Below are 72,089 nucleotides of genomic sequence, written 5' to 3'. Positions count from 1 at the left end.
AGTGAAATCAAAAATTTGCGCCCTTAGAAATCCTGAAGGCGGTGCTTGATTTTCGGGGCCCCGTACGTGGTTGGGCTCCCAAAAAGTCTCACACATGTGGTATCCCCGTACTCAGGAGAAGCAGGAGAATGTATTTTGGGGTGCAATTCCACATATAACTATGGCATGTGTGAGCAATATATCATTTAGTGACAACTTTTTGTAATTTCTTTTTCTTTTTTTTTTTTTTTGTCATTATTCAATCACTTGTTACAAAAAAAAAAAATATTCAATGGACTCAACATGCCTTTAGCAGGTTCCTTGGGGTGTCTACTTTCCAAAATGGGGTCATTTGGGGGGGTTTTGTACTTCCCTGCTATTTTAGCACCTCAAGAATTGAGATAGGCAGTCATAAAATAAAAGCTGTGTAAATTCCAGAAAATGTACCCTAGTTTGTAGATGCTATAACTTTTGCGCAAACCAATAAATATACGCTTATTGGCATTTTTTTTACTAAAGACATGTGGCTGAATACATTTTGGCCAAAATGTATGACTAAAATTGAGTTTGTTCGATTTTTCCTATAACAAATGTAGAAAATATCATTTTTTCTCAAAATTTTCGCTCTTTTTCCGTTTATATCGCAAACATTAAAAATCGCAGAGGCAATCAAATACCATCAAAAGAAAGCTCTATTTGTGGGAAAAAAAGGACGCAAATTTTGTTTGGGTACAACATTGTATGGCCGCGCAATTACCAGTTAAAGCAGCGCAGTGGAAAATTGTAAAAACACCTCTGGTCTTAAGGCTGACAAATGGTCCGGTGGGAAAGTGGTTAATTAACTTAAAATTCAAGTAAAGCTTTTTAAAAACAGATTTGTTATACAAGTTTCTGGTGATTTATAGCTCGACTGAAGTTCTTCTTAAACACACTGGGGTAGATTCAGGTAGGGCTGCGCACTCTTACGGAGGCGCAGCGTACCGTTTTAACGCTATGCCTCCGTAAATTACTTGCGCTACGCTTCATTCACGAAGCAGTAGCTCCGGAATTTGCGCGTGAGCTCCGTAAAACTGGCCGGCGTAAGCGCGCGTAATTTAAATGATCCCGTAGGGGGCGTGGATCATTTAAATTAGGCGCATTCCCGCGCCGAACATAGTGCGCATGCTCCGTCGGGAAACTTTCCCGACGTGCATTGCGGCAAATGACGTCGCAAGGACGTCATTTGCTTCAGAGTGAACGTGAATGGCGTCCAGCGCCATTCACGAATCACTTACGCAAACGACATAACATTCAAATATCGCGACGCGGGAACGACGGGTATCCTTTAGCATTGGCTGCCCCTACTATTAGAAGGGGCAGCCTTACGCTAAACACGCCGTACGGAAACGACGTAACTTGCGTACGCAGGGCTCGCGCAACATTGTGAATCGGTGTTAGTATGCAATTTGCATACTATACACTGAGCACAATGGGAGCGCCCCCTAGCGGGCATCGCAAGAATGCAGCCTAAAATATGCGTGGCATAAGAGCCTTATGCCACGCAGATTTTAGGCTGCAGTCGGCGTTACGATGTTCCTGAATCAGGAGCATTCGTAACGCCGGAGCAAGTAAGCAATTGCGCTGTGTAACCTATAGTTACACAGGCGCAATTGCTTATTGAATCTGGGCCACTGCTGTCTCTCAAAGGCATGGGAAGCAAAGTAATCCTGCAGGTGAATAGCAGGCACTACAGATATATGGAATCATTTCCATTCAGCAACATTTTGCAGAAGACGTACATACTGATTTCTTTATTCAGAGCATGTTTTTTGTTTTGGGATATTTAGTTCTTTGTAGTTGTCTTTTTTCCTTTTTTGCATATCTGATCAGTATTTGTATACCATTGCTTTTTATGTGGCTAATGAGGGCCTTTTTAGTGACACAAGAGAAGGTCGGGGCTAGATAAAAGAAGCTTCTGTTATCCTCTGGGAACCATTTAAGGCCATTGCTCCCTTAAAATGAATGTAGCGCCTAGATGGCGGAGATACAGAGGTAATGTGCCACCCAAAACAAACCAGCAGCTCCTTCGGGGGTAGTGCTACACAAACAAATGTTGCCCTCCTATTTGACTGCAATGCATTTTGTCCAAAAGGAGAAATGTTTATGAAACCCCAAATTTTTAGCTGACATTTGAGGGAAATAAAACTCCAAAATTCACTCTTGCCCAGAAGGCTGTCAGGGAAACAACAATAAAGTCCTTGGCAACAGGCACTAGCGGCACTTTCCAGTGCGCAGGCGCGGTAGAACTGTGGTTTGGCCGAGTGATGTGGGTGCAAGACGAAATGGGAAGGCGCGGGTGTGTGCGCGATGGCAATCGCATATGTTTATAGACACAATTCACTGATGGTAAAAGGCTGCCTATGATCTCCCCTCATTTCTGGATTGTCTTCAGCTCTTCCTGTGGTCCTGAACCTTATCTGTTTCCTGTTGTGACCCGGATTGCCCTGTGACCTGCTCTGATCTTCTCCTACCTTGACCCAGGCTCGTATTAAGGATCTTGCTTCTGATTAAAGGAACACTAAAGGTTTGTTTTTTATTAGATCAATTGATTGCTGTAAGCTAGAGCATTTTAATATCACTTACCTCGTTTTTCCTTTTGACCTCCAAAATACAGTAATCCAGGTTTGAAAATGCAATTTCCTGTCTCTCCTCTTCTTGCTTTCCACCAGCATCTGAGCCGTTTTGCATGGTGGAAAGCAGAATGTGCTCACCCCCTCCCTATGACTACAGCCCTGTGTGAAGATGCTCTCTTAACCCCTTACAGGCATGGAGGCTAAGCCTAATGACAATTTTCCTGGCGGATTGGACAGGTTTTCAGCGGACAAATGTTTCTTAGCATGCTAAGAAACATGTCCGCTGGAAGCCTTTCCGTAGGACATGTTCGGTCGTCTGTACGACTCACCGGACATGTCAGCTCTGCCGAAAGCCCTCGCATGCGGCGAAGTGATTCGACGCATGCGTGGAAGCATTGACCTTCCAGGGTCGCGCACGTCGCCGCGTCATCATCGCGGCGACGGGGTGGCCACATCATCACATTCGCTGTCCGCGGGAAATTTGGTCTGATGGTGTGTACAGCCATCAGACCAAAATCCGCCAGCGGACATGTCCGATGAAAACGGTCCGCGGACCGTTTTCATCGGACATGTCCCGTCGTGTGTACAAGGCATCATTCCTCACAGGCATGGAGGCTAAGCCTAATGGGAACTGTAGTTCCCATTAGGCCGTGATGTAGCAAGAATGAATGCGCACCGCAAACCAGGAAGTCAGTGAGAATAATGATTCAGGAGTGACGGAGGTGAATAAAACAGCTCAATTTCAACAGGTATCAAACTAGTTATAATGCAAAACATTACTTTTTACTTTATCAGCTACTGTCAGACTTTAATTTAAGAGGAAAATATTTTTGTCTTTACAACCTGCCTGACTACTTGTGAATGACCCCAGCCTGTCTTAAGGACTTTGCTATCTTTTAAGTACCATACTTTACCCCGGCTTGCCATACGAATTCCACTTGCAGCAGCTGTAGCCTGATCAACAGTGCTAGATCCTCTGTCAGGCTTTTACCAAGTCTCCTGGATTCTCAGTACAGCTCTAAAAGGACTTCTGCACCAGTCTCAAGTGGCCTCCAGGGATTGTTCCAGTCTTCTACACCCTGCTCGCAACCCATGCTTCTTTGAGCATTCTACCTCCTGTTCCATCCCCACTCAGCTGCAAGGGGAGCCTCTCTCAGCATCTTGGCGTTGGATAAGGTACATGACAAAGGCACACTCTGGTGCCTGGTTTGCTTTAACCATGACCTAAGTAGTGACATATCTCCAGCATAGCAATTGGTCTTTCCCCAGTGAGATCCCACCTCCAGCACACACATCCATCTTTCCCAGTAAGATCCCACCTCCAGCATATTATTGCTTTTTCCCCAGGGAAATCCCAACTCCAGCATGCACATTAGTCTTTCCCCAGTGAGATCCCACCTGCAGCACACATATTTGTCTTTCCCCAGTGAGATCCCACTGTCAGGACCTGGGCTTGAACCTGGGACCTCTTGTATGTCTGGCATTGTCTCTTCCCACTGAGCTATCTGGGATGCTGGACAGTTCCCTGCCTGATCTGCTGGATAAACCTATATGATCCTTTAGACTACTCTGCTTGGTGTCTTGATTGCCTTGAACCCCTTGCTCCTCCCATGAACTTCCTATAAAAGCCTTGTCTTAGCACTTCCTCTTTGCCAGGTTATTGTGCCTTCCCAGTCAATGCCTTGCTAGTTGTCTGCTCTGCTGCCATTTGTACCTGCAACCACCCGTGTTTGACCCTCAGCCTGTTCCTGGACTACTCAACTACCTGATCCCAATCTGCAACCACCCGTATTTGACCCTCGGCCTGTCCCTGGACTACTCATCTGCCTGATCCCAATCTGCAACCCCCCGTGTTTGACCCTCGGCCTGTTCTTTGATTACTCTTCTGTTTGATCCCAACCTGCAGCCACTCGTGATTGATCCCTTGGCTTGTTTACTGACCACGCTGCTGTTTCATCCTTGTCTGTTTATCTGCTACTGGCTTGCTCACCTCCTGGTCCTGATCCTGAGGACCGCGACCTGGTGCTAACACGTAGCAAAATCCATCTTCACCATCAGGAGCTCTGGTGAACACCGGTTAGCGTTTAGACTCCGCACCTCAGGTAAGCCCGTGTCATCTGCCAGAAGTGACTGTCTGTATACCTCTCTTCAACTGCTATAGCTACTGGCCTCTGAGCCTGACGCCTAAACGTGACACCCACCTTAAACACACATGTTGGTCCTCTCCAGTGAAATCCCAACTCCAGCACACACATTGGTCTTTGCACAGTGAGAATCCAACTCAACCCCACCTGTTGGTCTTTGCCCAGTGAGATCCCACCTCCAGCGCACACATTGGTCTTTTCACAGGGAGATCCCAACTCCAGCATACATATTGGTCTTTCCCCAGTGAGATCCCACCTCCAACACAAATTATGGTCTTCCCCTGTGAAACCCCAACTCCAGCACACACGTTGGTTTTTCCCTAGTGAGATCCTACCTCCAGCACACACATTGGCGTTTCCGCAGAAAGATCCCAACTTCAATACACATATTGGTCTTTCCCTAGCAAGATCCCATCCCCAGCACACACATTGGTCTTTCTCCAATGAAATCCCACCTCCAGCACCCAAACATTGGTCTTTCCTCTGTATTCTTCCTCCAATCCCTTATGATCTTCTGTTCCCCTCCCAGGTCTCCTTGCTGTGCCGTCACACACTCCTACAATGGTAGAGAGTGATAGGTGTCCCGGGAGCCACACATCAAGTCAAAGCCTGCTGTGTGATAGTGAATGGCAGTCTCAGCCTGGACCCCCACCATGCCTCCAACATGTATCACTCCACCCACTGGAGCTTACTCATGGGATGGAGTCTCCAAGTGGAAGGGGGCGGGTAAATGTATGATTGGCCACCACTCAGTAAAAGAAAAAATACCAGGAGTGTGAAGTGATTGCGAAGGGTCATGGAGATTGCATGTTTAAGGAAGCACATACACAGAGCAACCATAGTAGATTTGGTTGCAAGGAGGTTTTAAATGGCCAGCCTCTTGCAAAATGTATGTAAGGAAACAAATGTGCAGGAGTTTGATAATGAGGCTAAAATGCTAATATTTTAATATAAAGTCCAATGTTATAACTAAAGTAGACCTTCAATGTTGGAAAAATGCTTAGTTACAAAATTAACCACTTAAGGACCGGACCAATATGCTGCCTAAAGACCCAAGGTGTTTTTTACAGTTCGGGACTGCGTCGATTTAACAGACAATTGCGCGGTCGTGTGACGTGGCTCCCAAACAAAATTGGCGTCCTTTTTCCCCCCACAAATAGAGCTTTCTTTTGGTGGTATTTGATCACATCTGCGGTTTTTCGTTTTTGCGCTATAAACAAAAATAGAGCGACAATTTTGAAAAAAAAATCAATATTTTTTACTTTTTGCTATAATAAATATCCCCCAAAAACATATATATATATAAAAACATTTTTTTCCTCAGTTTAGGCCAATACGTATTCTTCTACCTATTTTTGGTAAAAAAAAAATCGCAATAATCGTTTATCGGTTGGTTTGCGCAAAATTTATAGCGTTTACAAAATAGGGGATAGTTTTATTGCATTTTTTTTAATTTTTTTTTTTTACTACTAATGGCGGCGATCAGCGTTTTTTTTCGTGACTGCGACATTATGGCGGACACTTCGGACAATTTTGACACATTTTTGGGACAATTGTCATTTTCACAGCAAAAAATGCATTTAAATTGCATTGTTTATTGTGAACATGACAGTTGCAGTTTGGGAGTTAAACACAGGGGGCGCTGTAACATTTAGGTTTCACCTAGTGTGTGTTTACAACTGTAGGGGGGTGTGGCTGTAGGACTGACATCGATCGAGTCTCCCTAATAAAAGGGATCACTCGATCGATGCGCCGCCATAGTGAAGCACGGGGAAGTCGTGTTTACATACGGCTCTCCCCGTTCTTCAGCTCCGGGGAGCGATCGCGACGGAGCGGCTATAAACAAATAGCCGCGCCGTCGTCCCGGATCGCTCCCCGCGGGAACCCGACCGCCGCATGTCGCGGGGGGGGTCCCGAACGGACCCCCAACCCGCGGAAAGGCGTACGCCAATGTGCCTGTACGTGCCATTCTGCCGACGTATATCTACATGTGGCGGTCGGGGTTAAAATAGAAGAGAAAAAAATCTGAAACACATGTGGCTAAAGAATGGCTGTGGCCTAAGGAGCATGTGCCAACTTACTGCATACATTGCACATATTTGCCACAGTGCCTCTATTCACAAATTATACCTTAATTACTGTGCCATTGACGAGAATCTCCAAAACATAAACCTCAGGGCATATGATTATTTTTTATAATTCAACTCTTCCACTACATACTGCATTTCTGCACACAGATTATAGAAAACGGTTTACATGTATAAGTCTAACTTAACCACTTAAAGGGGTTGTAAAGGTTTATTTTTTATTTTCTAAATAGGTTCCTTTAAGCTAGTGCATTGTTGGTTCACTTAACTTTTCCTTTGATTTCCCTTCTAAATGTTTTTTTTTTCTTTGTCTGAATTTCACACTTCCTGTTTCTCCTCAGTAAGCTTGCCCCCATCATCCGAGCGGTGGTTAGTCAGCCAGAACAGCTTACTGAACAGCTTACTGAGGAGGAACAGGAAGTGAGAAATTCAGACAAATAAAACAAATAAGAAAACATTTAGAAGGGAAATTGAAGGAAAAGGTAAGTGAACCAACAATGCATTAGCTTTAAGGACCGAGCCTCTTTTTCAGACTCTGTGTTTACAAGTTAAAAACACGTTTTTTTTGCTAGAAAATTACTTAGAACCCCCAAACATTATACATTTTTTTTCTAACACCCTAGAGTTATGGCGGTCATTGCAATACTTTATGTCACACCGTATTTGCACACTTTTTTGAATGAAAAAATAAGACAACAGTAAAGTTAGCCCAATCTTTTTTATATTGTGAAAGATAATGTTACGGCAAGTAAATTGATACCCAACATGTCACGCTTCAAAAATTGCGCCCGCTCGTGAAATGGCGACTGTAACGAAACGTCCCACACTCCACTTGAGTGCTTTCGTCATATACCGCTTCCTATCAGTCTGGATATAGATATCAGATATTTCAGATGCTCACAAGCACACAACGAGACAATACTTGTTTGTCTGCTGAACATGGAGTTTTTATTAGAGCTAGAATACAGTCTTATATACAGTTAAAGAGGAGGTAACCAGAACATAAATTAACATGAGCTAATTAACTAATCATTTACCCAGACTAGGTGACTCAGAGATATGACCTTTTAGGGTAGACTTCATGTCTCCTAGCTCACCGACTATACAATACACATTATCATAAGTACAAACATAGGACATCTTCACAGCAGGAGCTTCCAGTAGGAGTAGGCTCGTCTCCTACATTGTACAGAGGCCAATGTGATCAGCTCTTTCAATTAACATGTTGAGTTCAGAATCAAACAAACCAAGAATAGTCTTTTCATATATCCTGGGTGCAGTGCCGATCCTGACCTCCCTGGGGCCCTAAGCAAAATGACATGTCACATTAAAGCGGTTCTCCCACGCAAAAACTTTTTTTTTTAAAGGGCTATTTAAATTGCTAATGCCAGTTATTCTTTAAACTCGCTGCCATTCGGTGCGAAATATGTAGTTATATTCCCCGTTTTTATTATTTGCCATCTTAACTGTGGGCATAAGCCCACAAGCAGGCACTTCCTGGTTCGGGTGGATGCTGATGTCCCAGCATAATAATCTGTAGCTTGCATAAGAAATCCCGCGATATTTGATATCACGGCTGCGCAGTGAAGACAGGGAGCTATGCAGAGAAGCTCCCAGAGTACACTGCTTCAAACGGGAAGTGACGGAATGCCCGTATTATTCCCGCAAGGTTACAGACCGGAAGCCTCATCAAAATTACAGGTACTGTACAGATTTAGAAAATGAAAACATCGTTTTTTAGCGTTTTTGATCGAGAAAATGTAATGGAGGCAATGTTGTAATTAGGGTGAAGAACCGCTTTAAAGTTGAGAAGCGGGGGTGTTGCCGACAGTGACATGTCACATTAAAGTTGGTAAGCAGGGGGAGGGGGTGTTCTGCTATCGGAAATGACATCTGACATTGAGAAGCGGGGGGGGGGGGGGCTGACTTCTTACCTCTTCTCCCATGCAGCCAGCGAGTTGAGAAGCGGGGGTGATGGGCCGAAAATGACTTCTCACCAAGAGGGGCCTCTAGTAATTTGGGGGGCCCTAAGCGGCTTGCATAGTCGGCCTATAGGGCGGATCGGCCCTGCCTGGGGGGATATTGTGGATAAATATTACTGTCCCATTTTAAGTAGTCCAAGATATATTTTCTCAGTCACCCTATGCCCCTAATGGACACAGGGTGAGTTAGACATGCAAGGTGCATGGGGAGCTGAAACAATAGTATCCCATACTTTCCAAGGAATTCCAGGTTCCACGGGCCCTCCCGTCACAGCGACAAACTTTTTCCCTTGAAAATCTCCGTAGTCGACATTTAAATTCTACAGGTTGCATGTTTTAAGTTACAGAGAAGGTTTAGGGCTAGAATTATTGCTCTTGCTCCAATGATCGCGGCAATACCTCACATGTGTGGTTTGAACACTGTTTTCATATGCGGGCGCTGCTCACGTATGCGTACGCTTCTGCACGTGAGCTCGTCGGAACTGGGTGCTTTAAAAAAAAAAATCCTATTTATTTTACAAAAAAATTGGGTCACTTTTATTCCTATTACAAGGAATGTAAACATCCCTTGTAATAGAAAAAAGCATGACAGGTCCTCTTAAATATGAGATCTGGGGTCAAAAAGTCCTCAGATCTCATATTTGGGCTAAAATGCAATTAAAAAAAAAACGGCTCTGGTAATCGGAGGAGGGCCCCTGTCCTGCCGCCAATAATGGTGATCTCACGGTGAATCCTCCACAGAGACCACCATTATCATAAACCAGACCGCCCATTGAAGACATGGATACCTGGGTTATGGCAGCTAGCTGCTGCCATAACAGAGATATCCATGTTTAAAGTGCCGATGTACTGTATATATACAGTGGGCTGTCCGGAAGTGGTTAAAGAATTTTTAATTTAAAACGGTTGGGGCTACTGGCAACCAACTACAGTGAGACCATGAACACATGGTAATGAACATGTACAAAATGCAGTGGCAGCTGCTCCATTGAGGGTGCAGGGGCGCCACCCCCCTAATCCATTCGCCCGGCCCCTAATCTACATGAAGGGAGCTGGATGCATGGATTTCAATGTTTATTTTTTTGAAGCACATGATTAGAGCCTGAAGCTCTAATTGGCTTAAAAAATTGGTGTCCTCGGGGTGCAGAGCACTGTCCCCTGAGCCCACCCAGTTGTGTGACATTAGCGAACTAATATTTGCTAATGTCTTCCTGCTTCTCCTCCTGGCCAATCAGGAAGTGGGTCCTAAAACTCGCTTGGCCAGGGAGTCTTTGGACCAATCGGATCTCAGGACCCACTTCCTGTTTGGCCAGGAGGAGAAGCAATGGCCCTGGCACTTCCCTCTGCAAGCTGGAGAGAGGAGCAGCAGGTGGAGGGGCAGAGGGATATTATATGCAATGTATGTAGTTAGTATGTAATGTATTTTCTTTGTTGTTTTTTGACATGCGTCGCCCTTCCATGTGCTCCTTGCTGCAAAGGCCAGTTATAGGTTGGGGTGATTACCCTTTCTTTGTACTGTTGGTTAATTGGTGCAAGGGCACACTGGATACCTTTGCTGCCATAGTGCTATAGCTGGCTGTCCAGTGGGCTCCCTCCAGGCATACCTACTCTTATGTCCAGGGGCGGACTGACAACTCATAAGGCCCCCGGGCAATAGAAGATTATGGGGCCCCCGGGCTTACAGATGGCCACCATGCCAGGAGGCAGTGCAGAGGCAGGGCAACAAAAATTTCAGGATTTTCACATCAAAAGCATGTCGGTTTCATACATATCAGGGACAGATGTAAAAAAAAACCACAGATTTTTACATACTGTCCCTGGTTTTACTGAGTCTGGCAACCCTGATGGGGCCCCCTAGTGGCATGGGGCCCTCGGGCAGTGCTCGAGTGCCTCAATGGTCAGTCCGCCCCTGCTCATGTCCATTATTATATATTTGCTCCAACTCCGGAGACTCTCAAAATCTATAGAGTTAGGTTTGCAGTACACTGGGGTGCTGTAAAGTGGCCCTGCAGCTTACGCATGTATTTGCAAACGTGTGCAAACTAAACCCCTTGGTTTTAACGTGAACTGTTATGCCGCGTACACACCATCACTTTATGTGATGAAAAAAAACGACGTTTTTAAAAACGTCACTTTAAATGACCGTGTGTGTGGGGGAAAACGTCGTTTTATGTCTTGTGAAAAACGACAAAAAAAAAATTGAAGCATGCTTCAATTTTATGTGTCGTTTTTCAAAACGTCGTTTTTTACTTCACAGAAATTGACCGTGTGTAGCAAAAAACGACGTTTAAAACAACGTTTTTACACCCGTGCATGCCCAGAAGCTAGTTATGAAGCGAGCTTCAATGGAAAAAAGTGGTGAACGTAACCTCGCTTTGCTAGAGCATTGTGAAAAAACGATGGTGTGTAGGCAACTTCGTCTTTGAAAATTGAAGTTTCAAAAATGTTGTTTTTTACTTTACAGAAAATGACGTTTTTTTTCATCACATAAAGTGATGGTGTGTATGCGGCATATTGTATTATGTAATATATGTGTAATACAAGTTATTGTCCTAAAACGGGTTTGGGGACCCAGGTCTTGCCCCAGGGAACATGTATCAATCCCATTTTTTCGGGAGAAGTGACTTTAATGATGCTTAAAGTGATTTTTTTTTAAATATTCCTTTAAATATCATACCTGCTGGGTGTCTAGTATGCCTGTGAGGTGGCACGTGTTTAGAACTGCCCCTGCACAAATGAAATTTCTATAGGAAAAAAGTCATTTAAAACTGCTTGCGGCTTTAATGTAATGTCTGGTCCCTGCAATATGGATGAAAATCATTGAGAAAAATAGCATGGCTTTCCCCCCACTCCCCCAGGTCATTACCAGCCCCTTTGGCCCTATATACTTTGAACAACAGTATACAGGCGGTGCAAACAAGACAGGGACTGTAGGTTTGTTGTTAAGTAGAATCTGTTTGTAATTTTGAACTGGTACTTTTTTAAAGTGTAGCTCCAGCCCAAAAAAATATATTTTTAAGCTTTTTGGAAAATATAGAGAGGGGTTATCACCCCTGTAACATTTGTTTTGCTGTCTGTGTGCATCTGTTCAGAAGATTTCACCTCGCTTTCTGTCCCAATGACAAATGATTATTTGAAAAATGTTTTTTTTTTTGTGAAACAAGGATTGGTGATGAAGCATCAGTGGACAGCAAACACCTCTTATAGAAGAGAATTTCCCTTCCTAGGGATTTCCTCACTTCCTGTTGTCTCCTTCCGTTTGCAAGTAGGAGTCGTTTGTAAGTTGGATGCCTGCCGTATATACTCTGCAGAAATTTGGGCCCTAGGTGTTGGTGTTGCCACAACACTATAAGCCCTCACAGTTAGTCTTGGTGGGCGCTTGAACGCCCTGCTGTGAACTATTATATCAAGAATTGTAATTGCATGCCATTGTTGAACAGTGGTAGAAAAATTGGGCCTTTGGTGCTGGCGCTAGTGCCACAATACTGTAAGTCCTCACAGTTACTCTTGGTGTGCGCAGGAATGGGCCCTGCTGTTAAATATTAGATCAAGAATTGTAATTACATGCCCCTGTTGAACAGGGGCAGAAAAATTGGTAGACATGTGCACAACAAAAATGTTCATATTTTTTTGTTCCGTTTCGTTTGCACAACAAAAATGTTCGTATTTTTTTGTTCTGTTTCGTCTCGTTCCGTAGATTCGTAAAGATTCGTAATTTTGTAAGACTCAAGTTTTCCTATTCGGACCCGTTCGTATTTCGTAAGAGGCAAGTTTTCCTATTCGGACCCGTTCGTATTTCGTAAGAGGCAAGTTTTCCTATTCGGACCCGTTCGTATTTCGTAAGAGGCAAGTTTTCCTATTCGGACCCGTTCGTATTTTCGTAACAGTTTTATTTTAGTTTATACTGAATGATTCGTAATTCTGTCTAATTTATTTTCGTTGATTCGAAATTCGTAATTTTGTTAGATAATAATTTTCGTTTAATGGATTCGTAATTTTGTACTTTCGTAAATACATAGAAACACGCGGCTAATCCATATTAAGATAGACTTTCTCTTAAGCCCCGTACACAAGGTCGGACTTTTTGCCAACAAACGTCAAAATGAGCGTTTTCCAAAAAATCGGACAAACTTTTTCGGTTTCAAAAGTCTGGCCAACTCCCGCATTGTCCATCACCTCCATTCGAGGATCACCACTAGGACCACATCGCACCAGGAGCACCGCCACTCAACCGAGCAGGTAAGGCTCTTAGGCCCCCCACATCTCGAACAGTTGATCCAGGGCTAACACCCGATTGCCTCCAGAGGGATCAGGAAGAATTTTATTTCCCGGCTGCAGCATATTGGCAAAGCTGGGCAGGGTTTTTTCCATCTTCCTCTGGATCAACTACAAGGGCAGACTTCAAAACTACACTATTAAATAAAATGACAACAATAAGCCTAGGTTCACACTGCTGCGAATTCAAAATCGCGGTAAAATGCGCGATTTTACCGCGATTTCGCGGCCGCGATTTTGCCGCGATTTCGACCGCAATTTAATGTAAATCGCGGCCCGAAATCGCAAAAGGTAGTACAGGAACTACTTTTTGAAATCGCAGATGCGGTGTCGCACTGATTAGGACAGTGTCATTGCCGACAATTGCCGCCGATTTGAGATGCGATTTGACATGTCAAATTGCATCTCAAATCGTTCCAAATCGTACCCAGTGTGAACCAGGGCTGAAACAAACTCAATCAGCAGTGGATACTCTCAACTAGTGATGGACGAACGGGCCCCATTGACTTTAATGACAGGCGAATATTAAAAACCTGCAGGTCATATTTGCAGCCACAAAATAATTACTAGCTGTGCACAAATAGTCCCACAACATGGACACTGACCTACCAGAAGTATTAAGTGAAAAACCGGATACATAAGTAAGTGCCGGCCATTACAAGCCCCAAAAATTAGCCGACAGTCGTTCACCTGACAGCAAGCAACTTTGTATTCTGTGGCTGGAGGTACATTAAGCTATTCACCGGATACAGAAGTAAGTGTCGGCCATTACAGGCCCCAAAAATTAGCCCACATGCGTTCACCTGACCGAAAACAACCTTGTATTCTGTGGCTGGTGGTACATTAGGCATTCACCGGATACAGAAGTAAGTGTCGGCCATTACAGGCCCCAAAAATTAACCCACGGCCACAGGCGTTCACCGGACAGCAAACAACTTTGTATTTTGTGGCTGGTGGTACATTAGGCATTGTAACAGCACTGGTGAACGGAGTGAACCACAACTGCGGTTAGCAAGGAATTCAATGCGATTCTCTATGCGACAACTCGGTATAAGGCCCCAGGCGTGACTCCTCGCAACAGGAGTTTGGGGGATCTATACATCATCTCTGTGTCACATAAAGAAAGGCGTTGAGTTTCTAAGCATGGACGCATTACAACATGTGACCAAGGCTTAGCGTTTAAAATTAGTTCAAGATCAATATCCCAATACACCACCACATGCAGGTGATTATCAGTAAGGGACCCCATGCGTCACTCCTAGCAACAGAAGTTTGGGGGTTCTCTACATCATATCAACCTTAGCATGTAGAGATGTAATTAGGCCACTAGGGGAGATGCTATGAAATAGCATCAACTCCTAGCATAGAAAAGTTAGAGCGAACATGTTCAACAATTAGGACAAGGCCTATAAGTATTTTATACTTCTGTCAAGCACGTAGTAAATTGTATTTGTAGTAACAAGTATTAATTGCATACAAGAGATAGTGTAGCTCAGGTACTTTGAGGATACACGTATAATACACAAGTTGTACTGGCAACTAATAGAAAGGTATGAGAGGCAATATAGCTTGGGTACTTTGAGAGTACATATAGTATTAGTAGTAACAAGTATTAATTGCATATGAGAGGCAATATAGCTCAGGTACTTTGAGAGTACATATAGGCCCGGATTCACAGACAGCGGCGCACATTTATGCTGCCGTAACGTATCTCCTTTACGCTACTCCGACGCAGCGCAGAGAGGCAAGCATGGAATTCACAAAGCACTTCCTCCCAAAACTGCGCTGGGTTTCCTAGGCGTAAGCCGGCGTAGGTGGAAGTGGGCGTGAGCCATACAAATGAGGCGTGACCCCATGCAAATGATGGGCCAAGCGCCAGACAGATACATATAACGAACGGCGCATGCGCCGTCCCGTGGACGTATCTCAGTGCGCATGCTCACAATCACGTCGGAACAACTGCCTAAGATACGCTGGATCACTGCCTACGGCGTGAATGTAACCTATGCCTAGTCATATTCACGTCCAACGTAAACTACGTAAGATACGCGAGCTAGAGATCCCTGGTGCAGACCTTTCCATGTCTGCTGCTGAGTTACACCTGCTTTATGGGGTTTAACTTTACGCTGAACGTACAACTTACACGCACCAGTCGTAGCCTGCGTCGGGCGCATGTACGATCGTGAATCGGCATATCTCCCTCATTTGCATATTTGAATAGAAAATCCATGGGAGCGCCCACTCTACGCTGGCGTAGGCAAGTTACGTCGGTGGAATGAAGCCTGTTTTTAGGCGTATCTTAGTTTTGTGGGCCCGGCGCACAGATACGACGGCGCATATTTGCACTTACGCGGCGTATCTCGAGATACGTCGGCGCAAGTGCTTTGTGAATCCGGGCCATAGTATTTCTAGTAACAAGTATTAATTGCATATGAGAGGCAATATAGCTCAGGTACTTTGAGAGTACAAAGTATTAGTAGTAACAAGTATTAATTGACTATGAGTCAATATAGCTCAGGTACTTTGAGGCCCCGTACACACGTCCGAGGAACTCGACGGGCAAAACTCATCGTTTTGCTCGTCGAGTTCTGTGTGAAGCCGCCGAGGTTCTCGGCGAGCCAACTTTCCTCATTGAACAACGAGGAAATAGAGAACATGTTCTCTATTTAGCTCGCCGAGGAACTCATCGGCTTCCTCGGCCGAAAGTGTACACACGGCCGGGTTTCTCAGCAGAATTTAGCTGACTGATTGGTGACACCTGTAACGGTTTTGCTTTTTATGCTGTATCTGTGTCTTATTCTTAAATAAAACAGCCCTAGGAGGAGGCTTTTCCTGTTTAAACACAGGTCCCTGCAAAAGTTACCTCACGGTTCTTTTCCTCTCAGAGGCAGCGCTGGGCAGTCTCCTCCTGAGGGAGTCCCCTGGTTACCCCTGGTCAGCGCAGCAAGTGGGTGAGAGGCCCTGAATAGGGCTCTAGGAGCTTTTGTCTATTTGTATGGACAGGTGTGCATATTATAATACACACTATGTAAATATTGGAGTCAGTATCTGGGTCCTTCCCCACATGCTGGTGGTGGCAGCAGGTGTTAGCACCTGGGATTCCCACAGAGTTTTTATTGTTAGTCCTGGACACAGTTTGTGCCAGGGTGGGGGTGGGCTGGGGGTAAAAGAGTGCCCCCTTTCCCCGTTATCCCCTGGGGAATGCTTTGTTATGAAGCCATGGACCAGGTACTTAGTTAAAAAAAAAAAAAAAAGCAGAAAAAGGCATTTATGGGTGCGCTTTTTACTGCTGCAAGGGACTCTCCTAAGCTGCATAGTGCAGCTGGGTTTCCGCCGAGGGCTCGGTCTTTTTCGGATCACACAAATCAGACCGCTGTGTAGGTTTTTTCCTTCTGTGCCCTTCTTTGATAATTTCTGAGATGCGGAATGAGAAAAGCTGCTGAGGGCTTTTGTAGTCCCTCACCGCCGGGCGGGAACCCCCGCTTGTAGGGATCTGACTGATAGAAGATCTGAAGTACTGACCCGTTTCATGTTTACCATGCTGGGGTCTGGCTTGTGGCCTATTGTGGCCACTACACTGGGGTCTCAGTCGGCGCTGGTGCCATTTTTTTGGGAGGTTTTTCAATTACATTGAAAACTCCCATTGGCGCCCATTTTGTCGTAGCCAAGCTATGGCGCAGCTTACATTGTGCCGGCCATTTTCCTGTGGCCGCGTTCTGAACGCTCGGCGGCCATCTTGGAGTAGTCCTGACCCCTAGTGCTGTATACAACTCATGGAGTGAGCATTTTGCACCAGACAGTGGAGGAGCACCGACTCTCTCCTGAGGTTATTAGGCTAGCGGACCAGCTGGTCCAGGGCCTCATATAGGTCTATGATGCTTCATTGAATGCTGCGCCCTTGTTATCCAGGGCGTTTGTTTCAGAATGGTTTTATGCACACGGTGGTGTAGTGCTTAACTCCATTACTTGGCAGCAAGAGAGTCATTGGTTCGAATCCGGACACGGACGCCAATCTGCCTGGAGCTTGCATTGTCGCGCCCTGTGTCTGCGTGGTTTCCTCCGGGTACTCCGTTTTCCCCCAAAGGCATGTGTGCATACATCTACATAATATTCATACACATTATGTGTGTGTATTATTTAGGGGCAACCCTCCCAGGCCGTCAAAGGCCCAGCTGGGGGACTAATCCGTTCCTGGGTGCGTAAGCCGATCACGCCGGCACCCAAATCCTGCCAATGTCCTTCCCTCCCTGTCTCTAGGTGGGAGGGGCGGCTTGCAGGTTCACAATTCAGTGAAACCTCCCTGCTCTCCGACCAGTGGGACTGCGAGGTGGTCTCTTCGGAGTACTAGATAGGGTTTCCTCCTATCCACAGAACAAAGTTATTTCCTCGTGTCTTCCTCTCCCGGCCTGACGGTCTGCCTTGGGCAGTGTGGGATTTGCTAAGCTGCTGGGTAATTTTACCTTTCCTGCAGGACGAGAGTTTTGGGGTTTTCTATGGGCCTCAGGCCCTAAATACCATTGTGAACGTCGGGTAGTTCCGCATGGAATCCATTTGTTCGGTGGTAGCTGCACTCCATCCGGGGGGATGTCCTGACGTCCTCGGACATCAGAGACGCATACATGCATGTCCCGTTTTGCGCATGTCACAGTGTTTTTTTCTGTGCTTCGTGATGAGAGAAGGGTCTCTTTCAGCCTATGGCCCTCCCTTTTGATCTGGCGTCAGCACCATGGGTTTTCAGCTAGGAGCTCGCACTTATCCTAACTTTGTTGGGACAGCAAGGCTTTGCCTCATTGGCTACTTGGACGACTTTCTTCTGAGAGCAGCTTCTGTCTCCAACCTAGTGGATGGGTTATTCCCATTCAGACCCTCCGAAGATTCGGGTGGGTGTTAAACGTTTAGGCCAGAAGGTGTAGCTCAGTGGCAGCAAGCCTGCCCTCCATGTGTGCGACCCAGGGTTCAAATCCTGGGCATGCTAGGTTCCGACTCAGCATTGGAGTATCTAGTGTTGATCTAGACTCCTCGGTGACAAAGGTCCTTCTTCCCCTGGAGAAATTGCAGGCTCTTCAGTCTGCGGTGAAGGTATTGGCATCACGCAATCAGTCTTCTCTCCGGGCGCCTGCTGGTTCGGGGCCTGTGGGTAGCCTCCTTCAAGGCGGTACTGTATGCCCAGTTCCACACCCTGGTTTTCCAGGGGAAATACTGTCCAGGTGGTAAAAATCTCTTGTCTCTGAAATCATTAGATTCCTGTGCGCCACCTAGTCAGAGTCTCTCTGAGTTGGTGACAGAGATCCCCGACTCTTCGGTCCGGGAAGTTGTTTCTTCCTTCCAGTGGTCGGTGTTTACGACGGATGCCAGCTCACGGGTTGTGAACCTGGGGGGTTCAGAAAACTGGGGGGGTCCAGTTTTGTGAATCGCTGGACTTGCGTGGACCCACGGCCACACTTCCCTGAATGTGTCTGGTCTCGGTAGCTACCCAGGGTCGGGCCTGTCTAGTGCCTGGTGGGAGACCGCCTGGGAATACCAGGTGCTGTCTACTGTTCATTGTCCTACTATTTTAGGCGATCAGGCTATGCTTCTCCTTATGGTCGACCAATCTGTTTTCAGCCAGACAACGTCACGGCCGTGGCTTCGGTCCACCATCAGGTATGCCGGCAGGCGTACTACTGGAGTCGCCAGATGCTGGACCAGGGCGACTGGTCTTTGTTCTTGGGGTGTTTCGGCTCCCTTGCAGGAGGTGAGCCTCACAGGGCATGGATCTCCTGGCCGCTTGTCTCCGCCGCAAGGGTGTCAAAGTTAGTGGCCAGGTCTAGTGATCTGGTACAGACGCGTTAGTCGTGCTTGTGGCCCTGTGGGGTCTGTATCGGTGATTTTTTGCCGTTCCTCCATGGTAGTTGCTCCCTCGGCCGCTCCACAGAGTGGAGGCTGAGGAGATCCCGATGATTCTAATCGCTCCAGATTGACCTCGGCGTCCTTGGTACGCTGATATCGGGAGCCTGGTAGCGGAGGTACCCTGGCGGTTGCCAGGGCAGGAGGTTCCTCTGTCTCAAGGTCCCATACTTCCTCCTGTTGTACAGTCACTGACTTGCTCAACATCGTTATTGGAAGCCAGACTTCAGGTGACCGGGGTCTGTCTGACTCGGTCATCTCAACAGGGCACCGTAGTCTTCTTCCGGAGGATCTACCGTCGCACCTCTCTTGGTGCGAAGGGATGGAGTGACGTCCACGGACATACTCGGTGTCCAGGGTCCTGCTGTTTTTAAAGCTTTGAGTGGATCTAAAAATTGCTTAAAGCACCGTTTGGGGGCAGATTTCAGCCTTGGCTGTGTTCTTTTAGTGGCCTTTTTGCGGCCCGTTCCCTGGTGGGTCCCCTTGTTTTGTGTGCAGGGGGTTTGTCATATACTTTCCCCTCTTGGCCCATCTCTTTCCCCATGAGTTTTGACTCTGGTGCTCTCGGTTCTTCAGGAACCTTCCTTTTGGAAACATCAGAGATTTTCTCTTGACACTATCTCAGAAGGTGGCCCCTTTAGTGGCCTTTACCTCTGTTAGAGGGGTTTCTGAGTTGGCGGTCTTGTCTTGCAAGCCGCCATACTTGATCCTCCATAAGGATTAGGTGATGGTGCGCCCGCGACCTTCCCTTCTTCCGAAAGAGGTTTCGACCTTTCATATTTTAGGCGTGGTACGCACTTTGCGGGTATACCAGCCTACTACGGCTCAGTTTCGGAGCTTCTGACTCTCTTTTGTGTCGGTGTCTGGTCCACAAAAGGGCCTGGCGGTCTCGTCGACCACCATTTCTCGGTGGATCAGGCAGGCCGTCATACAGGCCTATGCTCCTAGGGGCGGGCCCCCATTTCCGGTCACTGCACTTTCAACCAGGGCAATTGGTGCTTCCTGTTTTTTTTTTTCTGACATCATGCGTCGGTCTCACAGTTGTGCGAGGCGGCGATTTGCTCGTCCGTTCACGCTTTTTCCAGAATTTACATGGTTGCTGTGAGTGCATCTTATGATGTTTTTTTCAGCCGCTAGTTTTTGCTGGCGGCTGTTTAAAGTTGCACCTCCCCTGTTGAGGAGCTCTGCTTGTTTTGGGGTGAAGTTAAAATTGGTTTTACTGATATATTTCCCACCCCTCGTTTTTTGACACTGCTTGGGGACGTCCCACTTGTCAAGATTTAAGGAGCTGTGTCCGTCCATGGACAATAAGAGAAAATAGAATCTTTTGTACTCACCGTAAAATCCTTTTCTCTGAAGTCCATGGATGGACACAGCTCCCACCCCTCCTTTTTAGGTTTGTACTGTTTGTTACGAACTGAGGCTGCAAGTACCTAAAGACAGGTATTTGCACCCACTTCCGGCCCGGCATTCACGGGCAAAAGACGGGCATTCCGTCACATCCCGTCGCTTCCCCGTTGTGTGCTGGGAACACTCGGCTCCCAGCACACAGCGGGAGCCAATCGGCGGGCGCGGCGCGACTCGCGCATGCGCCGTAGGGAACCGGGCAGTGAAGCCGCAGCGCTTCACTTCCTGGTTCCCTCAGCGTGGATGGCGGGGGGAGCAGCAGAGAGACGAGCGATCGCTCGTCCTCTGCTGCGATCGGCGCTGGACTCCAGGACAGGTAAGTGTCCTAATATTAAAAGTCAGCAGCTGCAGTATTTGTAGCTGCTGGCTTTTAATATTATTTTCCCGTGGCACATCCGCTTTAACAAGGTTCCAAGTAGAGCTTCAACATGCAACAAGAAGAAATGAGAGTGAGACAAAACATTTTTTGAGCATTCAATTAATTGAAAATAACGAATAAACTGAAACAGGCTGTTTTTCAGCTGATCAAAATTTTAGGACCACATGCCTTTAAAAGGCTAAATCTGTGCAAAGATGTGGATTCATTGTCATCATCTGTCAGGTAGTCACACGTTGTGATGGCAAAGGCAAAAAAAATCTCCCTTTTTGGACGTGGTCGGGTTGCTGAACTGCATAAGCAGGGTTTCTCATCAAGACACTGGACGATCCTTGACCCAAATTAAGGCCCTTACTGGTGCTGACTGCAGCCCCATAACCATCAGACAGCATCTGAGACTGAAGGGCTTCAAAAGCAAAAAACTTCAAAAACCTTGTCTCCTTGAAAGCCACAGAACTGCTCATTTGGACTTTGCAAGAGAGCACCAAACATGGGACATTCAAAGGTGGAAGAAAGTTTAATTCTCTGATGAGAAAAAATGTAACCTTGATGGTCCTGATGGTTTCCAACGTTACTGGCATGACAAGCAGATCCCACCTGAGCTGTTTTCTACGCGCCACAGTGGAGGGGGCGCCATAATGGGCTGGGATGCTTTTTCCTTCAGTGGAACAATGGAGCTTCAGGAAGTGCAGGGGCGTCAAACGGCCGCTGGCTATGTCCAGATATGGCAGAGAGCATTCCTCATGACTGAGGGCCCTCGTCTGTGTGGTAACGACTGGGTTTTTCAACAGGACAACGCTACAGTACACAATGCCCGCAGGACAAGGGACTGATCAGGACTGTAGTATTAGCCCACGGCCACAGGCGTTCACCTGACAGAAACAACTTTGTATTCTGTGGCTGGTGGTACATTAGGCATTCACCGGATACAGAAGTAAGTGTCGACCATTACAGGCCCAAAAAATTAGCCCCTGGCCACAGGCGTTCACCTGACAGCAAACAACTTTGTATTCTGTGGCTGGTGGTACATTAGGCATTCACCGGATACAGAAGTAAGTGTCGGCCATTACAGGCCTCAAAAATTAGCCCACGGCCACAGATGTTCACCTGACAGCAAACAACTTTGTATTCTGTGGCTGGTGGTACATTAGGCATTCACCGGATACAGAAGTAAGTGTCGGCCATTACAGGTCTCAAAAATTAGCCCACAGGCGTTCACCTGAATTTGAATGAAACATAGTCTACTGGTTACTTGTGTTCCAGATCCATGCTTCATTCATTTTTATAAAAGTGAGGTAGTCAACACTGTTTTGAGCTAGGCAAGTGCGCTTTTCGGTCTCAACCCCACCGCCTGCGCTGAACGTCCTTTCGGACAGGACACTGGACGAGGGGCAAGCCAACAGTTCCATTGCAAATTGTGCAAGCTCTGGCCAGAGGTCAAGCCTGCCCACCCAGTAGTCCAGGGGTTCATCACTTCTCAGTGTGTCCACATCGGCCGTTAACCCTATGTAGTTAGGTTCTACGCTTGCTGCCGATACTGCGCCCTTTTACTTATGATCACCCTGTGTAACCTTTGCTGGATGTATACTATTTTATCTACTTTTTATTTATTTTTTTGTTGTTTGGTTCCTGTTTTTAATAAACCCTTTTTTGGTCAATCTGATCTACACCATGTGGAGGCTTTTTTTGCTTTCTTACATGCCTTTTATACGCCCTGAAGCTGTGGAGGAGTAACTTTTGTCACCTCAGTACACACTAATGAGCTGCTGGAAGTCTGACTCAGACCGAAAGGTACTTGGGTCCACACCACATGGTAAGAGTGTCCAATTTATCTATCTAGGATTGTCTTCACATCTATGTCTCCCCTTATTCCAATCAATTTGAAGATCTGCTAATATCCACCACATGGTTGAATAGAATATCCATTTGATATTGTGTGCAGTCTTTCAGTGGACTTCTGTGATCAGCTGAGGTTCACTTTGGACTAACATTAGCAGAACTTTTTTTCTCAGAAAATAGGTGCAGGAACTCGACCACGACCCCGTTCAGATTTCACAAACAGTAGAAGGGTCTTAACCACTTCCATACTGGGCACTTAAACACCCTCCTGACCAGACCAATTTTCAGCTTTCGGTGCTCTTACACTTTGAATGACAATTACTCAGTCATGCAACACTGTACCCAAATGATTTTTTTGTCCTTTTTTTCCCACAAATAGAGCTTTCTTTTGGTGGTATTTGATCACCTCTGCATTTTTTATTTTTTGCGCTATTAATGAAAAAAGACCGAAAATTTTGAAAAAAATGTTTTTTTCTTAGTTTCTGTGATAAAATTTTGCAAATTATTAATTTTTCTTCATAAATTTTGGCCACAATTTATACTGCTACACGTCTTTGATAAAAATAACCCAAAGTTTTTGGAAATTATTTGGTCTGTGTGAAAGTTTTAGAGTCTACAAGCTATAGTGCAAATCATAATAAATGATCACATATGATCACACCTGATGTACTGAAGGCCTATCTCATTTCTTGAGACCCTATGGGCTCTTTCACACGGAGCGGACCGTTTCTGGGTCCGCTCCGTGTGTCTCCGTCGGCTCAGCGGGGATCCCCGCTCAGCTGTTGGCGGATAGGGCGGTCCCCGCACACAGTGCAGGGACCGCCCTGTCTCAGCTCCGCTCTGCCCTATGGGGAACCGGATGCAGACGGACCGTCTGTCCGTCTGCATCCGTTCCGTTCCGCCGGACGGAAGAAAAATAGGGTTTTCTTCCGTCCGAAAACCCGATCCCGACGGACGCGGACGTTAGCGGATGCTCCATCCGCTAACGGACGCGATCCCATAGGGATGTATTACAAGTCTGTTAACGGACTTGTAATAACGGATGAGCGGAACGGACATGTGAAAGGGGCCTAACAAGCCAGGAATGCCCACAGATGGCACTGATGAGGTGGCACAGATGGCACTGATGAGGTGGCATAGATGGCACTGAGGCAGCACAGATGGCACTGAGGTGGCACAGATGGCACTGAGATGGGTACTGATGAGATGGGTACTGATGTGCACCGATGAGGCCTGTGTACTGGTGGACACAGGTGGGCACTGATGAGGCAGCACAGATGGCACTAATGAGGCGACACAGATGGCACTAATGAGATGGCACTGAGATGGGTACTGATGAGATGGGTACTGATGTGCACTGATTGACTGTGTCACAGGTGGGCACTGATGAGGTGGCACAGGTGGGCACTGATGAGGTGGCACAGGTGGGCACTGATTGCAGATGTGCACTGAGGTGGCAGATAGGCACTGGTGGTACTGGTGGGCACACGGTGGTACTGGTGGGCACACGGTGGTACTGGTGGGCACACGGTGGTACTGGTGGGCACACGGTGGTACTGGTGGGCACACGGTGGTATTGGGGAGCACACAGTGGTACTGGGGGGCACTGTGGGGGGCACTGTGGCAGGCACTGTGGGGGGCACTGTAGTACTGGTGGGTACTGTGTGGGGCACTGTAGTACTGTGGGGGGCACTGTGTGGGGCACTGTAGTACTGTGGGGGGCACTGTGTGGGGCACTGTAGTACTGTGGGGGGCACAGGTGGTGGCACTGGTTAGTCTTTTTTTTTTTTTTTCCAGCGCTGGTTACTTTGATTTCTCTCCCCTCCTCACACGCGCTGTCTGTGTGAGGAGGGGAGAGCCGGCAATGAGAGATGATCTCATATGTTTACATATGAGATCATCTCTCATTGGCCCCACAGATCGCGCTGTAAATAGCCGCTGCGATTGGCTATTTACCGCGATCTGTGTTTGGCTGTGTCCAGGGGACATGGTCAGCACAGGAGTTCCCCGCTGCGCGCTCGGGAAACGAGCAAAGGGGCGGCAGTAAAAAGACGGCCTGTTAGAGATTGGGAGCCGCGCTGCGGCCGTACAAAGTCGTACGGCCGTCAGCTAGTGGTTAAAGGGGCATTAAATACGAGGATTGCATTACATACAGAGTGCAGAGTTCAGGGGGGGTTACACACAGTGCAGAGCTGTCACTTGTAAAAACATAAACCAGACTTCTGTGTTTACAAGTGATTGTGATGAACAGGCACCAAAGGGTCTGAGCCAGAAGTGGTGGAACTGAGTTCCCCCAAGTTCCCCCTGAAAAAAAGCCCTGAACATTAGTCATTCCCATATTACGCATTCAGCAATTCCTGTCACTTTTAAAGTAGTCATCTGTTTCTCCATACAGTCCTTCAATAGACTCCTATGTTCATCTGAGGTCTACTTTGGACTATTATTGGTTATTCTCATCTGGTTGTTCACGCACTCAGTATTTTTTGCTAATTTCAAGTAGTCATCGTGTGATACCATGTTTTACTTGCCTATATTTTGATCTCCTTTTACAAAACCTGTTTATTAGATTTTGTCCTCTCCATTAGCGCTGCACATATCCCACTTCCAATTCTGTCACATATCTTTCTGTATATTTAGTGCCAGCAGCTTTTTTCACCTTTCTATAGCAGCGCGGTATTTCTTCCCCATATTCCTATGTAGTCAAACACCTGTCAGTTTAGGCATTCCCTGATGCTGGATCCGGAGGACAGCTGTCGATGGGTCGGCTGAAAGAATGATCTGAGTGAGTGAGTGAGAAACTTATATAGCGCAACACATGCAAACTGAATAGCCTCTGGGCGCTCTCATATCATTAGTGACCAAGACCTCTTCAAACCGCCCTCTTCTTGCAGGCGCTGTTGGATTGGTACCCGAAACTGTTTCTCTGTGAGTGGAAATTCCTCTGCCAGCGGACGCAAAAGCAGAATGCAGCATTTTTTGAAGCAAGGCCTGGAAGTGCTGCATTCTGATAGCCCCCTGTGATGGTGGTTACATTTCTGCCATGTTTTGTTTGTACCGGGGGTCTAAGTACATTGCCACCCAGTACTGGTCCTTGCCCTTTTTGCTTTTTATACAGGGGTCCCTCTTAAAACGCTGGAGCATAAAGGCCCCCATTTGCCCTAAACTGGAAGCGCTGTACTGGCCTGGCTCCTGCTCATCATCCAGGATAATGTCGTCCTCATTCTCCTTCCCCCATCCACGGACAACACCAGGGATCCCAGAAAGTTTTAAAGCATGCTCTTCTTGCTCCTCCTCCTCCGCCCCGGCACCATCCTCCTCTGACTCCTCTTCAGACTCCCGTTGTTGACTTGTCTCAGGTGGAGTAGCCCCCCCCCCCCCTGGGAATTCATCCAGCATTGCAACTTCCTCATCTTCCTGCTCCTGCTCCTCGATGGCTTGATCAATGACACAACGCAATGCGCGCTCCAGAAAGAAGGCGTAAGGTACGATGTCACTGATGGCGCCCTGGCTGCGACTGACCAGTTTGGTGATCTCATTAAATGGCCGCAGAAGTCTGCATGAGTCGCGCATTAGCAGCCACTGGCGCGGTGCAAAAAACCAAGCTCCCCAGAACCTGTCCTGCCGCAGAGTTCGTAAAGGTAGTCGTTAGGCTGCTCCAGCAGAAACGTGCAGTTATCAAGCATATACAATGTTGAGTTCCATCGCGTAGGGCAGTCACAAATAAGACGACTAACCGGCAGGTTGTGTCGCCGCTGAATGTCAGCAAGGCGAGCCATGGCCGTGTAAGATCTTCTGAAATGGGCCGAGATTTTCCTGGCCTGCCGCAAGACGTCCCAGGGTATTTGGCAACGAATCGCTGCACAACCAAGTTCAGGACGCGTGCAATGCATGGCACGTGTGTAATTTTGCCCTGTTTCAGCGCGCTCAGCAGATTGGCACCGTTGTCGCACACCACTTTACCAACTGTCAAATTGAGCGGTGTTAGCCACTGATCTGCCTGTGAACGCAAAGCTGAAATGAGTGCAGGACCAGTGTGGCTCTTGTCTTCCAGGCACAACAGACGCAGCACAGCATGGCAACGTCTCCCCTTGGCATTTCAAATAGGTTCTGGGGATCTTGGACGGCACAGCGGAAGAGACGGTAGCATTGGAAAATGAGGAGTCAGCAGTCATCGTTTCTTTTAAGAACATTTGGGCCACGGAAGCCTGCCTTTTTGCAGAAAAACGTGAGGAAAGCATGATGGAAGGTGGAGTGGAGGACAATTGTGAGCATAGAGGGGAAGGAGAAGGAGAAGAGGCTGGATGGTGAGAGCCTGGAGTGTGGCTTTGTGGGTTCTGATGGCGTTGCTCTCACTGGGCTCAGTGATGGGAGGCCAGGTGCCTTCTTAAGGCGGTCGACCCTAGGTGAGTGTTGGGCTTACCGCGACTTATGCGTTGACTGCAAAGGCTGCAGATGGCAACACTATTGTCTGCAGTGGACACGTTAAAAAAAGCCCACACTGCGGAGCCATGGGCCGGCGTCCTGGGAGCGCCAGATGTGACCGTACATGGTTGATGGCTCGTTCCTGATACATTAGCAGTCTGGCCTACCCCTACCACCCCTGCGGAAGGGCCTGCCTCTTCCTCTGCCTGTCATTTTTTAAATGACCCTGTGACAAAAGTCTCTAGAGAAGCACAGTATATCTGAGAGAAGGTATATAACAAAATCTGACGTTTTGGGGGGCCACTGGTTTATCGCACCAGTTATGAAACTTTATGGACCTGTTAGGCCTGCTGGAAACGCCAACCTGTCCCTACACTGACAAAAAGTATATGAATGTATTACACACCTATGTACTGCAGAGCAAGTAGCACACCTATACCAGTGCTTGAAAGAACTTTTGTGGACCTGTTAGATAGCTATTTGATTGAATACAGCCTGTCCCTGCTCCAAACATCAACCTCTCCCTACACTGACAAAAAGCAGAATGTAAGATGGCCCGCCAGATCAGGCCTATTTATAAGGTAGTGGGTATGTCCATGTGCTGAAATGTCTCAATTGGCTGTCCTGCACCACCTGATGGATATGTCAAAGGTCAAAGTTCTTACCCATGTAACATTGCGGACTGCCGCGAACATCGCCAGATGTCCGCTGGTTTGGCGGACCGCGGACATGCAAAGTTCGCTGTGAAACGACCGCTGGGCGAACCGGCAGGCCATCTCTACTCTCAACTCCATCAACAAAGCTTTACTACAGACCGCAGACATAATCCCCCCCAAGCGCAGAACAGTCATCCGTAAAAATAACTCCGGCTGGTTAAATGACGCTCTTTCGTCATTAAAACAAGAGCGCAGGAGAGTGGAAGGCGCCTGGAGAAGAAATCCTACAAAGGAAAACCATGTCAATTATAAATTAATCACTAAAAAGTATCACAAGGAAATCTTCAAAGCAAAAAAATAACACTTTTCAAACATAATCACAAAAGCCTGGAATCGCCCCCGAGAGCTGTTCAATTTAGTCGTTCAGACTATGAACCCAGCCTGCCTAGAGGAACCAAAATACGAAACACAAGAGTTTTGCAATGAATTATCTGTTTTTTTCATCAATAAAATTAAAAAAATTCGTTAAACAATTCAGCAAAAAAAAAAAACACGCAAATCTCACTCTTAAAAATCAAAAAGAAAATAGTAATACAAATGCTCTACAAGTAACAAAGTTTACAAAGTTTGAGCAAATTTCCATTGATACCACTAAAAATATCATCAGAAGTCTACGAGACAGCACATCCTCTAACGACATCATTCCTACTAAACTGTTGAAAGAATGTGCCGATATTTTGGCACCCGCGATCACGCATCTTATAAACCAATCATTTAAAGAAGGTATGGTTCCGACTTCCCTAAAGCAAGGCATAATAAAACCCCTTCTAGAAAAAAACAACCTCGACCCAAAAGACCCAAACAATGGGCGACCTATACTGGCCTAAACATCTTTTCCAAGGTCGTTGAGAAAGCAGTAGTGCAACAACTACAGCACCATTTAGACTCCAACAAACTTCTGCACCCACTACAATCAGGTTTCCGGCCAGGACACGGGACAGAAACAGCACTTCTCAAAATATGGGACGACGTGCTAGAAGCAGTGGACGACGGAGAATCTTGTCTTCTGATACTTCTGGACCTTAGTGTTGCCTTTGACACAGTAGACCACAAACTGCTGTTGTCTCGCCTCTCAGAGGTAGCTGGAGTTGCAGACTCGGATCTACCCTGGTTCTCATCATTTTGGAAAACCGATCCCAGACAGTGAAACTAGGACCTTTCACGTCTAAAACACGTATCGTGTCATGCAGAGTCCCCCAAGAATCCCCCCTATCACCCGTACTATTCAATATTTACCGCCCACTCCTAAAAATTATTAATTCCAGAGTAGATTATGCAAATTCCCTCTACCTTGGACTCCCAAAATACCAGATTGCCCGGCTCCAAGGCGTCCAGAACACGGCGGCACGACTGGTAACAGGGAAAAAACCCTGGGAATCAATCACTCCCTCCCTGAGATCCCTCCATTGGCTGGCCGTGAAGGACCGAGTCACATTTAAAGCCCTCTGCCTGACGCACAAATGTGTACACGGAAATGCCCCCCCCAATATTTAGTTGAGAAAATAAAATACCAAAACCCCAATCGTGTTCTGCGATCTACTAACCGAAAACTACTGAAAATCACAAAAGCCTGCTACAAGACCAAAGGATAGCGAAGATTTGCAGTCCAAGGGCTTCGACTGTGGAACGCATTACCGACTAATATCCGAATGGAAATTGATCACCAGGCCTTCAGAAAAAAACTCAAGACCCACTTATTCTGAAGGATAAACAGAATGAAAATGGATGCCAAGCGCCTTGAGGGTGATTCAGTTTGCAAATGTAGCGCTATACACGTTTTTCACTCACTCACTCATGGACTACTTAAAGCAATGGTTTAACATCCGTACAGTCCCTTGCTGGCATTGGCATCTTCTCTCTCATATCAGTTTACAGTAAAACCTTGGTTTGCAAGTGTAATTTGTTCCAGAAACATGCTTGTAATGCACTTGTATATCAAAGCATTTTTTTTTTACATAAAATAGTATAAAAGAGAAGAGAGGCACCTCTCAGGCCGGGTACACACGGGCAAACATGTACGATGAAACCGGTCCGTCGGACCGTTTTCACCGTACATGTCTGCCCGGGGACTTCTGTATGATGGCTGTACTAACCATCGTACAGAAGTCCGCGCGTAAACAATACGCGAGGCGTGTCCGCGCCGTCGCGGTGACGTGGGCAGGGCCTGCCTTTTAAATGCTTCCACGCATGCGTCGAAGTCATTCGACGCATGCGAGGGACGGCGGGCGCTCGGACATGTACGGTAGGTCTGTACTGACGACCATACATGTCCGAGCGGGCAGGATTCCAGTGGACGGTTTTAAAACAAGTCCAGGAATATTTGCCCGCTGGGAAAAGGCCCGGCGGGCAAATGTTTGCTGGAATTCTGCCCGCTCGCGCCTACACACGACCGAACATGTATGCTGAAACTGGTCCGCGGACCAGTTTCAGCATACATGTTTGGTCGTGTGTACGGGGCCTAAGTGTAGCAATAAGTTGCTAAATGTTGTACCTTAATTAAATGTAACCATATTGCTACACTTAGGCCCCGTACACACGACCAAACATGTATGCTGAAACTAGTCCGCGGACCAGTTTCAGCATACATGTTCGGTCATGTGTAGGCGCGAGCGGGCAGAATTCCAGCAAACATTTGCCCGCCGGGCCTTTTCCCAGCGGGCAAATATTCCTGGACTTGTTTTAAAACCGTCCGCTGGAATCTTGCCCGCTCGGACATGTACGGTCGTCAGTACAGACCTACCGTACATGTCTGAGCGCCCGCCGTCCCTCGCATGCGTCGAATGACTTTGACGCATGCGTGGAAGCATTTAAAAGGTAGGCCCGCCCACGTCGCCGCGTCATCGCCACGGCGACGGCGCGGACACGCCCCGCGTATTGTTTACGCGCGGACTTCTGTACGATGGTTAGTACAGCCATCGTACAGAAGTCCCCGGGCAGACATGTACGGTGAAAACGGTCCGACGGACCGGTTTCATCGTACATGTTTGCCCGTGTGTACCCGGCCTTAGGCTCCTCTCTTCTTTTTTTATACTCAGTTGTGACATGATGCTACTCTTATATCAAGACATCGCTTGTATATCAAGGCAAAATGTATTAAAACATTTTGCTTGTCTTGCAAAACGCTCTCAAACCAAGTTACCCTCAAACCAAGGTTTTACTGTATTTCATTTATTGCTCAACATTTTTTTTACCTTGTAAATTTATTGCATCATTCATTTCTGTGGAAAACGTTCTCATTTTACCGGAATAGAATTCCCCTGCACGGTTATGCAACATAAAAGGTTAGTACTATTTACTGAAGAAAAAAGTCAATATCCTTAGTTGATAAAGCTTTGTATAAAAACTTGATCACAGAAGTATCACTGCAGAGGAAGATTTTGGAATAAGACACATTTTCATTGTCAGGTACAGTAATAATGGGGAAAATGAGGTTTAGGTTATGCTTGTGGCAGGAAGTATCATGCTTATGTTTTTACAATATTGTGTATATATGTGAGCACAATATAAATATTTTGCACAGTCTGATGCAAAAAAACTGTTTAACCGTACAGTATGTAGTAGTTTATAGAGCCAGTGTAGCTTAACCACTTTTCTATTTTTTTTTTACTTATTTGTACTCGTTAGAATCTGCATTTTGTGCTAGAAATTACTGCAAAACCCCCAAAAAGTATTTATTTTCTAAGACCCTAAAAAAAAAAATATTATTATAGTTGCAATTTTTTTTAAGTCGCACAATATATGTGGAGTTGTTTATCAAATGCATATTTTTAGGAAAGAATACACTAAAATTAGGAAACAAACACAATATAAAACCCAATTTTTTGGGTAAAATATAAAAAATAAAGTTGCATTGAGTAAATAGATACCAAACATGTCAAGTCTTAAAACTGTACACTCCTGTGAAATCGCAACAGACTATGGTACCCAAAATTTTCCATAGACAATGCTTTAAAAGTCTTTAACGTGTTACCAGTTTACAGTAGATTAACCACCTCAATACAGGGCACTTTCACCCCCTTCCGGCCCAAGCCATTTTTTTTCCCCGATACATCTGCTCTTTAAACAAATGAAGAGTGAAAAGTTTGAAAAAATAAATCACACTTTATTTTGCTTTTTGCTATAGTAAATATCCCGATTTTTTTTTTTTTTTTTTTTTTTTTTAAACACATGTTTTCCATAGTTTAGGCTGATACGTATTCTTCTACATCTGCAATTTTTATTGTGACTGAGATATTGCAACGGACATATCGGACCCTTTTGACACTATTTTGGGACCATTCACATTTATGCAGCGATCAGTGCTATAAAAAGGCATTGATTACTGTATAAATGTGACTGGCAGGGAAGGTGTTAACACTAGGAGGCGATTAAAGGGTTAAATATGTGTCCTAGACAGTGATTCTTAGTGTAGGGGACTCACAAGGGGAGGAGACCGATCGTGTTCCTCTGTACTGGGAGCACACCATCGGTTTCCTCTTACCTGACAGGACATGGATCTGTGTGTTTACACACACAGCTCCACAGTCCTGCCCCGTTACTGGGCAATCGCCGGTGCTCAGCAGACATCGTGCCCACCGGGCACACGCATCGGGTTCCCAGTGACGCGGCCCCTAGTGGCTCGGGAAGGCGAAGACGTCATATTATTATATTTTTTTTATGTCCTTTTTTTATTTACACTTTTTTTATTTTTTACTTTATTGCCATCACATAGGGGGTGTGTTATAGCATGGGCAGGTGACAGGTCCTTTTTATTAAGACATTGGGGGTCTATAAGACCCCCTTTGTCGCCCCTGCCTTCCAGTGGCAATATTCCAGCATAGAACAAGCTGGGGTAGCTGCATCCTCAGCTACTCTAGCTAAGAAATGACAGCTGTGACCCTGGAAAGTCCTCCTGCTTTAACCAGGGAAGCAGTTTCACATGATCCTGTGCTCCCTACTGTGCCCATTCTTATGGGCTCCCACCATCCATACTAGATTTGTTTTTGTTTCAGTTATATTAAAGGGGTTGTATAGGATTCCCCCCCCCCCCTAAATAGCTTCCTCCTGCTCGCCCCCTCCCCCCTTAAGAGGCTTTCTCCACACCAGGGAGGAAGCCTCGCATTACTGTGTGTAGTTACAGACAGAAGAACAGAAAGTGAGGATTTCTCAGAAGAAATAAGGACATTTAAAAGCAAAATTGAAGGATGGGGTAAGTGAAGGAGGACTGCACTAAGGTAAAGGAAGCAATTTAGGGAAAAACATGTTTTCCTTTACAACCCCTTTAAGGAGCATATAACAAGAGGAGCTGGAACGCACAAAAGTGGGTGGAAACACTCAATTCTCCCAGCTGGACAGGATCAGAGTTGGGGATTTCGGCAGGAAGACCCAACAAGCTCAACCTTTTATTAAAGCGGGAGTTCACCCATAAATGCCGTTTTTGCTCTTTTACCCTTAGATTGATGCTCATTTAGTCTAGGGGAATCGGCTAGTTGTTTTAAAATCCGAGCATTACTTACCGTTGTAGAGGGCGATCTTCTCCGCCGCTTCCGGGTATGGTCTTCGGGAGTGGGCGTTCCTTCTTGATTGACAGTCTTCCGACAGGCTTCCGACGGGCGCATCCATCGCGTCACGATTTTCCGAAAGTAGCCGAACGTCGGTGCGCAGGCGCAGTATAGAGCCGCACCGACTATCGGCTTCTTTCGGCTACTCGTGACGCGATGGATGCGACCGTCGGAAGCCTGTCGGAAGACTGTCAATCAAGAAGGAACGCCCACTCCCGCAGCCCATACCCGGAAGCGGCGGAGAAGATCGCCCTCTACAACGGTAAGTAATGCTCGGATTTTTAAACAACTAGCCGATTCCCCTAGACTAAATGAGCATACATCTAAGGGTAAAAACAGCATTTTACCGGCGAACCTCCGCTTTAAAGTATGATTTTTAGGTGGAATGACCCTTTAAGTAACATTTGTGAGTGATTTTCTTTTGTTTTTAGGCTGGGTTCACATTGGTGCCATCCCAGACATCGCATGTGATTCGCACCGCATGCCTGTGATGTCTGTGCAGTGCGAATTTAGCCATAGAGTTTGTATGGCTGAACTTGCATTGCATTCGGACCAAAATGGTGCAGGAACTTTTCTTTCGTCTGCACTGGAATTGGATGGCATGGGTGTTCAGACCCAATTTCACAGTTCACACACTGCATTTGGGGTTGTCATTAACTTTATATTGATACCCGCAGTGGTTTGCAGAGAGCAGTGATAACTGCCTGCAAGACAGATGTGATGCGGGAACCCGTACAGGAATCGCTGTGGTTCCCGCATTGCACCAGTGTGAACCCAGCCCTAAAGTGGTTGCAAACCCTTACATATACCTAGTGAAGTGACTGGCCTCAGATATGAAGATGAATCCTTATCCTCCTACATAAGCTGTACCTGTTTATTTGCAGCCCTCTCTGCAATATTTTGCAGAAACCATTTGGGATCTGAGGCGATTTGCCGCAATATTGCCAGCCATCACCAAAAAAGCCCTAATAATTGAGCGACTATTGAGAATCGATCAACGATCGACTATCAAAAATCTCCGCTGATCAACACAAGATCGGCAGTAAAACACCGACTAGAAATCCATGATTTCATTCTACAATACGATTTAGACTGCCTCTTTATTACAGAGAGCTGGCTCACAGCGGACTGTAACACCATTCTAAGTGAACTGGTGCCAGATAACTATCGTATCATAACTAAAAACAGAATAGGGCAAAGAGGAGGAGGCCTGGCGGTGATCCATAAGATTTATCTTGCGATCACCAAACCAGTCCTTCAAAACCCTCTTCCATTCATGGAAACCCTTACTCTACAACTGCAAACAAACTCCCAGGAGACTGTCCGGATTCTACTCTGCTATAGACCACCCGGTCCAAAATCGCAGCTTTTACTATCATTGACGGACTTTATCTCCACTTACACCCTTAACGGCAAACACCTTTTGCTGCTCGGGGATTTCAACCTCTGGGCCAACTCCCCACAAGACCCCATTGCCGACGCCTGTATTCACCATCTGGAAGGATTAGGTCTACAACAATTAGTATGTGGGCCCACACATGCTTCAGGTCACACACTCGATCTTATTTTCAGACAAGATCTGGAAATAAAAAACGTGGAAAATGAACTGTTGCCATGGACAGATCATCATGCAATTAAATTTATTATTTCGGAAATCCCTTCCTTAACAAAAACATCAAAACCAGTGACAACACACTGGACTAGATGTCAGAGGAAGCTCCACTCGGAACTCTTCAAAACCACGTTAAGGGGAAAAATAAAAACAATTCAGCCGCATCAAACGGCCGAAGAAACACTGGATGCCATAAACGCAGCCCTATTACAGGCTGCTGACTTAATAGCGCCGAAACGTAAAACCTGCACCAGGAAAAATACCTCCAGCTGGTTCAACAACCAACTGGCGTTACTGAAGCAAGAGCGCAGAAGGGCGGAAGCCGCCTGGAAAAGAAGCACTTCAGAGGAAAACCTCTCCATCTACAAAGCAATAACAAGAAAATACCATAAAGAAATTTTCAAAGCCAAGAAAAATTTTTTTTCCAAGGCTATCAACAGCGCCCTCAACCGCCCCCGCAAACTCTTCAAGCTGGTCACTCAGACCATGAATCCAGGATGTCTTGAAGTCCCCAATTCGGACACCCAAGAATTTTGCAATGATTTATCGGATTACTTCATTAATAAAATCGGGGAAATCCGAGAAAGCATTCAGCAAAACAATACCCCCCTCAACGCCCCCCGCAAATATTCACACAATACCCACAACAATTCACCACAATCAGGTAAGTTCACGCTGGAACCCATCTCTATCCATGCCACAAAGAATATCATCGATGCTTTGCGTAACGGCACAGCACCAAATTATAACATCCCCACTAAACTGCTGAAGGAATGCGCCGACATCCTGGCACCTCCTATCACGCAGCTTATAAACCAATCTTTCAAGGAGGGCAAAGTGCCCTCCAAGTTGAAAGAGGGCATAATCCAACCCATCTTAAAGAAACCCACACTAGACCCCAAGGACCCACTCCACCGCCGTCCCATAACATGCCTAAATGTACTCTCAAAGGTAATGGAAAAATTAGTGGTACAACAGCTGCAACAGCATCTAGATACCCATAACCTACTTGATCCATTTCAATCTGGCTTCCGTCCCGGACACGGGACGGAAACAGCATTGCTCAAAATATGGGACGACGCTCTCGAGGCCGCAGACGAAGGAGAATCGTGTCTTCTGGTTCTGTTAGACCTAAGCACAGCTTTTGACACTGTAGACCACAAACTATTATTGACACGGCTAGCTGAAGTAGCCAGAGTCGCAGAAGGCGATTTATCTTGGTTCTCCTCTTTTTTGGAAAACCGATCACAAACAGTGAAGTTAGGACCCTTCACTTCTGAGAAACGCATAGTATCGTGCGGAGTCCCTCAAGGATCGCCTCTGTCGCTGGTGTTATTCAACATCTATCTTCGTCCTCTTTTTTAAATCATCAGCAGCCAAAAACTGCTTTATCACTCATATGCAGATGACACGCAACTATATTTCCGCATTTGCAATAGAAAGGATCGCCACCTCAATCTAGAGACATGCCTCTCTTTGATAGAGAACTGGATGACAAAGAGTTACCTTAAACTCAACGGAGCGAAAACAGAACTTCTCCTGTTTCACGCCAAGCGGATGAATCAACATGCAACATCGTGGATACCCCCGCCCATTCTGGGCAAAAGCATCACCCCTAGTGCCAAAGTCAAAAGTCTCAGGGTCATCTTCGACTCCTACATGACAATGGACGCACAAATAGGGTCGGTAGTCAGCGAATCTCACCATCTGCTGCGCCTACTACGCAGACTTACTCCTTTTATTCCCAAAGAAGACATAGCGGTCGTAGTGGGATCAATTGTGAACTCCAGACTGGACTATGCTAATGCCCTTTACCTCGGACTCCCAAAGTACCAAATCGCTCGTCTGCAAGTCGTTCAAAATACGTCCGCCAGACTTGTGACTGGGAAAAAGCCCTGGGAATCAATCTCACCTTCACTGAGATCCCTTCATTGGTTGCCAGTAAAAGACAGAATTGCTTTTAAAGCACTCTGTCTAACGCATAGATGTATCCATGGGAAGGCTCCCCATTATCAATGCGAAAAAATAAAAGCTCACAACTCCAATCGCGTTCTGCGATCCACCAATCAAAATCTTCGCCAACTACAAGTCCAAAGGAGATAGAAGATTCGCGGTCCAGGGTCCCAGACTATGGAACACTTTACCAACCAGCATTCGGTTGGAGGAGAACCACTTAGCCTTCAGGAGAAAGATCAAAACTCATCTCTCTTGATATCAAAAGAGACAGGAGCAACAAGCGCCCAGAGGCGATTAAGTTTGCATGTGTCGCGCTATATAAGTTTCTCATTCATTCATTCACTCTCTCCTCTACAGCCATTCAAAGTGCTGATTTTTTAAAGCTTGTCTAAAAGTCCAGAAAAAGGGGGCAGAGAGTTGAAGTTACACTCTGCAGAGCTCAGCCAGCTGTCTAGAGGGAAGAGACACAACTTCTTCCGCACAGCTCACAGGAACAGAGCTGAGGCTCTCAATCACAGGCCGTGTGCTGGAGATCTCTCCCCTGTTACCATTTTTCTCTTGGTGTCAGGAAAACTTGTCAGAAGTATCTCAAGCTGATAGCAGAAGAAACGAAGCAGCAGACAGAAATTACACTTAAGCCTCGTACACACGCACGGTTTGGGAGAGCTTTTTCCCCGAGAAAACCGTGCGTGTGTATGCTTTCTAGGCGAGAAAACTGCAGGGAATCCTGACGAGAAAAATAGAGAACCTGCTCTCTATTTTCTCATCGGGATTCTCAGCAGTGTTTCCTGCCGAGAAAACCGAGAGTGTGTATACTTACCTGTTGCAGGTAATCCCACGCATGCTCGATATGAGTTTGACGCATTTGCGGTAGCATACAAGTTTAGTGTGGGGTGTAGCAAGATGGCGGTAACGTCGTAGTCGATGACATAACCGCGTTCTTGCCATTCAAAAGAACGGCGGTTCTTTTGAATGGCCGTCTGTATGCACGGCTTGGCAAGCCAAGCTCGCCAAGAATCCCGTCAGGAAAACCAAAGTTATTTTCCTGACGGGATTTCCGGCCGTGTGTACAGGGCTTTAGTGCTCTGGGTTGAGACAAGTACACACTATAGAGCAGGGGCCTCCAAACTTTCCAAACAAAGGGTAATTTTACTATCCTTCCAACTTTAAGGGTGCTGGACTGTGGCCAGTGGAATAAGAAAGAGCCCTGGTGACAGTGGGAGTAAACAATGCCTTGTCATTGGTGTCAGTGGGGGGAATAGTGTCCCATCATTGGTGTCAGTGGGAAGAATAGTGTCCCATCATTGGTGTCAGTAGGAGGATTAGTGTTCCATCAATGGTGTCAGTGGAAAGAATAGTGCCCCATTGTCAGTGACAGGAACTATGCCCCACTGTTGCTGACAGTGGGGGGGGGGGGGGGAATAATGCCCCAAGGGCCGGATGAAAGCAAACCTTATGTAGAGGAGTTTTCTGATGAATATTGGTGGTTTGTGGAAATCCAGGGATAAAAATGTTTATTAGATCTTTGCTATTTGTTCTGTAAAAACTTCAATAAAAATCATCGAAACATTAACCCCAGACCAAAATGCAGGTAAAAGACCAGGCCCCTTCCTTTTTGCGATTCGGCACTGTCTCGCTTTAACTGACAATTGCGCGGTCGTGCGATGTGGCTCCCAAACAAAATTGGCGTCCTTTTTCCCCACAAATAGAGCTTTCTTTTGGTGGTATTTGATCGCCTCTGCGGTTTTTATTTTTTGCGCTATAAACAAAAATAGAGCGACAATTTTGAAAAAAATGCAATATTTTTTACTTTTTGCTATAATAAATATCCCCAAAAAACATATATACAATTTTTTTTCCTCAGTTTAGGCCGATACGTATTCTTCTATCTATTTTTGGTAAAAAAAATCGCAATAAGCGTTTATCGATTGGTTTGCGCAAAATTTATAGCGTTTACAAAATAGGGGATAGTTTTATTGCATTTTTATAATTATTTTTTTTTTTACTACTAATGGCGGCGATCAGCGATTTTTTTCGTGACTGCGACATTCTGGCGGACACTTCGGACAATTTTGACACATTTTTGGGACCATTGTCATTTTCACAGCAAAAAATGCATTTAAAATGTATTCTTTATAGTGAAAATGACAGTTGCAGTTTGGGACGGTTCCAGGCCCGTCGGAACAAGAGAGGCAAAGGAGGCAATTGCTTGGGGCCTCGAGCTGGCCAGGGGCCCCAGCATCCAGCGGCACAGGCAGCAGGATTTTTGTATCTTTGTACTTTCAGCTCTCAGCAGGAATTCCCTGCTAACAGCTGAAAAGTAAAGAAAAAAATGCTGGCGATCATTGGTTGTCAAGGAACGGGGCCGCCGCTTCCTTGACAACCAATCAGATGTCCTTTCCTCCCCACCTCCTCCTCCCCTCTCGTCAGCTATCACCATGCGGTCAAGGGCGGCAAGTTGCTCTGTGGGAAGCAGCGTAACGTGGGCAGCCGATGGACCCGTGCTGTCCCTCCCTGGGTCCGATGCCTCAGCAAGCTGCAGGAGTCGGGACACTACTGACAGCGCCGACTCTTGCACAGAACAGTGAGGGGGATCGCTGACACGTGCATATCAAGTGCAGAGAACCGGAGGACCTGCGGGCGGAGGTAGCGGGACTCGGAAGCCCTGAAAGAAGTACACGCACAGTGAGTAGATGGCTGTGTGATAGAGGCGGAGGCTGGGCAGGACTATAGGAGGACTACAATCTCCAGCATGTCTATGTGCGGCTGGAGGTGTGGGGCTGGAGGTGTGCGGCTGGAGGTGAAACTATGGTGAGACCACATGTGAGTGTCTGGATGGCAGGGGGAGGAGCTCAGAACACCCTGCTATTTTTTGAGGGGGCAAACTGCTGGCAATTGATAGGCACAGTGGTGACAATTAATGGCATGGCACATAGGCGAAAATTAATGGCACAGTGGCTGTGTTTTATGACATGGCACAGTGGCGACAATTGATGGCATGGCACAGTGGCGACAATTGATGGCATGGCACAGTGGCGACAATTGATGGCATGACACAGTGGCGACAATTGATGGCATGGCACAGTGGCGACAATTGATGGCATGGCACAGTGGCGACAATTGATGGCATGGCACAGTGGCGACAATTGATGGCATGGCACAATGGCGACAATTGATGGCATGGTAAAGAAAATGGAAAGAAATCTATGGTAATTGTTTTGTATATATTACCTGATTCAAAAAAGAAGCAATTAGACCCCTTTCACACTGGAGCGTATTGCAGGCGCTATAAGATTAAGGGCGGTTTGCAGGCGCTATTTTTAATCTTATAGCGCCTGCAATACGCTCCAGTGTGAGAGGGGTCTAATTGCTTCTTTTTTGAATCGGGTAATATATACAAAACAATTACCATAGATTTCTTTCCATTTTCTTTACCATCCCATTTAAGAGTCCTTTCACACTGAGCCGCTCATAGCGTCGGCGGTAAAACTCTGCTATTTTTACTGCCAACGCTATGGGCGGATTTGCTAGCGCCCGAGGAAGGGTTAAAACCGCCCGCAATGCGCTGCTGCAGCAGCGCATTGCCAGCGGTATAGCTGCGCTGTCCCATTGATTTCAATGGGCAGCAGCGGTAAAGGAGCGGTAAATACACCGCTCCTTCTCCGCTCCAAAGATGTGGCTAGCAGGACTTTTTTTTTACACTTTTTTTTACCGTCCTGCTGGCGCAATTCTCCAGTGTGAAAGCCCGAGGGCTTTCACACTGGAGACAATTGAGCAGCTTCTTAAAAATAGCGCCTGCAAACCGCCCTTAAGAAGCTGCTCAATTGTCTCCAATGGGCTTTCACACTGGAGCATTGCGCCAGCAGGACGGTAAAAAAAGTCCTGCTAGCCGCATTTTTGGAGCGGAGAAGGGGCGGTGTATTTACCGCTCCTTCACCGCTGCTGCCCATTGAAATCAATGGGACAGCACAGCTATACCGCTGGCAATGCGCTGCTGCAGCAGCGCATTGCGGGTGGTTTTAACCCTTCCTCGGGCACTAGCAAATCCGCCCAAAACTGAAAAATGTTAGTGTGTGTTTTAAGTATGTTGGATTTCGTTATTGTGCACTTTAATGTATACTTGATTTTATGGTACAGTGGTGTTTTTTGCAAATAACATTTTATGCACATTATATACAACAGCAGTATTTGCACTGTAAACCTTCATTTTTTATATAAAGTGTGGGTGAACTTACACTGTATCGCTATGCTGTGGTTCTTGTAGGCTTTGTGTGCGTGCAGGGGGGGGGGGGCCTCCATGTCCATTTTGCTTGGGGCCCCCAAATTCCTTCAAACGGCCCTGCTTAACCACTAGGGGTTGGGGTTATGTGGGTTGGGGTTATGTGTTCCCTGAAGTGTGTTTACAACTGTAGGGGGGTGTGGCTGTAGGATTGACGTCATCGATTGTGTCTCCCTATAAAAGTGATGACACGATCGATGCACGGCTCTCCCCGTTCTTCAGCTCCGGGGACCGATCGCGGGACCCCAGTGGCGATCGGGTCTGCGGGTCCCGCGGTCCCGGAGCTTCGGACCGGGTGGCGCCCGCGACCCACGGCTGGTTACATGTACAGGACGTACCTGTACGTACATCTGCCCAGCTGTGCCATTCTGCTGACGTACATATGCAGGAGGCGGTCCTTAAGTGGTTAAAAAAGTTGTTGGCATCCTGAGGAGATAAATGAGACCCCTTAAAGGAGAATAAGCTTAGTGACCTATTTACTTGATAGGTGATGAATACAACCAGGAGAACACACACTGTGAATGGTGGTGGAATGCACTTTGAACACTGCATAGTTAATTCAGGCACAGTGGATATATTATATCATCATAAAAGAACCGGTTTGCAGAGGATTTTTATTTAATCACATAAACATTTAGATAATGGAATGTACTGTATATAAGATATATGTATAGTTATTAGATGTTTTAACAGATAAGTATCGATTTGTATGTGTGCGTGTGTGTATATGTATATATATACATATATATATATACACAATATTTCACAAAAGTGAGTACACCCCTCACATTTTTGTAAATATTTTATTCTATCTTTTCATGTGACAACACTGAAGAAATTACACTTTGCTACAATGTAAAGTAGTGAGTGTACAGCTTGTATAACAGTGTACATTTGCTGCCCCCTCAAAATAACTCAACACACAGCCATTAATGTCTAAACCGCTGGCAACAAAAGTGAGTACACCCCTAAGTGAAAATTTCCAAATTGGGGCCAATTAGCCATTTTCCTCCCCCGGTGTCATGTGACTTGTTAGGCCCCGTACACACGACCGAACATGTCCGCTGAAACTGACCAGTTTCAGCGGACATGTTCGGTCGTCTGTACGTCCGACCGGACAATTTTCCGGCGGATTGGACAGGTTTCCAGCGGATAAATGTTTCTTAGCATGCTAAGAAACATGTCCGCTGGAAGCCTGTCCGTCGGACATGTTCGGTCGTCTGTACAGACTCTCCGGACAGGTCCGATCGGCCGCCATCCCTCACATGCGTCGAAGTGATTCGACGCATGCGTGGAAGCATTGAACTTCCAGGGCCGCGCACGTCGCCGCGTCATCGTCGCGGCCACGTCACCGCGTATCGTGTACGCGCGGATTTCTGTTTGATGGTGTGTACAACCATCAGACAGAAATCTCCGGGTGGACATATCCGCTGAAAACGGTCCGGCAGACCATTTTCAGCGGACAGTCCGTCCGTGTGTACGAGGCCTTAGTGTTACAAGGTCTCGGGTGTGAATGGGGAGCAGGTGTGTTAAATTTGGTGTTATCGCTCTCACTCTCTCATACTGGTCACTGGAAGTACAACATGGCATCTCATGGCAAAGAACTCTCTGAGGATCTGAAAAAAAGAATTGTTGCTCTGCATAAAAATGGCCTAGGCTATAAGAAGATTGCCAAGAGCCTGAAACTGAGCTGCAGCACGGTGGCCAAGACCATACAGCGGTTTAACATTACAGGTTCCACTCAGAACAGGCCTCGTCATGGTCGACCAAAGAAGTTGAGTGCACGTGCTCAGCGTCATATCCAGAGCTTGTATTTGGGAAATAGACATATGACTGATGTCAGCATTGCTGCAGAGGTTGAAGGGGTGGGTCTTCAGCCTGGCAGTGCTCAGACCATATGCTGCACACTGCATCAAATTGGTCTGCATGGCTGTCGTCCCAGAAGGAAGACTCTTGTAAAGATGATGCACAAGAAAGCCCCAAACAATTTGCTGAATACAAACAGACTAAGGACATGGAAGTCCTGTGGTCTGATGAGACTAAGATAAACTTATTTGGTTCAGATGGTGTCAGGCGTGTGTGGTGGCAACCAGGTGAGGAGTACAAAGACAAGTGTGTCTTGCCTACAGTCAAGCATGGTGGTGGGAGTGTCATGGTCTGGGGCTGCATGAGTGCTGCCGGCACTGGGGAGCTACAGATCATTGAGGGAACCATGAATGCCAACACGTACTGTGACATACTGAAGCAAAGCATGATCCCCTCCTTTGGGAGACTGGGCAGCAGGGCAGTATTTCAACATAATACTGACCCCAAACACACCTCCAAGGCTACCACTGCCTTGCTAAAGAAGCTGAGGGTAAAGCAGTGTTGCCAACCCCCCCAAGTGAAATTTACTGGCAAGATGCCTAAAAATTACGAACTACATACATTTTTTTACTGAAAAAGCACCTAAAATGGCTGTTTTCGATGCTAAACTGTGCAACTTTTAGTATTTAAACTATAAACATGTTGCTACTGCTATTAGCAATGTGTTTAAGTTAAACAAAAGTCAAAAAACGAATTTCTCTATTTACATGAAGGTCAGGTTAATATAACACAGCCAGCACAGCATTCCCCCTTACAGTGCAAGGGAGAACTCTGCGAACCTTGATGTAAAGGACGATGCCACAGATCACTATCTAAGGGGGAACTCTGATGTAAGGGGGGGCTCTGCTCTCCCATTTACATCAGAGTTCCCACTTACATCAGGGTCCGCAGAATTCTCCCTTGCACTCTGGTTTTATCTGATAGTTTCCGCTACACAGTCCACACACCTCTGACTTCCCTCGTGATCCCCAATCTGGCGGTGCTCCCACTCTTGAATCCTCTACTGGCTCCCCCTCAGAGACTGCAGACATGTAACAGGAGGTGGACAGGATACCGGATATAGCAAGACAGAGATGGTATACAATAATAATATATATTTACTCACTATTTACTCATATATCATTTGGTCATGTTAGTGAGAGTTTATTATTTTATCATTGAACAATGAACATTTAATGTATTTATCCACCATCATTATTTATACACTGATAGTATTTAGTCACTAAATTAAGACACTAAACTAGAACGGCAAGCAGGGCTGGTGCAAAACTATTTTGCACCCTAGGCGAGACCAGCTACTTGCGCCCCCCCCCCCTTTTAAAAAAAAAATAATCAACATTAATTAAAATTTTTTATCACCAGAACTCCTGGTGGAGGAATGGAGCCAGGTGGACAGGAGTGCAGCAAGTTGGAGGGAGGATGGAGCCAGGTGGACAGGAGAGAGGGGATCAGCCAGGTAAGGGGATGGAGCCAGGTGGATGGAATAGGGGGTGCAGCCAGGTGGACAGGAGGGGGTGCAGCCAGATGGGGGGATGATGGAGTCAGGTGGACAGGAGGGGTGCAGCCAGGTGGACAGGAAAGGAGGTTCAGCCAGGTGGAGGAATGGAGCCAGGTGGACAAGAGAGGAGGTGCAGCCAGATGGAGGGAGGCTATAGCCAGGTGGACAGGAGAGGGGGCATCCAGGTGGATTGAGGATGGAGCAAGGTGGAGGGATGGAGCCAGGTGGACAGGAGGGGGATGTGTAGCCAGATGGAGGGATGAAGGCAGGTGGATAGGAGGGGTGTGTGGCCAGGTGGAGAGATGGAGCCAAGTGGATAGGAGGGGGTGTAGCCAGGAGCATGGGCATCCGCTCCATAGGGCAAGGGGGGATGTTTGACCCCCCTAGGATTGTAAGAGAAGACACTTGACTTGGCTCTCACTTAAAACAGTGAGAGGAGGACAGGCTTGGTAGTGCAGCAGCAATGAGACATGCTGACAGCACAGGGAGAGCTCAGGTGGACTGACCCATTGTCACAATGCTGTGTGTAACATCCCAGTGAGTACAACCACCCCCCTTCCACAGAAATGGAAGAGGCTGCATCGGCTCTGCCCCCTCCCTCCCCTCTGTTCCTGTGTACAGTCGTCCATGCTGGGAACATCAAGTGAGTTATCAGCATTGTCACTGTACTCTGCCCTCTCTCTCTCCCAAATATTTCACTCCAGAGTCCCCCTCTTTCCTCTGTTGTGCTCCAGCAGTCTTTCATTAACCCTATGCTGATAGTTGGCCCCATCGTGTTCCTTTAGCCAGGGTTTTCACTTGTGTGATCCTAGACATTGCATGTGATTCGCACCGCATTGCTGTGCAAATCACATGGGATGTCTGTGCGATGGAAATTCAGCCATACAAACTGTATGGCTGAAATGGCATTTGCATCAAAACTGTGCAGGACCCTTTTTTTGGGAGTGGATGGGTTTTTACACCTATGCAATCCAATTCCTGCACCATTTCACAGTTCTCACTGCAATCAGCAAACCAATATGGGGGTGTCATTAATTTTACATTGACACCCATAACAGTTTGCAAAGGGCAGCGTGAACGGCCGACAAGCAACATGCAATGCAGGAATCGCACTGGAATCGAACCGATTCCTGCATCGCATATATGTGAACTAGGACTCAAGTGGGTTTACACTGATGTACTGTGGTTCAGTTGCAGTGCCGGTGTATACACAGTTTTCCTGCATTTATCTCCATTTTCACTACAGTCCCACAGACTTCTATTAGATTACACAGTTTTGCAACATTTTCTGAAAGCGCACCAAATGTTCTCTATACTGAATCTTTGGTGTGCTTTCAGAAAACACAGTAAAGTTACACAAGCTAATAGAAGTGGGGATTAAATGCAGAAAAACTGCATATACACTGCGACAAACTCCAGGACACCAGTGTGAACCCAAAGGCTTCAGGATGCTGTGTAATGTAAAGGGGTCCAGAGGTGCAGGATGCTGTGTAATGTAAAGGCGTCCAGAGGTGCAGGGTGCTGTGTAATGTAAAGGGGTCCAGAGGTGCAGGGGGTTGTGTAATGTAAAGGGGTCCAGAGGTGCAGGGGGTTGTGTAATGTAAAGGAGTCCAGGGGTGCAGGGGGTTGTGTAATGTAAAGGAGTCCAGAGGTGCAGGGGGTTGTGTAATATAAAGGAGTCCAGAGGTGCAGGGGGTTGTGTAATGTAAAGGAGTCCAGAGGTGCAGGGGGTTGTGTAATATAAAGGTGTCCAGAGGTGCAGGGGGTTGTGTAATGTAAAGGAGTCCAGAGGTGCAGGGGGTTGTTTAATATAAAGGAGTCCAGAGGTGCAGGGGTTGTGTAATATAAAGGAGTCCAGAGGTGCAGGGGGTTGTGTAATGTAAAGGAGTCCAGAGGTGCAGGGGGTTGTATAATATAAAGGTGTCCAGAGGTGCAGGGGGCTATGTGATGTAAAGGGGTGCAGTGTGCTGTGTAATGTAAAGGGGTCCAGAGGTGCAGTTGTGGAGAGGGGGTACACAGTAGTGACAAAGAGATATTGAAAGATGCAGGGGGCACAGTCGGGTGTTATTACATTTTAACGTGGGGGAGGGGCGCGTTTTTAACCCCCGCTAGCGGTCGAAGAAAGGGTTAAATGCGACTGTGTATCGCCGCTGCCGAAGCGCCCCCCCCCCCCCTTGAAAAAATTTCAGCGGACGCCCATGGCCAGGTGGAGGGATGGAGCCAGGTGGATAGGAGGGGGTGTAGCCAGGCGAAAGGGATGGAGCCAGGTGAATAGGAGGGGGTGTAGCCAGGCAAAAGGGATGGAGCCAGGTGGATAGGAGGGTGCAGCCAGGTGGAGGGATGGAGTAGGTGTATAAGAGGGGGGGGGGTGTAGCCAAGTGGATAGGAGGGGGTGGAGGGAGTCACACATCAGTGATAAGGTCTGACTAGACCTTTGAAGCCTTCACTCCCAGCGCTTCCCCGACCACCTGACAAGTTCTTACCTTGTACACTTCTCTTCAGCTCCCTCCACAATTTAGCAGGCAGCAGTCAGTGTCACAAGTCACTCCCAGGATTAGCAGATGAGGTCTCTTAGAGGCTGTGAGTCACAGCTCATGCACGGGAGACCTCTTTCAGCTTGTCCCCCATCCGATCAGCTGATTGGTTGGTTCCACCCCCGGGCTCCAGCGGACGACCGCGGAGAGGCTGGGTAAGCAGGACGGGCTGCAGGACCCAGCGTGTGTCCTATGGCTAGTCCATCCGGCTGTCTCTGTGCACAATGCTGCTCATCCTGCTCCTCCAATGGCTGCACATCACCCAGGGAGGGAGGCGGGGCGGGCAGAAAGTTAACACCCACGGCTGCTGGACAGTGGTATGGTCAACCCTGGCTCTGGGGGATCTACCTGCTTCTTCTCCCAGCCAGCCAGATGGAGCAGCGGGAGCCGCTTCCCACTACACTCCTTATCGCACCAGCCACCACCCGCCAGGGGGGAACCAATCTTCTTGAGGGGAACCAGCGGCTCTCACCAGATCCGATCGCAGGCATTTTTACTGGCAGTGTTCGGCTTCTACGGACATTCACGGGCAGTTAAAAAAGTGTCTGTTTTTACGGGCTGTCCGTAATTCTACGGATGGTTGGCAACACTGGGGTAAAGAGAAGATAGTCACTGCTCCAATTAGGTATGTGGATGAATCTGTATCCTCTCAGAGAAACCCAGGTGCCAGCAATGCACGAAGCAATTGTAGGAAGAAATGTTTGGACAGCCACACTTTGGAAAAACCTTCTCGGTTGCCTTTTATTGATAAAAGTATTCAAACACCACACATCACAGAAAAGACAGGGCCATACACCTGACGTTTCGCACTACAATCAGTGCTTACTCATGAGTAAGCACTGATTGTAGTGCGAAACGTCAGCTGTATGCCCCTGTGATGTGTGGTGTTTGAATACTTGTATCAATAAAAGGCAACCGAGAAGGTTTTTCCAGAGTGCGGCTGTCCAAACATTTCTTTCTACAACACTGGGGTAAAGGTGGTGGACTGGTAAAGCATGTCTCCAGACTAAATCCTATTGAGCATCTGTGGGACATCCTCAAGTGGAAGGTGGAGGAGCACAAGGTCTCTAACATCCACCAGCTCTGTGATGTCGTCATGGAGGAGTGGAAGAGGACTCCAGTGGCAACCTGTGAAGCTCTGGTGAACTCCATGCCCAAGAGGGTTAAGTTAAGACAGTGCTGGAAAATAATGGTGGCCACACAAAATATTGACACTTTTGGCCCAATTTGGACATTTTCACTTAGGGGTGTACTCACTTTTCTTGCGAGCGGTTTAGACATTAATGGCTGTGTGTTGAGTTATTTTGACAATTTACACTGTTATACAAGCTGTACACTCACTACACAACATTGTAGCAAAGTGTCATTTCTTCAGTGTTGTCACATGAAAAGATAGAATAAAATATTTACAAAAATATTTGAGGGGGTGTACTCACTTTTGTGAGATACTGTATATATACGGTGTGTGTATATATATATATATATATATATATATATATATATATATATATATATATATATATATATATGATATATTGGCACATAATACATAGTGACATCTCAATGTAAGCAGCAATACAAATAATTGTTTTTCACAAGGTTTAATAAGTAGTATTGCATATGATTAATTTGACGTCCACAGCGCGGCTCTCAAGTGCCGAGTGGACGTCTTTGGACGTCCTCTTGTTGACATTCCCGTGCACGCCGCTGGGGGCGCGCAGCGGGGAAACAACGTGCCCGGCGCATCTCTGGGAAGCCGAAGTGTGTGCCTGGCGGCCGCGATGTCCGCCAGGTACCCACGATCGGCGGTGACAGCAGGGACGTGGAGCTCTGTGTGTAAAACACAGAGCTCCACGTCCTGTCAGGGAGAGAGGAGACCGATGCTGTGTCCCTTGTACATAGGGACACAGCATCGGTCACCTCCCCCAGTCAGTCCCCTCCCCCCACACAGTTAGAACACACCCAGGATACACATTTAACCCCTTCCTCACCCCCTAGTGTTAACCCCTTCCCTGCCAGTCACATTTATACAGTAATTAGTGCATTTTTATAGCACTGATCGCTGTATAAATGTGAATGGTTCCAAAATTGTGTCAAAAGTGTCCGATATGTCCACCGCAATATCGCAGGTCTGACAAAAAAAAAATCGCAGATCGCCGCCATTACTAGTAAAAAAAAAAAATCCTAAATCTATCCCCTATTTTGTAGGCGCTATAACTTTTGCGCAAACCAATCAATATACGCTTATTGTGATTTTTTTTTAACAAAAATATGTAGAAGAATACGTATCGGCCTAAACCGAGGGAAATTTTATTTTTTTTTAAAAAAATTGGGATATTATTATAACAAAAAGTAAAAAATATTGTGTTTTCTTTTCAAAATTTTCTGTCTTTTTATGTTTATAGCGCAAAAAATTAAAATCGCAGAGATGATCAAATACCACCAAAAGAAAGCTCTCTTTGTGGGAAAAAAATGATAAAAATATAATTTGGGTACAGTGTTCTATGACCGCGCAATTGTCATTCAAAATGCGTCAGCGCTGAAAATTGGTCTGGGCACGAAGGGGGTTTAAGTGCACAGTAATGAAGTGGTTAAGGATTGAGGCTAGGTTCACACTGCTGCGAATTCAAAATCGCGGTAAAATCGCGATTTTACAGCGATTTCGCGGCTGCGATTTTGCCGCGATTTCGGCCGCGATTTAAGAGACATCTGTGCAGGGTTCAATGTAAATCGCGGCCCGAAATCGCAAAAAGTGGTACAGGAACTACTTTTTGAAATCATTACATACACACGATCGTGAAAAAAATGCTTGAGCAAAGCGCGGTGACGTACAACATGTACAACGGCACTATAAAGGGGAAGTTCCATTCGGATGGCGCCATCCTTTGGGCTGCTTTTGCTGATTTCGTGTTTGTAAAAGTTTGATGAGAGACGATTCGTGCTTTTCAGTCTTCGTGTTTTTCAGTCTGTTACCGCGTGACGAATGTACTATCTCCATTACAAATGCTAGTTTTACCAGAACGAGTGCTCCCGTCTCATAACTTGCTTTTTTTCACGTCGTTAAAGCCTACACACGACGATTTTTCACGACGTGAAAAATTAGAGCAGGGATATTCAAACTATGGCCACCCAGCTGTGGCAGAACAAGTCCCATGAGGCATTGTAAAACTCTGACATTCACAGACATGACTAGGCATGATGGGAATTGTAGTTCCTGAACAACTGGAGGGCCGTAGTTTTTAGGACCCCTGAATTAGAGCATGTTCTACATTTTTAATGGCCATTTTTCACGTCGAGAAAAATGCTCTGGAGCCTACACACGGTCGTTTTTAATGACCAATTTTAAAAATTGCATTTTTCTCGTCATGAATGCTGCATAACATGTAACATGTTACAAAAGGACCGGCCCCTGATCCCCACAATCCCCTGTTGTGACAGCTATTGGGGGATCTTCTAGCTGTCAAAAGCATCACTCATTCACAGTATTCTGTGAATGGCAAAACTACAAGTGCCAATATCCTTAGTGCCTGTCGGCTTGTTGTTGTCAATGAACTACCACGGCGCTGTTGAGCACTGTAGTAGTTCATTGATTCTTCCTGTTGGTGTGTATCTGCTTGCCTGTATGAGGTACGAGCAAACAGATGAACTGACAAGTCTGCAGGAGTCCTGCATGGTATCAGTGATCTGCTGATCGTTGGTGCCATGCTTTATAGGCTCCCAAAACAAAAAAATAGAAAATGCACTTTTTTTTACCTGCAAAACAATGTGCATTTATTATTTTTTTTAAAGGTGAACTTAGCATTTAAAGCGGGGGTTCACCCTTAGAGGGCACTTTTTCCCCTTAGATTCCTGCTCGTTTTCTCTAGGGGAATCGGCTATTTGTTTTAAAATATGTGCAGTACTTACCCGTTTACGAGATGCATCCTCTCCGTCGCTTCCGGGTATGGGCTGCGGGAATGGGTGTTCCTTCTTGATTGACAGTCTTCCGAGAGGCTTCCGACGGTCGCATCCATCGCGTCACGATTTTCCGAAAGAAGCCGAACGTCGGTGCGCAGGCGCAGTATAGAGCCGCACCGACGTTCGGCTTCTTTCGGCTACGAGTGACGCGATGGATGCGACCGTCGGAAGCCTCTCGGAAGACTGTCAATCAAGAAGGAACGCCCGCTCCCGAAGACCCATACCCGGAAGCGACGGAAGAAGATGCAGCTCGAAAACGGGTAAGTACGGATCATATTTTAATACAAATAGCCGATTCCCCTAGACCGAACGAGCAGGAATCTAAGGGGAGAAAAAAAAAAATGTAATAAATGGGTGAACTCCCGCTTTAAGTAAAAAATATTAAATGCACATATTTTTGCAGGGAATAATTTTTTTTTTTTTTTCTAACGAGCCTGTAGACATTGTAGAGCATTGTACACGCTATCAGTAGACAGTGTGGGTGTCGGGGGACAGACCTTGAGCATGGTACGCATTACACCCTGAATATCGGTGCAAAGTGTAACATGCTCCAAAAGATTAAACTATCCTATAACATCACTGCAGTTCTATGAATGCATAGCATTTTATGTGTTGGTATAAATCAAGAAAACTGTAGAAATTCCTAAAATATGTTTTCTAATAATCATAGTTGAAGATGGCGCGTCACGTCCTGCTATGCCTACTCTGTTTGTTGACTTGTATCCCAGGAGGGATGTTACTGACTAATGAAGAACTGGCGAGAGTAACAGAATACATCAAGAAAGAAATGACTGAGTAAGATGTATATTCCATGATGAATACTGGTTTGAAATTGAAATTTTGAAAAAAAAATACGTTTTTATTTTTTTCTGTTAATTTTTTTGTAAATAAGTAAGTTTTCTCTTTCAATTACGGGCACTGATATGGCGGCACTGATGGGCACCGATGAGATGGCACTGATGGACATCGATGAGGTAGTACTGACGGGCACAGATGAGGTGGCACTGATTGGCGGCGCTTGTATGCGGCACTGATGGGCACACATAGGCAGCACTGATGGGCACACATAGGCGGCACTGATGGGCACACATAGGCGGCACTGATGGGCACACACAGGCGGCACTGATGGGCACTCATGGGCGGCACTGATGGGCACTCATGAGCGGCACTGGGCACTCATAGGCGGCACAGATGGGCACTCATGGGCGGCACTGATGGCTACTTATGGGTGGCACAGATGGGGCACTGATAGGTGGGCACTGGGCATGGATGGGCACTGTGGGGTGGCACTGATGGACACTGTAGAGTGGCACTGATGGACAATGTGGGGTGGCACTGATGGACACTGGGGCGACACTGATTTACCTATGTTGCCAATCAGTCACTTTCTCACTTGTTTCACTTATTTATGCCTCCACCAGTACACCAGCCTGCCTGCTAACCTGAAAAAACGTATTTGCACTCTAAAACCACACATCCACATTATAGTAGTGGCATAAACAAAAATCGATCAGAAAATATGTATACCAGTCACACAGCAATTATATAATACCTGTGTATATATCTGTACATCCACCATTTAATTTACTGCACAGCCACCATTTAATAAACTGTACAAATATATGTCCACCTACCTGTAAAATTATAAAACTGTATATCTATCTAGCAATAGCAACTGCACATCCATCAGCTTACCTGCGCTGGTGCGAAAAAAAAAAAACTGCATACTTTGCGTAGCAGCCATACAGGTGCCTGTTGAGGGGGAAGGAAACCTGCATAATTGCTGCCGAATGACTACAAAGCTATTGCCATCTGTTTTTTTTTTTCTGTTTTGTTTTTATATCTTTGGCAATAGAAAGTCCCAGCAGCACATTTAGCGGAGATGACGACTCGCAGGCAGGCAGCCCTTCAGCCCGCCGGGGGTGGAATTAGGAACTCCGGCGGTGGGCTGAGAGCGTACCTGACGCCGCAGAGAGGAGAGCAAAGAGGCGGACGAACCATGGGAGTGGCAGCCCGAAACCAGGAAGAGAGATATGGGAGCTCAGAGGCAGGGGGGGACATATGAAGGTGGGATGGGGCTCGCCAGGCCCGAAACACACATGCAAAGTAGAAGTCTTCTGGTACATGGACGTGGCCTTCAAATACCCGGTGAAGGAGAGAGGAAAGCAGGTGGAAGCCCCAGGACCTGGAGCTGAGGGATGGCCTGCAGATCCTGAGAGATACGAATGAAATATGGAGGGAAAACTATCCCAAAGGGGAAAGGATGGGCTGCCGATATGAATGAATGAATGAATGAGAAACTTATATAGCGCGACACATGCGAACTGAATCGCCTCTGGGCGCTTGATGTACCTGTCTCCTTTGATATCAAAAGAGATGAGTTTTGATCTTTTTCCTGAAGGCTAAGTGGATATTGGGAGATACCTCAGTGGAACAGAGTCAGGACTTATTAATGCTTCGAATGGACAGAGAAATACTGGTGACATATAATGGCAGCCAATGGACGGTCCGTGAGGGTGGGGAGATACCAGGAGATGACCAAGTTGACTCTTTGGGTGGAGGCTGGGGTTCAGGGGGGAGCACCCCAGAGATGGAATCTACATTAAAGACTGCCGCACTGCCGGTACTAACCACTGTACCTGCACCGGCTGTATCTCTGGCTGTGCCCCTGGCTAGAGAACAAAGTATATCTGGCATAGAGGGGACAGAGACAGTGACAGGAGTAATCAGCGCTGACTGGGACATTAGAGAGCTTATAAGAGCACTCCCTACAAAAGCAGACATACAGCAACTGATAGCTACAGTAGAGCGATCATGCAAACAAGCGGTGGAAGAACTTAGGGAGGAAGTGGTGGCAGTAGGAAATAGAGTGGATGCAGTAGAAAATGGCCAAGATGAGATCACACAGGCCGTAGTAGATGACCAAGATGCTACCAAATACCATGAAGAAACTTTGAACACTTATAGGGACCAACTGGACGATTTTGAGAACAGAGATCGTCGCCAGAACATACGCATAAGCGGCCTACCTGAGAAATATCACAATAGCGAGTTAGCTGAAGTAGTACAAAAGCTGTTTTTTCAAATCATGGGGGCGTCTATGCCCGAATGTGTGGAAATGGACAGAGTTCATTGTGTCACATCTTTTGCTAGTCAGAACAAGGATAGGCCAAGGGATGTGATATGTAAACTGCATAAATACTCTGTGAAGGAGGCTTTAATGAGGACTGTATGGGATACATCCACAATTGAATATGAAGGAACTAAAACCTCCTTATTCCCTGACATATCACGCCACACCTTAATGCAACGTAGAATGGTACTCCCAGTGCTGGAGGTCCTGCAGGCGGTGGAGGTTAGGTATCGTTGGTGATTCCCCTTCCGTCTAACAGACTCCAGAAATTGGAAAAACGGAAAATTGAATACTTACCTTTGCGTAATTTTCCTTTCCTGGTGCCTACCCATGGCAGCATACCAATGGTCATGGCTCCGCCCCCGACCGACCCACAGGACCTATTAACTCTCTAATAAAAGGAGTAATCCCCCCCCCAGTTAGGCATTCTTAGTAACTAGACCTCAGACCCAAAGAGCAAGTCAACAAGGGAGGGTGTATGCTGCCATGGGTAGGCACCAGGAAAGGAAAATTACGGAAAGGTAAGTATTAAATTTTCCGTTTTCCTGGTGCCTCCATGGCAGCATACCAATGGTCAAATAACTCGCTTACAGGGAGGGTACTGCTCAAAATATATTTTAATGAATTACAGAACAGATTGCTGTAGCACTTTTCTCCCAAAATCGCGGGAGGTGAGAGCTGCCGCATCTAGGCTATAGTGAGCCATAAATGTGCTGAAGGAGGACCAGCTTGCTGCCTTGCAGATTGTTTCCGGAGAGACACGAGCCAAGGCTGCCCAAGATGATGCGATTCCTCTCGTCGAGTGGGCGTTCACCGCTTTGGGAATAGGGAGACCACTAGCCCGATAGGTGTTTTGAATAAGTTTCACAATCCAGTTAGCTACTGTTGTTTTGGAGGCCGCTTCTCCTTTTCTTGCCCCTCTGGGGATGATAAAGAGTCGTTGGCCCTTCCGGAACCCCTGTGTGAGTTTTAGGTAATGTTTTAAGGACCTGGCCACATCTAGCTCGTGTAAGTTCGAGGAGTTTTGATCTTCTTCAAATGCTGGAAGGACCCATTCCTGATTAAGATGAAAGGCCGAAGGAACCTTGGGAATGAATTGATGAATAGGCTGCAAAACCACCCTGTCTGGGAAGAATGTGATATAGGGTTCCTGAGCACCGAGAGCTTGGATCTCTGATATTCTGCGTCCCGACATGACAGCAATTAGGAAGGCCGTCTTCCAAGTGATGTCCTCCAGCGAGCATTCCTCTGTAGGGGCGAAGGGTGGACGTGCCAACGCCTCTAAGACTACAGTGAGATCCCACTTGGGATATAGCGTCTTCCTAGGGGGGCGTAATCTTAGGACCACCTTCAGGAAATGATCGACTAGAGGGTCATGGGCCCATCTGGTATCCGTTAAGGCTGAGATGGCAGATACCTGGACCTTTAGTGTGCTGTGGCCCAGACCCAGGTCCAGACCTGATTGAAGAAACAGCAGTACATTATGGATCCCGGGAACTAGAGGGTTGAATTGGTTGGAACCCGCCAGAGCTATAAACCTCTTCCATATCCTGTAATAAGTGGCATTTGTGGAAGACTTCCTTGCCTGTAGGAGAGTTTGAATCACCTCCTGAGAACACCCTAAGCTGCCCAGCCTCCTCTGTTCAATCTCCAGGCCCTCAAACTCAGGATCTCTGGGCGTGGGTGAAGGAAAGTTCTTTGTGACAGCAGGCCGCTCTTGTGAGGTAGAGGAAATGGATTGCCCAGTGCCAGACTGACCAAGAGTGGGAACCAGGGTCTCTTCGGCCAGTATGGAATTATCGCTATGATGGTGACATCCTCCTTTGTCAGCAGTTGGAGAAAGCGTAGTATTAAGGGTGTTGGGGGAAAGGCGTACCCCAACCGGAAAGACCCTGGCTGTATCAGGGCGTCCACCCCTGCCGAAGTCGGACATGGGCCCCTCGAGAAGAATCGTGGGGTTTTCGCGTTGAGGGGTGAGGCAAAAAGATCTATTTGGGGAGTCCCCCACTGCCGGCATACTGCATTGAAGACTTCTTGGTCTAGCGACCACTCGTTGTTGCTCACAAACGACCTTGATAGGCGGTCGGCTAGTTGGTTTTCGGGACCCGGAATATAGGATGCCCTCAGGTTGCATAGGTTCTTCTCTGCCCAGGAAATTATTGGGGTCACCTCGCTGAATAGTGATCTGCTGTGTGTCCCACCCTGGTTTTGGACGTAGGCCACTGCTGCTCTGTTGTCCATTTGGAGGAGGATTGATTTCCCCCTGAGTAGAGGAGCTAAATGTAGGAGCGCCATCCAAGCGGCCCTGAGCTCCAGGACGTTGGAGATCACACCCTCCGCACTGAACGGCCACTTCCCTTGAACTAATTTGCTTTGGGAGTGAGCCCCCCAACCGAGCTGACTGGCATCTGAGGTAAGAACAGTCCAGGCAATCGGCCCGAGGGACCGAGGTACTAATAGATTGGATGGCCTTGTCCACCACCAGAGGCCGGACTTCATAGAAGAGGTAATAATTATCCTCTGCCTGAGGTGTACTTTCCCCCATTGTGCCAGGAAACCCAGTTGGAAGTCCCGCAGGTGCCATCTGGCCCACTTTATCATTGGGATGCACGACGCGAGGGAGCCTGTGAGGCTCAAGCAGTCTGACGCTGACATGCTGTAGGATTCTAACGCCCTCTTCACCTTCTGGATTAATGCTGGTATTTTCTCGGGAGGAAGAGAGACTGCTCTCTCCGGGGTGCTGAATAAGGCTCCCAAGTACACCATCCTTTGTGTTGGCGCTAGCTGGCTTTTTGTAAAGTTGATCAGCCAACCGAACCTGGTTAAGGTGTTTAACACTGTTTGAGTGTGTTCTTCCAGGGTACTCTTGTGTTGCGACAGAACCAGTATATCGTCTAGATAGTGCAATACTCTTATCCCCCTTTCCCGGAGGGGGGCCAGGATGGCTCCCAAGACTTTTGAAAAGGTTCTGGGTGCTGACGAGATTCCAAAGGGGAGGCACTGGAATTGTAGATGTAGATTGCCCACTTTGAAACGTAAGAAATGTTGGAACTGGCTGTGGATGGGGATGTGGAGGTACGCATCCTGAAGATCTATGGAGGCCATCCAGTCCCCCGGCTGGACTGATAGAATCACTGTGTTTAGGGACTCCATCTTGAAGTGTTCTAAACGAATGTACTTGTTCAGTCTCTTTAGATCCAACACGGGTCTCCACCCTCCCATCTTTTTGGGCACTAGAAAGACTGGAGAGTAAAATCCCGAGTCTATCTCTGACTCCGGAACTGGTAGAACTGCCTTTTGCTGCAGGAGCATTTGAATGTATTGAAGTAATATTTCCCTTTTCTCCTTGGAGGCCGGGATTTTGGTGTTTCGAAAAGAAAATGGTGGAGGACGTGTCTTGAATCTCCAAAAATGACCTTGGAGAATAGTGGACACTACCCATTGGTCTGTGCAGCCCTCCACCCAGATCTGCGCATAGGATCTTAGCCTTGCTCCCACTACGCTGGTCTGGGCGGTAGGGGAGTCAAAAAGACTTCTGGTTATCCCCAACTGAGATAGCGGGTTTTGGCTTTCCCAGCTTGAGGAAGGAAGCTTGTGAGCCCTTCCAGCCCCTTCTGTATTCTCTACCTGGGCGGTAAAATCTTGAGTCCCTTCCCCTCTGCTGGGCCGCTGGTCTAGGAGCAAACCTCTTTCTTCTGCTTCTGTCTTGAGGGATCAGACCACTCTTTCCCCCCGTGACTCTGGTGATTGCGGAGTCCATTTTCTCTCCGAACAGCGCCTTCCCGTCGTACGGGATGCGGCACCATGATTGTTTAGACGATGCGTCTGCTGCCCATGGTTTCAGCCACAGGCCCCTTCTGGCGGTAATAGAATACAGCATGGCTCTAGATGAACACCTCAGGACGTCTATGGCCGCCTCTGCCATAAAATCTGAGGCCAGTTTCAGCTCATCCAAGGCCTTTATAATTTCTTTGGAGTCTATGCCAGCCCTGAGGGCTGTCTCGATGTTATCCGCCCATACTTTGGTAGCTCTAGAAATAGAAGATAAGGCTACTGCCGGTTTGCAAGCCCCTCCGGTCGCCTGGTAAATCCTCTTGAGGTCCGTGTCGATCCTTCGATCTAAGGTATCCTTGAAGGAGACTGCTTCTTCTAATGGCAAGGTCGTATTTTTTGCTAGCCTCATGACTGAAGCGTCTACAGAAGGGATAGAGTCAAAGAGTTTTGCATCCGATTCGGCCAATGGGTATAATTTCTGAAGACGGTTAAAGGCGACCGGCCTCTTGTCTACCTTTTGCCATTCTCCTACGATAACCCCCTTAATCTCTTCCATTAGGGGAAAGTTGGAAACTTTTTTAGTCAAATGAGGGAAGTACTTTTTTGTTTTGGAAGGAGGTTCAGGGTCTTCCTCCCATTGAATAGCGTCCTTGACTGCTACCACAAAGGGCTCAACCAGGCCAAAGTCAAAGGTTGAAGCCTCTTCTTCATTCGGGATTGACTCATCCTCTGAGATGCTTCCCTCAGGGTGAGAGGTAGATGTCCCTGCGACCTCCTGATCAGCGGGAGGGGAGGCGGGAGTGCTCTGTACTGTGGCCAATTCCCTGATAGACTCCTTGATTAGATCTTTAATGGAACTAGAGGAACCTTGTCTTTCTGCTGTGGCTTCCAGAAAGCACTGGCCACAGGCTAATTTCCCAGGAAGGGCTTTTCTGCCACACACCCAACAATCGTCCCTCTTAGGTCTGGAGGAAGCGTGGTGGGAGGAACTCTGGTGACTACTGGAATTGTGGCCTGAGTGTCCCGAGCTTCTGTGGCTCCTTGAGCCTCTGTCTTGGGTAGATCTGCGAGAAGAGTCTCGTTGCGGGCTGGGAAGACAAAAAATATAGGATGCAAATTTTTTTCCCACCTGTTGTAGTGCTCTTTTATTTTAAAAAAGCTTACCTGCTGTTGCAGCCCTTACCTAGTGGAATGTTGAGGATCTTTTTGTAGTGGCATGACTATGTCCAGGGCAGCTAGGGGTAGATTTATTTCAGAAATTACTATTTTTTCCCCCCCTTTTTTTTTTTTTTTTAACACCTTTATATATATATATAAAAAATAAGAATGAAGCTATACACCTATACACAAGATCAGCAGGAGGAATATATATATATACATATATATATATATATATATATATATATATATGCACCATATCCATACATTATATATATATATATATATATATATATATATATATATATATACATATATATCCATATATATCCATACACAAACACATAAGCATAGTGATCCACTTAAAAGAAAAGATTATTCTCCCAGTGAACCAAAAAGAAAACCAGCAACAGTTTATTTTCCTAATCTTTTTTTTTTTTTTTTTAAACAAGTATTATTCCTCTTCTGATAAAGAAAATGAGCCTTACCCTGACAGGGATCCATGGTCAGAGCAGGAGAGGTGGAGATCAGAGATGCTTCCCTCAAGGCAGCCTGTCCTTAAATGAGGCAACAGGCTGCCTTAAGTAGATGAGAGCACCAAGATGGCCGCCCGCGATGTACTGCGCATGCGCCGCCGCGCCGACGGAGGCCCCGCCCACCAAGATGACGAGGCTGAGCTCCGTGATGCGCGCAAAGCGCCGACAGCATGTGAAGCCGCAAGCAGGGGAAACAGCTGACCCGCTCCCTCTCTCCCCGCTGGGGTGGCGGGGGTCAGGTAAAGCACCTCAGATGAGGCTGCGCTCCTGTGACTTGTACTGGGGAAACGTAAAATGTTTAGGACAGTCAGCCTGTGCACCTAACGAGGAGAGGGGAAGCTCCTGGAGGTTACAAGTGTGTGTATTTGCCAAAAAAAGATCCACAGAAAAAAGGGCTCCTATACTTATCTGGTGCCTTTAGCAACCCAAGCGATAGGACTCCATCCTGCAGGAGAGCATGAACCTGCAACGGTACACCATAAGACGGTGAGGTAGGGCTGACGCGTGATCCTGCGGGGATGAGGACAGAAAAAAGAATGCCTAACTGGGGGGGGATTACTCCTTTTATTAGAGAGTTAATAGGTCCTGTGGGTCGGTCGGGGGCGGAGCCATGACCATTGGTATGCTGCCATGGAGGCACCAGGAAATGGCAGTACTTCGAACTAAGGATGACTTAAAAAAGTTTTTGGAAATATTGAACCTCCCTCCAACTGACTTCCCACACTGGAGAATTGCCAATGCTAAATTCTCAATGCAATGACCAGACCCTTGGTCTCAGGTGTCAACAAAAGGCCAACAAAGGACATAAAGTGCATAGAAGCAGACTGACTGTTTGTAGGGACTAGAGGTGGTGGAGAAGATGGAGAGGGGGTTCCCCCCTTTCCTTTTTTCCCCTTCCCCCTCTCCCTCTCTCCTTAAAATAGGAGATGTAGTGGAAAGAAACTAAACATGAATTGAGTAATGCCGGGTTATATTAGATCCTAAACCCTGTTTTTTTTTTTTCTTACTCTTGTTTTTTTTGTCTTTTTACAATTAGATGGGTCCTGGTATTAGGGACTGAGTAATCTGCATAGAGCAGATGGGTGGGAGGGTTTGAGGGGGTCAAGTAGTACCTACACGGGCCTACCCTCCCGGTAGCTGGTACATTTTACTAAGCAAAGTGTTAAGTTGTGTTCAATTTAGGTTTTGTGATTTTTGCATGGGTACACTAAGGCCCCGTACACACGACAGAGGAACTCAACGTGCTTGGCACGTCGAGTTCCTCGTCGAGTTTTGGGATGAAGCCGCCGAGGAGCTCGGCGGGCCGGCTTCTCCCATAGAAGAACGAGGACAACGAGAAAATAGAGAACATGTTCTCTATTTTCTCGTCGAGTTCCTCGGCGGCTCCATCGAGCCAAAACTGTACAGACGACAGAGATTCTCGGCAGAATCCGGGTTTTGACCGAGTTTCTCGGTGAATTCTGCCGAGAATCTCTGTCGTGTGTACGAGGCCTTAGAGAAGAAAATGAGACAAGCGGCAATAGGCTAAAAACGTTCCACATCTACTCAAGATGTAGGAAATGGCTAACGCTTTAAAAATAATAACTTAAAATTGAGGGGGCTGTATTCGCCCCATAGAATGGTCCGTTTATGGCAGGAACTACGTCATCAGGCTGTGGATATTGTTTTCATGCAAGAGACGCACTTCATGCCAGGATCCGTACCTAGGCTACTGTTGTGTCAGTATAATCAATGGTTTCACTCAACAACACCTGTTGCAAGGGCAAGAGGGGTAATGATAGCCTTTGGAAGAACGTGTCCTCTGGTCCCCATGTCTGTGCAAACGGACCCGGAGGGGAGATTCCTCCTCATTAAAGGAATGTTGCACCGACATTGTTATACGTTTGCATCTATATATGCTCCGAATACCCGCACAGTTGATTTCCTAGCTAAGACCTTGAGAATGCTGGAAAAATTTAGGGAGGGGTTTGTGATATTGGGGGGTAATTTTAATATTACTCTAGACCAGGGGTCTCCAAACCTTCTAAACAAAGGGCCAGTTTACGGTCCTTCAGAATTTAGGAGGGCCGTACTGTGTCTATTGGGAATGGAAAAGGTCCCAACATTGGTGGTAAAAATATGCCACATCATTTGTTTCAGGGGGCATAAGTGTGCCCATTTTCAGTGTCATTGGCCTAAATTATGCCTCATTGTTAAGCTGGGTTGCACAAACCCCCCATCCAAAGTGACTCCCGTCCGTGTTATTGGGAGGAATTGTGCCCCATTGTTGGTGTCATTGGGAAGAATTGTGCCCCATTGTTGGTATCAGTGGATGAGATCGCTCCCTGAGGGCCAGATAAAAGCAAGCAAAGGGCCGCAACGGGCCCCTGTGCAGCAGTTTGGAGACCACTGCTCTAGACCCAAAACTAGATACTATAGCAGGGAAAACAGTATTATCCTTTAGAGCCCTAAAACTTGTTAGAAAAACTTCTCTGATCCCTCCATTTAGTAGATAGCTGTAGGGTAATAAATATGGAGAAGAAAGACTATAGCTACTACTCAAAAACAAGGTATACTCAAGGCTGGATCTGATATTAGTAGATCAGTACTACCTGGAATATGTGAAAGCCGTTACTATTGAATCTATAACAATTTCTGATCATGCACCAGTTATGCTGATGTTTCTTCCAGCATCTGTGGGTCACCAAGATAGGATATGGTGACTAAATAAATCATTATTAGATGATAAACAGACATCGGAAACCGTACAGCAAAAAATAGTTGAATATTTTGAAATAAATACACAGGGGGAAGTATCAAAACAAACAGTATGAGAGGGGGTTATTAGAGGGGAATTAATAGCACGTGGCTCACAAGTTAAAAGAAAAAAAAGAAAGGAGATAGAGGACCTGTTGTAAAAAATACATGAGTTAGAGATGAAACACAAGACTAACCTTGACCCTGGGGAGGCCAAGCAGCTGGATACATTAAGAGAAACGCTCTCCGGATGCTTGGACAGAAGGGCCAAGGATAAATATAGTTTTTTTGCACATCGATTTTATGAACATGGGAATAAGTGTGGCCGATTATTAGCCAGACAACTAAAAAAGCAACAAGAGCTTTCCCATGTCCATAGTATACGATTAAACAATAAACAGGTAATAAATACTAAATCTATAGGTGCAGAATCCCAACGTTTCTACAAGGGCCTATATGATATTCAATCAACCTCTTTGAGGGCAGAAGATGGGGGGCGGGTGGAGAAGATGAGAGAATACATTGGGGAGTCTACTCTACCAGTCATCTCACCTGGGATTATAGAGAAATTAGAAGGACCAATTACCACAGAAGAAATAAGCAAAGCAATAGAAAACCTGCTGAAGGGTAAAAGTCCTGGACCGGATGGTTTAACAAATGCATATTATAAGAAATGTTGAAATAGTGTATAAAAGGCCTACTATACACTGCTTAGCACCACTTAGATATAAATACCTATGCAAAACCAGGAGTAAAGAATGCCAATCTAAGTGTAAAGTTATCTACTAATTGAATACCAGATAACCTAAACGGAAGCAGCTGTTTAAAAAGAAAAACATATATAAACCAGCACTCTAAGGGCCCTTTCACACGTACGGACCGTATGTCCGCATTTTCATCCGTCCGTTTGCGGATGAAAACGGGACATACATGGGTCCCTACAGGTGTCAGCGGATGAACATCCGCTGACACCCGTAATTTGTCCGCCTCCAGAAAGATCCGCATTTGCAGACGGAAGAAATCCTATTTTTCTTCCACCTGCCGGATCGGATGAACACGGACATACGGTCCGTGTTCGTCCGATCCCCCATAGGGGAGAGCGGAGGAAACACAGGGCGGTCCCTGCACAGTGTGCGGGGACCGCCCTGTCAGCTGCCAGCTCAGCGGGGATTTTACGGAGGATCCCCGCTGAGCTTTGCGGACACACGGAGCGGATCTTTACTGATCCGCTCCGTGTGAAAGGGCCCTTACGCTTATTGATGAAAAAGGTAAGTCTATTCAATAAAATAGAGCACAAACAGCGCTAATCTATAGGTGGTGTTATCGCTCCCACCAACAAGTCCAGAATAGATGTAAAACAGCAGATGAGAAATGTCCAAGAAGGAGTGTTGAAAAAGAGGACGGTTAATTATAAAGAATCTCCCTAACGGGGTTCCTTATTGCAACTGGCTCCATGATAGATGTTATCTGCAGAGATCCATGGTCAATGAAGTTTGATTCACTGAAAAGCGTATCATTTATCTCATTGTGGTGAGTTTGAACTCTGATGGGGCAAGTGTTCACAAGTGGTGAATTGAGAGGATTTTGGTGGAAGGTGCACGCTGCTACATTCTTCTTTTTCAACACTCCTTCTTGGACATTTCTCATCTGCTGTTTTACATCTATTCTGGACTTGTTGGTGGGAGCGATAACACCACCTATAGATTAGCGCTGTTTGTGCTCTATTTTATTGAATGGACTTACCTTTTTCATCAATAAGCATTAGAGTGCTGGTTTATATATATTATAAGAAATGTATACCTTTATGTAATTATTTCAAAAAATTACAGCCTCTAATCCCTTACCCCCTGAAGCATTGTTGGCATATGTGACAGTCATACCGAAACCCGGGAAGGATCCACAATACTGTGCAAATTATAGACCTATCTCCCTCCTAGATTAAGACTAACCTGTAGGTGCAAGAAATATACGGTTAAGGAGATATTTTCACATAAACGGGCACCGATGTCTACGGCTCATGCGCGCTGTAGACATTGGCACAGGCGCACTGAGCGTGCCTTTTTTGTGAATGCCATTATTCTGGTTAATGCCATTTTTTGCGCATGCACAGGGATCTGCCAGTCCCGCACACATGCGCGGGAGTGACATCATCGCCGATCCAGCCAATCACAGGAAGAAGCTCCAGGGGACATGGCGGCGGCGGTGGACGAGACCGAGGAGGACTTCGGGGGCTTTGATCTAAGTTAAGTGCCACATAATGAGCTAGTATGCTGTGCATACTAGCTCATTATGTCTTTCTCTTGCAGGTGTTTAAAAACAAAATCGTGAGGGTTTACTTCCTCTTTAACTCAGACACCACATTATTGGCAAAGATTCTTGCAACCAGACTACAGGACCAAGTAACACAAATAGTCCATTTAGATCAGACGGGCTTCATGAAGGGCCACAAAACTAAAGACAACACCATTTGGGCCCTTCATGTACTTCACTAGATGCAGAAAGGACCTATTTAGATACCTAGAGTAGTACTATCAATGGACGCCGAGAATGCATTTGATAGAGTAGATTGGATTTTTATGATGGAAGTATTGAGAGAAATAGGCATGGGGAGTGGATGATGGGATGGATATCGGGATCTTATGCAGGCCAGATAGCCAGGGTCAAGGTTAATGGTAAATTTTCAGGTTATTTTCAGATATGTAATGGCACAAGGCAGGGCTGTCCCCTGTCCCCAGTACTGTTCGCTATAATTTTAGAACCATTTCTTTGTAGAGTTAGGGAGAATAATGGAATAACAGGGGTTAGAATTGGCTCTAGGGAACATAAAGTATCAGCATCTACGACTTATTATTTTACTTTTCTGGACCACAGGAATCTATACCCACATTGATGCTGGAAGTTCATAGTTATGGAAGGTTATCCAACTTTAAAATACATTTGCAGAAATCAGTACTATTACCTAGTCATGTACCATCAGCAATGGCCACATTTATGCAAAATAACTTCCCGTTTATCTGGAACATGGAATCATTACATTATCTAGGAGTGTATATTACCGCAGATACAAAACTCTTGTATGAACGCAATTATGGTTCCCTAATAACAGAAATAACTGGGGATCTGCATAGATGGAAAGGCCATTCCCTGACATGGTTTGGCAGAGTTAATACTCTCAAAATTAACATAATACCTAGAATAATATATCTCCTGTATTCTGTACCTACAGTATACCACTCCCACAGACCCTTTTTTTAAATGATGCGTAAAGCTTTTATATCCTTTATATGGAACGATGGAAATCCTAGAATAGCATACGATATCCTACGCAGAAATAGAAAGGAGGGAGGAATTGGTCTACCAGACATTGCTCTGTATTACAGAGCAATGTCTTTGGTACGTATATTAAATTGGTGCCATGATTCCCTAAATGAAGGGTGGGTCTTGGTAGAGAAAAGTATGGTAGGTAGGAACCTAGCGGGAGCACCATGGAAACCGCCCAGGGATAGAGGATTGTCAAAACTCGAAATACTCTAGCAGTGTGGGACAGAATAAATTAATTTGGTAAATATGCGCCCTGCACATCACCATTGGCTCCACTAGGTGGTTACCCATGGTTCCCCCTGGGGGAGGAAGGGGGACCATTAGGCACATGGGGCTCAGACAGGAACACAATGTACTCAAGATATGCATCATCAGGAAATGTATTCCCCCCTATTGGAGCTGGTATCATCTCAGGGTGAAATGTCTGGGTGGAGATACTATCAAATGCTGAATTTCTTCAATATCTTTATTTAAAAAAAATATATTTTTATTTATTTAAAAAAATCTTCTCCGTCTTCTTTTTCTTTTCTTCCTACTTCTTCACCGCCCTCTCCTTATTCCTCATCCTTCTTTACCTCACAGTTTTCTCTCTCCCATTTGTGAAAGTGAAAGAGATATATATTTGAAGATATACAGAGGGGTTTATTTGAAAAATCTGTTTGTAAAATTGTATTTATTTTTTGTTTGTTTTTTCTCTTTTCTTTTTGTGTAATACATATAAATGTTTTTTTTATTTTTATTATTATTGTCTGTGTTTTGTAATGAAAAATATGAATAAAGAAGAATTAATCTAAAAAAGGTGGCGACTGTAGTCGGTGCTCACCTGTCACAATGCGGCTATGCCTGTGTCTTCTTTCCTGGCTCTCCCGCCACGCTGACGATGTTATCTTATCAGCAGAGCAGGGGGAGGGAGGAGCTGGAGATCTGCACAGAGACCAGGAGTATTTTCATATTAACAAGTGGGCAATCATCCACTTGTTAATATGATCCAGATCTGCAGCTCCTCCCTCCCCCAGCTCTGCTGATAGGATGACATTAACATGGCCCTGGAGACCTTGGAGAGGACACACAGGCTGAATCCTCTGCCCTGCCGAAAGTAGGACTGTACAGAGGAGGCAGAGAAAAAGGGGGCATTGTGATTAGAGAGAAAAGTGGGGGGCATGACTACAAGGGGCACTTTGATGGGGACTGTGATTGCTAGGGGCACTGTATTATAATCATTATAGTGAAGTCCCTTTTATATCACAGTGCCCCTTACATTATAGTAGGGAGGACCAACTCCGTGAATATTTGGCACCAACTGTGAAAATGCCTTGACCTATTTTTTGTCCCAGTCCAGGCCTGCTTATAGCAGCAACTCAGCAGCACAGCTCCCATTCTCTCCCCTCCCAGCAGTGACTTAGATGCTCGCCTCCCCCTGCTCCCACTTCCAGCAGTGACTTGGTGGAACAGCTCCCTCTGCTCTCCCCTTCCAGCAATTAATCAACAGCTCTGTTCCTCTTGCCCCCCCCCTCCCTCCTATCAGTGTCTCAGTAGTTCAGTCCTCCCTCTCTGTTCCCTCATCCAAGATGTGACTTGACAGCTTCCAGCCATTTGGGACTAAATATTTTGAAAAAAAAATGTCTCCCTTACATTTTAGTACAAAACATATCAAATAGAAATGCAAGGCAATGATAGACACCCCCAGAATGACCCCTCTTGCCAAATGTTATCTCACCGTATATCAGGTCAATCATAACACAAGCATCCCCACCCCTTTATGTACATGTAGCTACTGGGCGGGTAATGCCCTGGCCACAGTTGACTGGGTGGCAGTGGGCAGGAGTGACAACCTCCTGCTGGGTTCATTCCAAACCCAAGTTTTGACCAAACCTGCGCTCATCCTTCATGTAGAATCATGTTATCGCTTGTTAAAAAAATAGGCAAGAGGGGGCTATGTACTTTATTTTTAAGTAGTAGCTTCTGAATTCAGGTCTGCATACAACATACTGTATTTAATAAAAGCAAACCTTATCTATTTATAGTGGACACCTCAACTTTCAACATGCCTATGCAGTGAAGTTCACCTTGGGTGAATGCAGACGTCTAAGTCCTGAAGTCATCAAGCAAGCTCTGAGCCAAGAAGATATTGAATCTCTCCGTGACACAGTCTACAAATTCGGGGTCTATAACGGGCCCAGAATGGTGGCAGCCTCCTACAGCGATTCACAAGTTTCACAACCCACATTGCATGCTGAATATCGTCTGTTGCATGGTGAGGGTAACGTTTCTCCCATTCAGAATCTGATGAACAAAGCACCGGAGGCCGGATGCGTTGTGTTTTTTTCTTTATACTCCCCATGTTTAAGCCGGTGTGTTAATATTGAGAATGATTTCAATATTATAAAGGAGCTTTCTGTATTTGATAATGTAAATGAAGCTCAAAGAGCTTTTGTTTTTAGAAACATATACTCTGATGATAAGAAGAGACCCGATAATGAAATCGTGGATGGTTGGCGTTCACTCAATGAAAGGATGACTCTATTCAATTGTAAAAATGGTAACTGCGATCGATGCTTCATAAGACCTGTCGGTGGTAAAGAAAGCCTTGTCGTTCGGAAATGCCTTCATCCGTAATTAAAGGGTATGTCAGGGCAAAAGGAAAAATACATATTCAGTACACCTCTAAAACACGAGCACATTTCTTCATGTTTTATTCATTTTTAAAAGGTGGTAAGAATGAAAAAAATACTCATTGACCTGCCAAAAATCTAGTGAGCTCTTAATTTCCTCTTTGGGAATGACAAAACAGTGGTTCTGCTGTACTGAAATGTCAACTAGCATTGTCAGTCCTGCCTGCTTAACTACCGAATTCCACCTATCCCCTTCCTTCTCTGTCCACTCCTCCAACGTACATTTCAATGTAGCTGCCTTGAATCGCCAAGAGCCTGCCCACACACTTAGGTAGATTCAGGTACGTGAGCCTAAAGATTGCGGCGGCGTAGCTTAGCCATTTCAGGCTACGCCGCCGTAAATTAGCTAGGCTAGTAATGATTCTAAATCAACTTACCTGCTAATCTACGGCGGCGTAGCCTAAAACGAGCGGGCGTAAGGGCCCCTAATTCAAATGACTTGGAGGGGGGTGTGTTGTATGGAAATGAGGCTTGACCTCACGTTTTTTGACGTTTTTTGCTACTGCGCATGCACCGGGCGCCTACATTTCCCAGTGCGCATTGCGGCTAAGTACGCCGCACGGGCCTATTGATTTCGACGTGGATGTAAACGACGTAACTCCCGATTCGCGGACGACTTACGCAAACAACATAAAAAAATCAAACCTCGCGGCGGGAACGGCGGCCATACTTTAACATTGTTATTCCACCTCATAGGTGGAATAACTTTAGGCTGCCTAAGGCCTTACGGAAACGACGTACTTCGACTGCTGCGGCCTGGCGTACATTCGGGAATCGGCGTACACGCTCATTTACATAATCTACGCCGGCCACAATGGAAGCGCCATCTAGCGGCCAGCAGAAAAATTGCAAGCTAAGATAGAACGGCTCAAGCCGTCCTATCTTAGCTTTGTTTAAGCGTATCTCTGTTTGAGCATACGCTAAAACAAACGCCGGCGTAGATTCAGAGTTAGGCCGGCTTATCTACTGATGAGCCGGCCTAACTCTTTCTGAATCTACCTAACTGTATTTAGGGAGGTATTTTGGGAGATGTAGTTCTGGACGAGTGCATTTGTCAATAGGAATTGAGCTGCCAGCAATCGACCCTGCAAGAATTTTACAAGGCTGGTGATGATGTCACCAAAAGCAATAAAAACAAAAAAAAAGATTCTTGCTACAGGTACAAAGTAAAAGAAAAAAAATAATACATAAATGCTGGAACATGATCTTAGAGGGGGAGAATGATGGTTGGTGGTAAACTTGGGTCATGTCAGAGTATTATAGAGCAGTGGTTCTCAACCTCAGCCCTCAAGTACCCCCAACAGATCATGTTTTGGGAATTTATCTTAGATAAAATAGCTGTCCAAAATGCCATTGACTGTGATTTAAAGCACCTGAGCAAGATAAAGGAAAACCTGCAAACATGACCTGTTGGGGGTACTCGAGGACAGGGTTGAGAACCACTGTTATAGACCACTTATGGATTGACAATGGATTGACATACAAATTCTGCAGTTTAGAAAACATGGTTATTTCAATCAGTATGAATTATTTTGCCCTTTGTTTAATTGAATAACAAATGCTTGCAGGCTTCAGGGAAACTGTAATGGTTTTTGATCAATTATATTATTTTAATGTTTGCAAATGTATAATCTATAAATGTAGAAAAATCAATGTTTAAATTGCTTCAATAAAATCTTTCTTTTGCAAATGTAAAAAATGGTGCTTCTATTACACTCTGTATGCAGGGCCTACTGATGCTGGTGATACTAATAAGAAAGCATAGCGTTGTCTCCCCCACTGCGTAAAGCCTCGTACACACGATTGGATTTTCGGCAGGGAATTGTATGATGACAGACGGTTGGCCTAAAATCAGACCATTAGGGCCAGATTCATAGAGATCTGCGGCGGCGTAACGTATTGTCTTTACGTTACACCGCCGCAAGTTTTCAGCGCAAGTGCCTGATTCACCTTGCGTGTAAACTTACGGCGGTGTAACGTAAAGCCGTCTGTCGCAAGCCCGCCTAATTCAAATGGGGCGTGTACCATTTAAATTAAGCGCGCTCCCGCGCCGAACGTTCTACGCATGCTCCGTCTGGAAATTTCCCGCCGTGCTTTGCGCGAAATTACAGCGCCCAACGTGTTTTTTGAACGGCGACGTGCGCAACGTACTTTCGTATTCCCGGACGTCTTACGCAAAAAAAATAAAAAATTTTAATTCGACGCGGGAACGACGGCCATACTTTAACATGGATGGTGTAATATTACCCCATCTAAATAGCACTCTTAACTTTATGAGGCGAAAAAGAGAATGCGACGAACGCGCGTACCTTTGTGAATCGCCGTAATCAGCTAATTTGCATACCCGATGCTGGAAAACGACGCAAACTCCACCCATCGGCCGCCGGAAAATTACACCTAAGATCCGAAGGCGTACGAAGCCGTACGCCTGTCGGATCTTAGCCAAAACCCGTCGTATCTTTGTTTGTGAATTACAAATAAAGATACGACACGGCAAATTTGAAAGTACGCCGGAGTATCAGCACTTTTTCTGTGAATCTGGCCCCTAGTATGCTCCTTTAGACAATTGTTGTCCAAGATTTGGCCAACCAATGTTGGATGGCAGGCTAATACATTTTCGGCGGACAACGGTCTGTTGTCAGATTTCCGTATCTGTAAACAAGTCTGTCACACAAAAGTTGAAAGTACAAACACGCATGCTCGGAATCAGTGCTCACCAAACACGACATTAGCAGAAGGGGCACAAAGGGTGGTGTTTAAGAGCTGAAATTCCACTTAGTACATCACTACATTCGTATTTGTTTGCTGACAATTGTGTACCGTTAGTATGCAAGACAAAATCCAGGGACACGCCCTTTTGACAAAAGTCTGACGCTCTGTTGGCCAACAATCTGATCATGTGTTCCAACCCCAATTAGCATTTTTTAAATGTATGTCCTTTCATAATGCGTTTTTTATAATATAAATCCGGTCACTTACTATTTTACAATCCGCCGCCGCTCCGTATAGTTATTCATAAAAAGATAGTTTATAAAATGTCCACACCGTTGTCATTTTGCTTGTGGGCATTGTGAAGCCCACAAGCACTTACTTCCTGGAAGTCTTGGATGGGGACTGTTAATTGGGTAGCGCACTGCATCCTGGGAAATGATGACACACATTTCCCAGGAGCATTAGAGGGAGATGATGTCAGGATCCTAGGTGATTCCAAAGGCAGATTTCGTGGGACCGCATAGCAACAGGCATTTCCAGATGAGTACTGTATTTTTTTTTTTTTTTTTTTTTTTTTTTTAGGTCTAATGAGCACAATAATGAAAAATAAATTTGGGATGGAAACTCCACTTTAAGGCTGGCCAAACATGGCTCATTCTTTTTTTTTTTTGATCAGCCAGAGGATTCCCACATCCACAAGCAATGAGGATGTAGGAATCCTCCCCTCTGTGCTATGGTATTCTGACAGTGGGGACTACTATACTCTCAGAATACACTGATCAGAACTGCAGCACATTGGCTGCAGCACAGATTGGAAAAAAAATAATGCAACATTCCCATTCGAGGGAAGCTGATCATTAGATCAACTTCTCTCAAGCTGGAATGTCGATGGTTGGATCAGAATTTGGCCAATCCTTGCTGAACCGCACCATTTTCAATCCATCTGTGGCCATCTTTATTCTCTGTTTCCACTGGTGCGACTTGTCATGCAACTTTGGACACATAAATTTGCATGACAAATCACAGCCCATTGATTTCAATGCCACCTGTTCCAACCTATGCAACTTAAAGTTGCAGCGA

At 46.2% G+C, this 72,089-nt stretch overlaps 1 protein-coding gene across 1 annotated transcript; it reads left to right on the top strand.

The window, feature by feature from the left end:
- Window positions 1-31,030: 31,030 nt before the first annotated feature.
- LOC120936088 lies at window positions 31,031-68,639 on the top strand. The gene is made up of 3 exons (XM_040348199.1): window positions 31,031-31,130; window positions 51,638-51,762; window positions 67,650-68,639. The coding sequence occupies exons 2-3, from the start codon at window positions 51,644-51,646 to the stop codon at window positions 68,239-68,241; spliced, it is 711 nt and encodes a 236-aa protein (XP_040204133.1). The 5' UTR covers window positions 31,031-31,130; window positions 51,638-51,643; the 3' UTR covers window positions 68,242-68,639.
- The last annotated feature ends 3,450 nt before the right edge of the window (window positions 68,640-72,089 follow it).

The sequence above is a fragment of the Rana temporaria genome, chromosome 4 (genome assembly GCF_905171775.1).
Source record: "Rana temporaria chromosome 4, aRanTem1.1, whole genome shotgun sequence".
NCBI classification, from domain to species: domain Eukaryota; kingdom Metazoa; phylum Chordata; class Amphibia; order Anura; family Ranidae; genus Rana; species Rana temporaria.
Note: the sequence above shows the minus strand (reverse complement) of the source record. Positions and strands in the feature narration are given on the sequence as shown.

Coding starts and splice junctions, on each gene's coding strand:
- LOC120936088 (XM_040348199.1), top strand. CDS start 51,644: ATGGCGCGTCACGTCCTGCTATGCCTACTCTGTTTGTTGACTTGTATC. Junction 51,763..67,649: donor ATCAAGAAAGAAATGACTGA/GTAAGATGTATA, acceptor ATCTATTTATAG/TGGACACCTCAACTTTCAAC.